We start from the raw sequence: 53,685 nt of genomic DNA on the forward strand, positions 1-53,685 counted from the left end.
GGAGCAGTAACTGCTTGGAATGAAGATGATTTTGACCTTCTTTCCCATCCAACTCGCTCACAGTAGAGCCAATTGTTAGATTAAATAATTCTGAAGCTGCACCACTGTTCATTTCACTTGGGAATATCTGAGACATTGTCCGACACCCCTAGGGCTGTCGGATTACTTTTCAGAGAGCAGCAATTCAAGGGGAAGAGGTGAAGGCAACTACTGCGACAAGTACAAAATGTCTGCACGCTACAAGCCTCTACAGAAAGACTTTATATTTAGTACTTATGCATAAGCATGAACAAATTTCTGATATACTGTATTAAATACTCTACACCTATTGTTTATATTTCTTTTATCCAGCCTCACCTAATAGAGGTGTAATGATAATATGTGACATTCAATTAATAATATTTAAAAAATGTGGAGAACCAGTTTGAAAGAGTTTGAAAAACTGGTGCAGGGGTGAAGCGTGTGAGAACTCATCAGTCCTCAACTTTACATAGTGTGGTCTAGTCATGAGGTGATCCCAAGATTTTCATGGTATGAAAACTTTGCGCAAAAATATTACAGTTTGTCCTTATAACAATATTTGGAGAGAACTAAAAAATTGCTAACATCATTTCAAAGAAAAATGTAACAATTGTCCCCTCTGCTGCTACAAAACTTCAGTTCAGAAAGTTACAGCTTGCAACATAGACTTAAGCAATATATAAAATATAAAATAAAAAGCCACTAAGCTTGTTCTTTTCAATTGCTTATTACACTGACCATTATACTTTTTTCTCTAGCTTGTGAATTAGTAGTGCTTTGTGCTGACTGTGTAAGAAATATGCAGTTAATGGACTTATTAAACAGTGAAATTATTTCCATAGCATGACTGTGCTTTTTTATCTGAGAATATTCATTCATTCATTCAGTCATTTTTTTCTATCATGTAATCAAAAGAAAAGTTGAACAACGTTCTTTCGGCCAATCAGCACAGCTTCTCCTTCTGTTTGCTGATTGGCCTGGTAGAAAATCTACAGGAGTCAATCCAAGTGAGCGGGAGAAAGCCCCGACGGCGCATGAGGCAAGATTTTTTTCCCAGTGGAACTGCACAGGAAGGTAATGGTCAGCCTGGTGTTGTAGAGGCTGACTGTTAATATTTAGATACTATATAGACACTGAATTTAACGTGCTTAGAATTTTAAAGAGGGCATTATAATTTGTTGACTCTGCTGTTGTGTTTTCTACTCATCTTTCTAAGAGGAGCATGGAGTAGAGAAAAAACTGCCTGTCTGTTATTTGATTCCATCTTTCTGTTTCTTCTAACTTAGAGTGATCTTACCACCCTCTTCCAACCAACATATTATAATATTATAGGACATTTTTGTGGTTTAAAAACTTTTTAGAACTTGGCATACCTTAATAATATTAACTGAATCAGGAAGTCATTGGGTTGCTTGGTTCCTACTAACATAAAGGCTTAGTTCTGACAGCAGATATTGATTCATGAACTGTACACTCTCTAAATAATTTATTAATAAAATTTAATCCAGCAATAACTTAAAACAACAGTACAGCTTCAAGTTATTATATAATGCATGCTCGTTTTTATTGTTTTACTGATTCAGACAAAGACAATGCCAGTAAAGCAGTGACAATACAGTAAAATCTAAATATGTGGAGACGTTTTGTGACCATTTCAATATGTCACTTTTGCCTGTTTCTTCACAGTTAAACAAATAGGAGAACCTAACGTAGAAGCAGACGTAGAAAAAGATCAAGTGTTTTTCAGTATCATATCAGAAACTATAACAATTTCTTTCAGTATTTTGCCATCTATAAAGCATGATTAATCTTAAAGACACACCTTGACAGCTCTTTTAGCTGCCACGTAGCAGAAAAACAATTTTTCTGTAGCTCGGAGGGAACCTCGGCTGCCATTAATCTGAGAAGAAATCTTTGCCGGGCCTCTCATACACCATTTCAGAGGTTGGGAGGGGTAAGGCAGGGAGAGACGGGGAGGGTGGTAGGTCACTTGGTGGTCCAGTGGACTGGAAAATGTTGCAGGCCTCTGGCTGGAAGTTAGTGCATAGCTATGTACGCTGGAGCTAATGTGACCCCTGGCTCATTGGAGCTCTGATTTAAGGAACGCTGTGTAACACGGCCAAATGCCTCAGTAAAGACGAGTGTCAAAGACAAATTACAGAGGCCAGTGAAGCAAAGTGAAGAAATTGTTCCCCCTCGTCTCTAATGGGAAATCCATAAATTTGGGTTAGGCAGTGAAAAAAAACAACAAAAAAAAACAAAACACAGATTTTATAATAAATATGGCAAAGAAACCAACAGGAGAGGTGGTCGGAGAAAAGAAGACTGTATCATCCAGTCACATGCAGGGCGCTCTCAACCTGCTACAACAGGAGCTGCTGACAGGTTGGTCATCAATGAAAGGAGGCGGAGAAAGAGGAGAACAGAACAAGGGAGAGGAAAGAAGGGAAAGGAGAAGAGAGAAAGAAAGGGAAGCTGACAGGTTCACCCCACCTCCCCTCCGCCCCCACCGTCCACAGCAATCAAGGAGGTGAGGACACAGAGGGGAGGAGAGGAGAGGAGCTTCAAGCTCAGCTGCATGTCAACCCAATCATTACATCACATGACCAGTTAAATTGGCATGATGGGTGCTGTGCAGTGGAGTAGATTTCCACAATGTAGTCCTGCTGATTAGGAACTGTCAGCATGAGATGGCATGGCTCCCGCAGGTTGACATGTTTCACACTTGAAACCTGTAGTTTTGGTGCCTAAAACGGTTTTAGATGATGGTAGAAATCTCTCCAGTGTCTAGATGACCAATCCTACTGAAACTTCCAAACATGTCACCAAAAAAACACACAAAAAACAAAAAAACCCCACTGGAAACAAATAGGAGACAGAAACAACACCAGGTAATATGTGATAGTTGTCCAGATTTGTTTGCATTACACCCCACGTGCATGCTTCGCAGCGCGGACGTATGCAAATAGGAGGCGAAGAATGGAGAATAATATAGTCACTCTGAGGACAAAATGTGGTGGCAGCGAAGCAGGGAGGGCGGTGGAGGGGGAAATAGCCCCGTTCATCTCCTCTCATTTTCTGCCCGCTACTACCCGGCAGAGTTTCTATGGCAACCCCTCAAAAAGCGGTGTGCGGTGAATTGTGGATTTGAGATGCGCCGTCTGATTGCGCTGTGTGGAGGAGATGGCTGGCTCTTTCGTCAGCCCTTCCCCGTGTAAAAGGAAATTGGTGAAGGGCTCCAATGAAACAGCACTCCATATGCTTTATTTGATCTGCGTCTTCTGGCTCGACGTCATGTATGTGTGTGGGGTGTGTGTGTGTGTGGGTGTGTGTGTGGGTGGGCGTGTGTGTGTGTTGGGGTGCATACAGTGTGCAGAGCGGGCTCACCAACGCTTTACATTAGGAATCCGGTGCCCGCCTTCCCTCCTCACCAAGAGAAGCCGCTTGTCACTCTTGGCACCCACCAGACATCGCTCATAACTAAAAAAAAAATAAAATAAAAATGAATGAATGAATTTGTCTGGCGGACCGTGTGGACTCATCAGTATGCTTTGACTTTCAGCTGATTGATTCGAAGCCACTGATGATTCACTTGTCTGAATTCAAACAGCAGCGTGCAGCGCAGTGCAGTGTGTCCTGAGTGTGAAATTATGACAAATGGAATAGTTTCAGATCCCCGCAAGCCCTCCCCTCCCTCCTCTCACCACCTCACTGCTTTTCTTTCTTTCGTGTCTTTCTTTTTTTTTTCTTTCCCATGCAGGCAGGAACTTGTGCCCGTGACTGACATGCACTGATGCGGGGGTCTTTGTCACAAGACCCGCTCCTTTCTGTGTACGAGTAGGACATGTATGTTGTTCAGTGGGAGCTCCTTCTCTCTTCTTCTGAGTGGCTGTATGATGCTTGTAAGCTGTGCCAGTCCCCATTAGCATCCCATTATGAACCAGCATGATCACTCGTCACTTAAAATGCCTGCCACAGCATGCACTATGTGTGTGTGTGTGTGAAAGCTTTTTTTTTCCCTTTAAAGCACGTGTGTGAACGTGAAAAAGAATCACAGTCAAGTGATTGAGATGGCCTTGTTTCAGAAGAAGAAGTTTAGAAAAAAAACCGGTAGCAGAGCCTTGCAGTGAATGCAATTTCATTTAAATGTCTCTGCAAGTGTTTGGTTTGTTTGACCCAGATTTCTCACCTACCCCGCAATTGATAAATTGGATATCCGGAGGCAGCCTTGTGCAGCTATTCAATGTAGTTTCTATGTAGCGAGCAGCGCCCTCTGCTGAGTATACCCGTGTTGCACATGATTTGTTTTCGAATCTACAGCCATGTGAAAAATATAACAGCCTGTTTTCCTAACATATGGGGGCATATGGGTTCTAATGATTCATTTTAAAAACTGATGAAAAATTTAGGTAAAATAATCAAGCAAGTAAGACTAAAAAATATACAACTTTCTGGCGAGGAATAAATTAGGAATACTCCCACATTTAGTTCCACAAACGTAAAATAGCTAAAATCACATCAGGACCACAAGATTATAACAGTGGTCTTCAAAGGAGGTTTGCCTTTTTGAACCTGAGACATTTAGTTTGCTGTGCTCCTGACTGTTTGAATTGAGAGAAGGATGGAGAGAAGGATGTTAGAGCTGTCTGGGAAAAAAACCTCAAATTAAATGTGAAGCATGGAGGGGGAAATCTCATGGCTGGGGAATGCCTTATATATCTAAACAGCTCAACATCATTTTCCCCATGGATTGCGCCATCTATCGAAGGGTGCTTGCTGAACATGTGAGATCATCTGTCAAAATAAAAAAAGCTATTGCAGTCTGTAGTGAGAAACCAGGTAAATAGCCTTCAACAGTGCTTTGCGCATGTAGCTTTGATCTCAATATGTTGCAGTGGTAAAACTTGATTCAAAAGTGCTTACCAATAGATCTTCCTGCTTTATTTATTTTGTCATGATCATGAAATTGTAGGTTCTTTGAAGGCCAGTATTGCTACCATTATTTCGGTGTGACTCCACAGAGCTCTGCTTGTCTCCTGTCACGGTCTGAAAACTTCTGCCTGCACCCACAGTCACAAATTCTTTCGAACTCACTCAGGTCTGGAGGAATGTTGAGTGTCTCTAGCCCTTCTCCCTGGAGATTAGAGCTCCCCATGCATGGCCTCTCTCCTCTCCTCATACTCATTCCATAGTGTGCCCCCTAAGAGCTGCTGCATTTTTATCTGAGCCCGGTGATTGTGACAGATTGGGCCAATGATGCACGCACACACACACATTTGAGTACACACATGTTCGAGGCTCTATCAGAGGGGAGGTTGCTTTGCCAAGGGAGGGACAGACAGTGCCAGGCTTGGGGTATAAAACCCTCCCAGGATGAGACCGGAGTCCTCCCCTAAGCTGGACTCTTTCTCAGTCCTTTGTGCCAGGACACTGTCAGGACCGGCAACAGACGAGCCGCCAGCATGAATGACATCTACAAAGCAGCGGTACGTTCTCTCACTCAGCTCATATGCTTTACGCTGTGTGTACAGTCAGCTCCTTCTGATGAGGCGATTTGGTTTTGCTGGATAGTCCCCAAAACTCAGTGAGTGCTAATCTGGGAGGAGAAGGATTTTGTTTGCACATCACCACTCTTACCATTGATTTGTAGAGAGAATTTGGTTTATTCTGTAGAAGGCTTAGACAGTTTTGTGATTGTTTAATTAGCTGGAAAAAGTCCCATATCTTTTTGACTAACTGCTGGTATTTGAATCCTGCCAGTGTCTGTTCAGTGTGTCCCCTCCATCACCAGCTGGTATCAAACATGTTTGTGGATCTTTAACCATATTGGAAGAGGTGGGAGCCATTTATTGGGGTCAGTGAGCGGACATGTCCCCGGTCATCACTCTGCTGCTTCATTCTTGACTTCAAATGGGCCAGTCCTGCCTCCCAGGGCTAATTTTGGCAAGTTGCTCAAACGATTATGCTTCTGCAGTGCTCTGGTCCCATAGAGGGCCTTCAGGTTTAGATAAACTCCTCCTCCACTGGATTCCAGCATTATCTGTGATCTTGAAAGCTGTGCTGTCGTGTGTCGACCCCTGTCCTGCTGGACAGTGGACCCGGTCGTCCTGTTCCCTCACATCCCAGCTGAGCAGGACATCTAAGACAGTAAAGGCACCCAGGAATGTACATAACATGTTTGTTTGGATACATCATTTCATATATCATCACTTGAGGACTGTGTTTGTTTACAAGTGATCATCTGAATGTATGGCTGTTTAATTTACTACAGACGACAGATGATAACTCTTATGTAAGCAGCTGTCTCCCTCTTTCGCTGTAGCTTTTGCAGGATTACTGCCCCATTGTTATGGGTGATAGCCACTGCTATGCTAATTTAACGCACTCTGTGGCGGGTTCCTTTATCCGTGGTTCCCGATCATGTTGTGTTTATTTTTAGCTCCCCATCATTCTGGGTGCCACACATGAAACATACATTATGTGTTTTAATTGCAGATGCAGCAATGAAAAATTTTCCAGCGTATTTCCAATCTAAAGTTTTTGATGACTGGAAAGAAGATCAAACTTTTAGTTTAGCATTGTTAGCATTGATCAAAGCTGATTGGATGTGTAATCATCCAGTCACCATCTAATTTCTTGGAACATCTTTGGTTTAACCAGTATCCGTTAAGTCAGAGGAATACCACTTTTGACTGAAAAGTTATCAAAACAAACATGAGTAAAATAGTGTGACATTTGTTGAAGATTTCAGGTCCAGATACCAGAACTAAAAACTTTCACAGTGAAATTAAATTGTTAATATGAGACAGTGTAGAAAGGGGAAGACCCCACTGATTTTGTTCAGGTGGTTCATTCTTTTAATCGTTTCATCTTTTACAGGTTGAACAGCTGACAGATGAACAGAAAAATGGTGTGTAATTTTCATTTTATTTTATGAATTTTATGGGAACAGTTTCACATCATGTTCCTGCTTGCTAAAGAAAAGCACAGTATGATGGATAGTTAGATGCATCTGATGCAACTAAATATATCTTTTAAGTACTTTTCCTTTACTGTTGGGGTGTTGCAGAGTTCAAGGCCGCCTTCGACATCTTTGTGCAAGACGCAGAGGATGGCTGCATCAGCACCAAGGAGCTGGGAAAGGTTATGAGGATGCTCGGTCAGAACCCCACGCCAGAGGAGCTGCAGGAGATGATAGACGAGGTGGATGAAGATGGTAAATCAAAACAGGCAAACGAATGGTTGACCTCTTATTGCCCATAGTTCAGCGACCTGGTCTATCTTGTTGTGCATACGGAGCATCAGTCAGACCCTCTATACTTAATGTCAAATGCTAGTCAGCGGTCGTAACGACATCAGGATGTGTCAGACTGGATTAAAGGGGAATTGTTTATCAAATGATGCACAAGTCGTCTTGAATTTTCCATGTGATGTGATGATCAAAGGCAGAAAATAACATTTTGGATTTACCTCAGAAAGGTTTAATATGTGATGTACATTTTGGCATGCTCTCAGATAAAGAATAAGAATGACATTTAAATGTCGCAACAATTTCTGCTTGTCATTGTGAACTATAGGTATCTTCTTGTGTCAGAAACATGAATAATCTCAAATAAAAAGGGTTGCACATAAAGTCATTTGTGCATTGTTTAAATTATCTGAAATTCCGCTCTGAAAAGGTGCTTTGAAATGTGTGTGTGTGTGTGTGTGGGGGGGGGTGTGTGTGTGTGTGTGTGTGTGTGTGTGTGCAGGGAGCGGCACAGTGGACTTTGATGAGTTCCTGGTCATGATGGTGAGATGCATGAAGGACGACAGCAAAGGGAAGACAGAAGAAGAGCTTGCTGAGCTCTTCAGGATGTTTGACAAGTATGTTTTTATTCTTGAACCCTACTACTATCAATAAAATATTAATCCCATAAAAGCAGTTAGCTGATCTTTGAGTTATCTGACAAACAGACGAGTCAAATTATATTTAACAAGTGGATGCTTTCATCTCAGAACCACCGCAGCCTAGTTATTAAATTGCACTTTAGTGTGGTTGCAGCAAAGTATGCTCCCCATGTGCAAATTATGAGCTCTGACAAAATGCCAAGTAGCTCTGCAGAGAACTGCATGTAGTTCGCTCCTTAATCGTTTTTGACAGTTCTGAGTATTTCTAACACCCCCTAGCATGTATGCCAGACACCTCGTCTGAGCATCAAAGAACAAACGCCCCATTCCTTACTCCCATCATGGTTTTGCAGAAATTTTTAAAGCCCAAGATTTGAATTTTCACATGATTTTCCTCTAATGCTGCCCTTGAAGCTCTGTGTGAATTCTATGAGAGCACAACATAAATTGCACTGCTTTGGCTGCGCAGAAATGCAGATGGTTACATCGACCTGGATGAGCTGAAAATGATGCTGGAATCCACAGGAGAAGTGATCACTGAGGATGATATTGAAGAGCTGATGAAAGACGGGGACAAGAACAATGATGGCAAAATTGACTATGATGGTAAGGGGGTTTAAGCTCCTAAAAACAAAGAAGCGTAATGACAGAAAAGCCTCTAAAGGTTTCTAAAAGTCTTTGTCTTGACAGCAATAATATACCCTGTGATTGTCTCATGGTGTGTTTGGTTCAGATCCTGCTTAGCAGACTGGTTCTATGTTGTGTTAATTGGCAATTATACATCTAAATGAGCAAAGACCATATGTGGAGTTTCTCAAGGCTTCATTTTCACTCCGCATTAATTCAACGTTATATGGTTTATTTAGCTTTAATTATGGAGAACCAGAAGATCTCCTGCAATATCTATCCATCCTGGAGATGTACCATTTTATATATCTGTGTCATCGCTTGATTATAGTCAGAATTTTCTTTAACTTCATGCAAAACATACTCAAAATATATGGTTAGAGAAGAGCAGTCAACTGGAATCAAAGAGGCTTGAAATCTGAATGCTGTTATGGATTTAGAGCTGTGTATTACCTTCTGGATAAAATACACAACTAAATCAGTTTATTAACATCTTAAAACCATAACCCATCAAAACAAGACACAGTAAACCAATTTCTTCATTGCCCTTGAACTATCTTGTTTATAGACATTGATTTATAAAATATCTTTCCTTGATTTACTGTTTCATACCAATTTGGCAGAAGTTAAGCAGCTTTCTGAACACGGTTTTCTTATTTTACAGAATTCTTGGAGTTCATGAAAGGAGTGGAGTAACCCTGAGCTGGAGAGGATAAAAGTTATTTTGAGTGTCATTGTGACTCCACAGTCATCTGTGGAAAACTGGATTTGGCTGCAGTTGATGGAAAACAATGGGTCAGCAATGCAAACACTGTATCTGATTTTTTCGTCTTTTGTATTTTCTATCATATCTTCCATTGTTGAAGACACAATTTTTGACTTTCAGTACATTGAATCTGTGTAAACGTGTCTAGATCACTTAAAATGTTTGTTGAGACCAAATATTATTTCCCCCATATAGCTGATTTATGTTGGGTTTTTGTATTATGCTTCTAGGTAAATATAATTTTTCAAAGGTTGCAGTCCAGTTCCCAAAATAATGTTGAAGATGTAAATAAACGCAAAGTAAACTCTTGTTGGAATAATCATTTTATCCATAAAATGCGCCGGATCCAGTGAGTGTGCATGCCATGATGTACAGTTTCTCTGTGTCTAAAGTCCCATCAGGATATTTCATTCTGTCCAGGTATGACTGTCTGTTGCACTTGTAAGGTGCACTCATGTAATAAACAAAATCCGACCAACAATAAGATTCCTCTGTCAGTGCAGTGATTTTGTCTGGTTTGACATTTTTCATTTCTTATATATCTAGCATTAAACTTTTTTTTTTCTAGAAATTAAATTCCTTCTGCTTCCTTTTGATCCATCTGTGTAATTTCTACTCTGTATTGGATCTTGTCTTTGAGCATGTGAAGTATTCTCATGGTTGTATCCAGTTACACAGCCTGTTTACAGAGGAGCTATTTATGTCTAATCATGTTAGTGCCCCTGTCAGAGGATCAGCGCCACCAGTTGACAGTCAGATTCCTTTTTCCTTAAAAAGAAATCTGTTGACTACAGAGAGATAACAAGACTGCTATTAGCACAGCTTTAAATTTGGCAGAAATGTTAGCACTTCTGAAGTATCTGAACAGTAAGAGCAAAGTGATGAATCTTAATGTCTGCAAGACTTTTACTTGTTTCGAAAAAAAAAATCGACATATTTTTCTAGGCTTTTCTTAAGTGTTTTTTTTAAATGAAAAACTAAAACAACCTTGTAACATACTGATAACTGTGTGTAAGCCATCAATCTGACTCACTCTTTGTACAAAATCGGGAACCCAGCCATGCAGTTATAATAACGTCCACTTGATGTCAGCAGGACAACATAGACCCATGTTTTGTTTTGTGTTTTTTGCTTGTATTCCAGTAAGCCCAGGAAAACAGATTGCTTTGCACAATTACACTTCTCCAAATATAAATAAAAGAATAACACCAAATTGATATAACACAAGAATAATTCCAGTTGGCTTGAAAATAAAACTATCAATCCAATGTATTGTAAGTGGCACAAGTAATTTGCAGTGCAATAAACAGCTGGAGAAAAAAAAAAGCATATTATAAACGTTTTATTAAGAAATTCTTATTCAGAATCACTTAACAATTCCAAATGACGTGACTTTGTTTTATTTTGTTAGATTCCTATTTATCTTATCCTTTTTTTTCTCTCTTTTGTAAAAAGCACCTTGTTGAGGATTTTTGTATTTCGGAAGGGGAATAACTGTGTGTGAGCAGCTGACGTCAGTGGCCTGACTGATGACAACATCCGAAAGTTCCTCCTATCTCTGTTTTTTTTTCCTGGTTCCCTGAAGGTGTTAGTTTGGTGGCTTCAGGGGATCAAAAAACATAAACCTGCACTGAACTAAAATCCCTCTGATGGGATTTCTTTCTTGAACAGTGTGACTCATTAACATTACTCTCAGTAATGCTTGAAAAGTCTTTTTGTGTTTTTGCTAAACCAAATAGTAAGATAAGGCACAAAATGTCCTATAAGAAAGCTGATGTACTCGATATCCTCACTCAGATTAAACCACTCTGCTGGCTGAGTTCATTATAGGCTCTGCAGACAGGAACAGGATGAGCCACGCACTCAGCACCATCAATGAGAGGCTGGGCAGCCGCAGAGTAGAGTGTGAATGAATTTGGGGTGTGGTGCACTATAGCTGCAAGTTGGGTGGAGAAGTGAACCAGTTACGTAAGACCCACTTGATGACTCATGCCTGCTGTTCATAACACATTGCAGATATGAGGCACCTTTGAAATTGTAGCACTTGCCCTAAAAGAAAGAGGATGTGCACAACGTAGGCTGCAGTAAGCCACTAGCATTATATAACCTCATTCAGCTTAATTCTGCTAAATGGCATAATCCATTGACAGGGAGTGAGTCAAGCAGATGTATAACTTTTTAAAGTAAGAATAAGATTGCTGAACCGCTTTTCATAAATGACTTATTGAAACCACTGGATCCAGTAAAAGTGTGTTACTAAACCATGCCAGGAGCAAGGTGATTCACAACCTTTTCTCCCTCCGATTCCCTATGATTTATTGATGTGTAAAATCCCCGGAAGAGGGAGGAATACCCCCCACATGACATTGAATTTACAAGGCGCCGACTACTTTCAGATGCCCACACATGCAGATCTCTCAGATGAAGGTGGTAGACTCTTTGGTTTAGAGGATTCCTGTATTTTTCAGCTTAACATCACTCAGCCTTGGACCTGGAAAGAAAGAAAAAGTCTCTTCTTTCTCAACCTTCCACATGGAGTTAAATACAAAAAATAGGTTCCAAAATTTCCTTTTTGATTTTTCTTAGAAGTCTATTTATGGAGAATTTTTTTTCTTATATTGTAGACAGTGACAAAAAAGTATTGTTCAGACTATGTCTAAGATATTCAGTTTGTAATACAGTTGAAACATTGTCTTATTTTTATAAACATGTTTTCCAAGACGGTAGAATATTGACAGAATTATTTTTCGCCGAGGCACACGTTTACAAGGATACAACACATTACTTCCTCGTATGACATCATAGGAAAATAAAAAAAAAAATACATTTAAAAAATCAGATGGATAATCCTTGGTTACAATAACCAGTTTCTTATAGATGCCACATCTATCTGTTCAAACTGTGCAAGCATAAACAGCCGTGATGTGGCAATTCAAGAACACAGACTCTGTTTTCTAAAGACGAATGTGCCAGAACGAAAGCAAAAGGCCTCGCAAAGATGGCGCCTGAAGCTGGAACGAGAACTTCATTATCCACAATGAAACACGTCCTGATTGGTTACTCTAAATTCCCCTTAGGGGTGAATGTGTGTGCACAGTTGTTTGTCCTATCTCTGTGTTGCCTTGTAATAAACTGATTATCTTTTCATGATGTGCCCTGGCCTGCCTCTTGCCCAAAAACTAATGGAGACAAACGGACAGAAGACGTAAGGTCACTTGCCTTAACCTGTACTCGGCTCTGTGTTGTGATTGTTGTCACTTGACGATAAGAGCAGAAAAGCTGTCTCTAAGCAAAGTGGCTTAAAATTTGAACCAGTTCCACCAGTTCTGTAAAAAGGAATGAGTCATAATTCCACCAAACAGAATTAATTTTGGTCAGACAGTGAGTAACAAAAAGTTAGGTCTTCTTTATAATTTACGTAAATGTGTGGTTTAAACTCTAAATATGTACTCTTGGAGGGTTTTCTGCTTAAGTAGAACCAAATGTAGGTTGTTTTTCTTGCCATCAATACACAATGAGGAAGTGGAACACTTCTGACTGAGAAAGAGTGAAAGCACTGCGGATCAAGCTGGAACAGACAGAATATTGTATCATGACGCTCCATCCCACTTCTGGTGCTGAAAACACTGAAGTACTGTCTCTGGACTGCCCCGCCATAATGGCCCATAGAGAAGTAAGACCACAATACACAGAAATCCCAAATTCCACTGAAAGCTATTCATTGATTCCCATGAATAACAGTAATTGTTTTCTTTTAATGCAGCTCCAGAGGGTTTATCTATTTTTACCAGCAATTAAAGGGAAACTTGAAGTTGTGCATATGAAATGATAGAGGAAGAACATGCAGCAATGTGAAAAGTGAAAATACTGACCTCTTAAGACTGATCAAATGTTTAAACTTTTTTTGGAGCAGTAACTAAACCAACGTCGTCTTCCTGTACCTTGAACTTAAAGAACCATTGACGGATTTTGAAACATCATTCCAAGCCGTGTTGTAAAGTCTTATAATAAATACTGTATGTCACTGTAATAAATTACCATATTAATGCCACTATTTCCTTCTTATTCATTAAGTCTAAGACAATCAACACAAATCTGGTTTACTAAAATGGCATGTTTTCATGTCCTTCCTATTTTGAAGAATGTGTCTGTGTAAAAAAACACCCAGTTATTTTTGTTGTTGTTGTTGTTGCAAGCCTTCATTTTTCTTCATGTGGTATTAGGCTTATGCAATAAAATATCTATTTATTTGAAGTCTTCTTTACAACTTTGCCAGATATAAAGACATATAAAAGAGCTACATGTGTATTGCTTAACAGAGTATCTGTTTCTCGTGGCCTAAAATGATTCCACTAGAGATCAAGAAAACTGAAGGCAGAAAAAAAACAAAACACTGATTAAACTGCTTGGAACACTCAGTCAATCACTAAAGTGCTTTTCTCATTGTATCGTAAATTTTATCTTGTAAAACTCCAATCCCTACTGAATCAATACTTAGTGAACCGCTTTGCATTTACAGCTGCAATTCTTTTGGTCCATGTCTGTGCTGAAATCTTTGGTCACATTTTTAATGGCATTATTTGAATGTTACTTGACTGGGCCATTCCCATGTGTGGACATTTATGTGTATAAAACATTCAGTTGTTGGTCAGGTTGCATGTCTGGGTTTGTTGTCCGTGCTTAAATGATGAACATGCACATCGGTCTCATGTCTTTTGCAGTTTCCTTGTTTCTTCTGAAATACTCTAGAACATCCTCATATCATGATGCTGTTACCATCATGTTTCACCATCATGTTTCAGAGGAGGTGGATTGTTCAAAATGATATGCAATGTTTCCTACCACACGTAAAGCTTTCCGTGTAAGAGAAATTCTGTGTTGATCTCAAATGATCAGAGCATCTTCCCCTACAGGGCTTGTGGAAAACTGCAAATGGGATTTCTTATGTCTTTCCTTCCAGTTTCTGTCTGCCATTAGGATTGGTATAATAGATGCACTTCCAGTAGTTCTCGTTCCAGGCCCACTTCTCTAGTGGCTGCTTCTGTGATAAATGTTTTCTTGCACAGCCTGTCAGTTTAGATGCCCAGTCTTAGTAGGTGTGTAGTTGCGCAACACATTTTCCACATACTCTTGCGGAAGTGGCAAAAGCCTGAGAAGTGAACATCCAGATGAGATGTTGAAAGCTTGGGATATTGTTTTGTAACTTCATCCTGTCCCCTGCCTGTCTGCTGTGTCCTTGGTTTTCATTGTGTTTTCATTGTGTTCGCTAGTTCTCTAGCAAACCAACTTGGTCACTGGTATCTTTTGAGGGCAATCACTTCTACTGGATCTAATTTACGGTAGGTATATCAGGCTAAAGAAGCCTGAATACAAATCGTACATTTCAGTCAGATCCTGAGTTGTTTTGGGGTTTTCAATTATCATTATTCTGTGTTCCTTAGTCTCTTTCTTTCATTAGATAAGCCTTGTTTCTGTTTTACATTAGTCCAGGTTTTCATAGTGATTTTAATTTACGTTTATTTCTTCCTTATTTTGATTTTCTTTGTTACTCTTAGATTCATTTTCTCAGTTTCCTGTATTGCTCTTCTTTGCCCCTCGCTGCCCCTCTCCCATCAGTCTGCCTTCTGCTCTCTCCCCTCACACCTGCAAACCGTTTTCTCTGGTCTTTTCTTCCAGCATTCGTCCTCACAGTATTTAAACACTTCTCCTGCTCTCACTCCTCACTGGTTCCCCCCGTTAATTTCCCGTCAGTATCCTCCCATCTTTTACCCAGTCTTTATACTTTTTGTTCAGCTCTGGCTCCTTGAGGTTTCTTTTTATTTTGTTTTTTTTTTGTTACTTTTTTTTAATTAAAACTACAAAATCTACTCAGCGCCTCTGTCTACTGCATTTGGGTCCATCATCACCACACTCATCATGACAATTTCAGTTGTTTATAAGAAAAACATGGCTTTCCATATCACAGTTTGGTTATTATATGTTGGCTTATCGCATTAAGTCCCAACAAAATCCATTACAGTTTGACAGAAAACGTAAAAAGGTTGAACATTTTTCTTTACTGTGTAATATAAACGTCTCAGGCCAATTCAAAGTATTTTACAAACGTAGGAACATTCTCTTTAACTTACTGAAAGATTTCTGACAGGAAACAGCATATGGCCATGTGTAAATGGCATGCCAGGCAGCAAGGCAGTTCCCAGCAGCGCCTCCTCCTCTATCATTTTTTCTTAATGTGACCACATGACAGACAGATGACCTTTAATTTGTGTTGGGCCTCAGAGGACACAAAGAAGGTTCCCTTTTCATTTACGTAGCCAAAGATTAAACTGCAAACAAACATCACTTTGTGCTTGGCCGGAGCACTCTACCGTACTTCGCCGCATGGTGAAATTGGCCACAAAACTAGAGACTTCTGGTGCTAACAGATGGCTGCCTCAGTCTGCCACAAGGATGTGCCATGTGGCTCTGCTTTACACATGACCCACTATTTGGGTTGCCAAAACTCACACTCACTCCGGTGCCTGGGAGAACATACATGTCTTTCAGAGAGGGCCGAGGAGTCACGAGAGCTCTGTTTTAAACAGATAGTTTATCTGTCGTAGGTTGTAGCAGTGATAAGAAACTTCCTGTTAGTTGGCTTAAAGGTCCAGCAGATATCCTTCTGCGTGACAACGCAGCAAACATGAGGATTAGACTGAAATAACTTGCAGTTAACTTGGTCTTTTCAAATAGAGCGAGAACACAAACAGTCAGGCCTCACTGAAAGTCTTAATGACTCACTCATCTATATGTATGTAGGAGAGCAGGTCTGACTTTTTTACAGAGGCGTATTTCCTTATGTACATGGGGAAATAGGAAGCAAATATGATAAATGTAATTCAAGAGCTCTGGGAAAGGACTGGCAATCCCCGTAAAATGGGAGATGAAATCCCTGGCATGTTCACGCATACCGTTCCACCGCAGTCATTCATCCCACTACATGGCCTGACTAAAGACTATTTCTAGGATTTCTATAAAGGTCTTTGAAGACAATGACAATTTTATCATCACTGCTTTTGTATACACTACACAGTACTGAGAAAAAACGCTCCTTCAGTGAGTTCTTCAGTTTTTGCTTTTTCGTCACACTTAATGCTCCCCATTAATAATGACTTTTATTGTCAGGCAAAGACAATTTGGGTAAATGCAAAATCCGGTTTTGACAATAGGACTTTATTTATAAAGGAAAAAAAAAAATTTAATCAGCATGTCCCTATGTGAAAAATAATTGCCTTGAAAACCTGATAACTGAGTGTACCAACCTTGACAGCAACAACTGCCATCAAGAAGGCAACAAGTCTTTTACATTTTTGTGGGGGAGTTTTTGGTTTTGGGAGCGTCTTTGAGCATGAATGGTATGCTAAAAGTCACGCCACACTATCTTCCAGTCCAGACTTTGACTAGACTATTCTGGTACTGTATTCTTAGGGTTGAATTGCAATTGATGACTCTGAAATGAAAAGTCACAATGCCACCACCAAGTTTGACTTCAAGTATGACGTTGCTTTTCTGAAATGTTATCTTCTTGTAAGACGTAACAGGTCACACCCTTTACAAGAAGTTTCGCTTTTGACTCAGTCCACTGAATACTTTCCAAAAAAGTCTTGGAGCTCATTAAGATGTTTTTATGGCAAATATGGGATGTACCTTTCTTTTCTTTATGGAGCTCTCCTTACAGATACCACTTTTACTACTTTGACCAAGCCTCTTTCTTATTGTCGGATCCCGAACACTCACCATAACATAGGCAACTGAGACAAGATACAGTATACTCATAGTTTGAACATAGCTTGCGTTTTTGTGACTTCCTGGATGAGTCATTGATGCGCTCTTGAATTTATTTTTAGAAAGATGGCCACTCCTATTAAAAAACAATGTTTCTTTGAACCTACAGCTAATTTTATTAGTTTTGCTCAAGCTAAAATTCTGACTTCAGAATTATTCAAATCAGAATTAGAATTTGAGCAAAACCAATAAAATTAGCTGTAACAAATTGGAGTAATTTTTTAAAGTTCATTCAAGGAAACATGTCAGTGTGCAAAATAAGTTATTTATCAATTCCTAATTTCTTGAGGAGGTAAATTAATTTTGAACTTAGTAGCTATTTCAAATGACATTATTTCAGGCTATCCTCATACCACATTAAAATTGGTCTGATTATCTAAAACATCAAGTGACAAAAGAGCAAAAAATATAAATATATATATGTATATATATATATATATATATATATATATATATATATATATATATATATATATATATATATATATATATACTGTATATACTGTATATATATATATATATATACTGTATATATATGGGGAAAACACAGTAGCTCTATCTTAAAGCCAAAACGTTGGTGCAGCCATTTAGTGATTAGACCAACTGCACGGCTCAGATGAGAACGCTGCAGCCATGATGTCATCCCATCCTTAGCACCATGATGTCAGAGACAGCATGCAGCCAAACACTGAGATTAGGATTATTCTCTGCGGGCCTGAACATCTGCTGTACACAAGTGGAGTGAGACAACTGGGACCAGAAATCCCTGAAGTAAGTTGTGTGCAGTCATTCACACGAGAACAGCTTTTTACAGCAGCACTGCCAAACATAGAGGCGATAATAATGACCCACTGTTTAGATGTTAGATTTGTTTAAGGCATTGTTTTATCAGCATAACAAAGTAGATTTGTGCACGCTAAATATAAAGTCCTGGGCTTAATTCAAAAGAATCCCTCCCTGTTATTGTGCAGCAGAAGCACAGCAGCTGTGAAAGTGTCACTATGTTAACTATGTTCTTCCAACCACAGCAGGTGTGAACCAGTGCCGACTGACTTCTGCTCTGCACCACACACACACACACACACAAACAAATACACACATTATAAACAGGCCTAAAAACATGCACAAGCCCCCTCCAGCCCCCACAGTGAACTAAAATCCACTCATATGCACATCTGCTTCCCCAGCAGTGACTGCTGAGTAAACATAACATTAGCCTCTGCTTCCCTTCTCAAGAGATCATAAGAGGACAAAAATGGCCGTGCGATTGTGTTACTAAAACCTAGGCCTACTCAGATAGATGAGGTCACAATTCACTGCCCTGATCATGTCATTAATTTTGTTTGAGGGATTGACCCTAAAATGTTTAATCACCCTTCTCAATAAGCTGTACTTCATTATTTTATGAGCAGAGTAACATTTTTTGTGTGTGTTTTTATGGAGCAACTTAAGTGTGGGGACCTCACACAGATCTTTAAAGCTGCCAAAAGAACATAGTTAAATTACAATTACAGGCTACAAATAGCTTTAACTCACAGGTCAGACATTCAGGAGAAAAAAAAAAAAAAAGTCTGGCATAAAAAAGAGGCAAATGTCTGCAGCCACACACAGAAACCTAATTTGCATTAAATCAAAAGGCCCTGCACAGCGACAGCCATAAAAACTGGTATTTAAAGGTGTGCAGTAACATAAATCATTCTGTACTCTTGTACAACACCGCTGTTGTACCACAGATGTATAGTGTCGGCTCCAGATAAGGACTCTATAATTATTGGTTATCTTCCATCATCCACAGACACCACAGCTCACCATTTCCTTACCGTGGGTGTCTTTTCAGCCTTAATCACAGCTTTGCCCAGCAGGTATGTGGCTTGCCAGGTTCAGTCATGTTCGAAAAGCCATCATTCAACAGTTGTTTTTTTTTTCCGACCACAGAGAGGTGGTGCCAGGCAAGTCTCTTCATGCTGCCCTGGAAAGTGAAGGTGAACAGTTTTTGAGGAGTATCAGAGCCTGTCATAAGATGGACAGTTATCAAAATATGAGATGCTGAATGGATCCAGCTCAAAGTTTAACTCAATGCCGTTTCCTTCTCTGTTGGAAAGCTTGGCCTCCGTTGGTAACTGTTCCCTTAATCCCGATACCCTCACAAAAAATGCAGTATAACAAATTGCTGTCCGATTAGTAAATATGCATTTGCTTGTCATTTCATTTCGGGATAAAAATAGCTTTTCTTTGAAGGCTTCAGAGGAGTTCTAGCGAACACACAACATCATAAAGAGCAATAAAAACAACAGCTAGATCAGTGATAAAGTTGTAAACCAACCTGAACCAGGGTTAGGATATAAAACAACATCTCACAGAGATCTGTTCACTCAGTCATCCAGCCCATTCAGTCAACTAAGCTTGAGCTACGTAGCTTGAACTGAGTTGGACAAAACAATCAGTCTCCAGATGAGCCAGGCTGCTAGAAAATGCAAAAGCAAAACACTTGCAACAGTAATTGCAGCAAAAGGTTGGTCTGCAAAGTATGACCAACCTTTGCAGGTTGGTCATCACACATTTGGTGTGATGAAATTTGCACACCAAATTTCATCACCTCATTTTGAATTAGCTCTCTGAATGTTTTGCGGTTGCGCACAAGTTGTGCAGGTTGTGGATGCAAACAGCTGATAATACTGAGATACGATCAAACAAAGAAGAGAAGCTTCAGCTACAATTCACACATATTTAGGCACAGAAGTACTGAGCTAAACTCTGTTGTAAAAGACTTTCTGTAGAAATTTGCCTAAGTCATCCACATGAAGACATATACTGCTGTATTGTTATGGTTAAAAGGGAGACCAGTGAGTTCCAGTGTCTTTGCTTAAGCTAGATTTGGAAATGGCTCATAGGATGTCCAAATAAGCTATATTTTAGCTTATTTTATAGGATATAAAAATCTAATTTTTATGTGTGGGCTCACAAACATTTAGTCAACATCTTTAGAAAAAAATCTAGGAAATAATCAGTTTCCTGTCAGTTCAGCTATGATGACAGGACAACAAACTGTCCATAGACAAGAGACACATCTCACTTCTGCCCTTAATAGTATGCGGCAACGTTTAATGCTTATAGTTTGGTCAGTACTAGTTTTATTTAACCAAATGGAAAAAGTGAAAAAAAAAAAAAACTGACCTTTTTTAGTCAATAGGTCCAATCAATGAACAATGATGTGGAAGGTCAGGCTGGTTGATGAACTCATCATATTTTAAACATTTTTAGACACGAGTAGATATCTTTACGTGGAGATCTTTTGCACCTCTTACTTTTCAGTTATATTTTCAAAATTATTCATAGGAAAGGTTATGTCTACATTGACATGATAGTCGCTGCAAATTTATTCAATACAGCAAAGAACAGAAAATCAGGCACCTGGTTTTCTGCTTCTGTAGCTCTTCTGCTCTAACATTCAACATTTTGTGTTCAGAGATGGCATTCTGCACACTTTGCTGTAAAGGTGTGGTTATTTTAGCGACTGCTGCCTTTCTGTCACCATAATCCAGTCTGCTAGTACTCCTCACATATGGCACGTTCATCGTGAAGAAAAAATAAAAGTAACTCACTGGATCTTTTTTCTAATTCTAAGAATATTCTCCATAAACCGGAAGGTTGTGTGTGAAAGTCATAGAAGCTCATTGGCTTCTGAGACACGCAGACGAGCCTGTTGTAATAATGTCACCTAAATTTTCTTCCCCCTCATGATGTTTCTTTGGAACTTAACAAAGTGTACCTAATAAAGTGGCCACTGAGTGTTCTCATGTACAACGTAACACAAAACCTCGTTCGAAATTTAGTCTTGTCGAGAAAAGCATGCCTAATTTATTATCACTTTCAATTGCAGTTTAAATGGCAGAATGTGTGCAAATACGTCAGTTGTTCTTTCTTGTAAAAGAGGACAGGATATTGCACTTTTGTCAGTTAAACCCGAAACCACAATCTGCAATAAAGTCACAACGGCAGACGAGAAAACTCTTAGTGCTTTCTGCAGAGGAGAGCTGTCCGAATAACTGCTGTATCATCTTCCTCTTTTCTTTAAGTGGAGTTTGATTGATGGCTGAAGGGCGTGTCGGCGATGTGCTGTTGACAGATCTAGCCTTGTGACTTGCCTTTTTGTCAGACCTCAGTGGAGACAGGAAGCCAGAGGAAGTAAAAGAATAAAAAAAAAAAAAGACATTTGACCACAACTACATCTCTGAGCCTGGACAGCCTGCAATGTCTCAGACAGCTCTCTTTGGTTATGACTCAACCATACCACCACTTTGTTTCGTTCTATTAGCGACTAAAAGCTTAGATTAAAAAAAGGCAAAGAATCTATTTTCAAGTAAAAATATACAATATATTTGCTGTAAAAACGTGTACAGAATGCCTTTTAGCTCAATATATGCTATACATAAGAGTTCCAACAAGGGTCACTTCCACATCCTTCATGATTTACAGAAAATGTCTCCCGTAGCAACCACGGTTTATGTACATTGTTACAAACATATGAAATAAAACAGCCCTTGGGTGCGTTTTAAGAGGCCAAGATGACGCGCAACCCACTTGTATAAAAATCCCTGAAAAATGTCTCTTTGTTGAGGTAAGAACGCTCCGGTCAATCTCGCTTCCTCTCATTTCCTTTCACGCATTAAATTCATTCACCTGTTCAAATACAAGATATGACGAAAAGAGGGAGAGAGAGAAACAGAGAGGGCGATGAAAGCTATTTACACACGGGAACTCCTATGAGAAGAAGTAGCTGCAGGCTGAAAGTGTCAGAGGAAAACACAAAATAAGGTGGGTTTCCAGTTGTTTGTACCCTTCTTACTTACATAGCTGCTCCTTTTTAACTGTGGGGAAAGCCAGTATTTCATTATATCTCAACATGGTAACTAACAGTTCAGTTTTAATATATTGTTTGCCAGATGCTAGAAGTCTTCTGTGAAAACTCAAGCAGCAGGAAAACTGTAGCTGCCTCCATATGGTAGCTTTTTTCCCCTCAGCTAAAATAACAACACATCTTATATTGGACCCCAGAAAACATTCGGATTGGCCACAAATTTTTTATCAAGGCATTATTCACAAGTAGACATGGGCCGGTATCAAACTATACCACGCTTTTTGACATTTACAGCTCAAAGCCCCCTTAAATTTCACACCATTCTGTCGTTAGTTAATTAGAAGCCAGTTCTGATTATTCAAAGCAGAGGGTAGTGCTGCCCCCTTCCCAACCTGTTGCTGCCCACTGGCACACTGGTGGGTTAGCTGGCTGGAAGAAGGTTCCCAACTGTTCCTTCACTTACAACAGAAGAAAACTGTTCAAAAATATTTGAGAGTTAAAGAAGGGTTCTGTAAACTCTTATTAACACGGCTGCATATCTGTTAGGAGCTGATCGCTGGTTCCAACAGCACAGTTAGCCATACTAATCAACAGTCTAAGAGTAGCTTCTTTAAATTAAATTGTTACAGCAAGAAGAAAATTATTTTGCACAAGTTCTTGTAACTGGGTTTCTATATAGTCTTGAATGAACTATGAAAACATTTTGAGTTCCCAGACTGCTTAGTTATCATTCTTTGTATTACCTTATAGTTAACATCTTAATTTCTAAAAAATATACAACTTTATTTATTTATAGTTAAAAAGCATCAATCTTTGTTTGGCCACATCACAACTTCAATTTTTGTGAGACTTGATCACTATGGTTTTTGAATTACTAATAAATATAGATAAATACACATTAATTTAAAAGGGAAATTTCTTAACTGGATAGGACCTTTTGGCTGTTAAAAATAAGGTTTCAAATTGAATTTGGATTAAAGTGGACTTGTCCTGTTTAAATCATGTCTGGTTTAAACACCAAACTGGAACTTCTAGCTTTTTATAAATTTAAAAACAACCTGATAGCAACGGTTGTTAATGTAAAACAGTTGAACCCAGACATTTCAATGGTTTTCAGATTAATTGACAGAAAAACCCTTTACTACACTCTTGAATTGGAAACCAACCTAAACATTATGTTGTTTTACCACTTGTGGAACATACCAATAATAAAACACACATAATACGGATATTCTGTCATAATTTTGACACTGTAGCTGTTTATGGTAACATTTAATATAAAAATGTTAATGAACTTTTATTCAATTTTTTCATTATTTGTGGATTTTAATATTATACATTGTGCATAATGTATAATATTTTTATTATATGTAATATTTCAGCTACAGTATGAATAGATTTATGCTTTTCTCTGTTATATAAAAAGAATTACCTCATGTTAAGCATTTCTGATTAAAATTTTACAATAATGCTGTGAAACTGTTGTATTTTTACTCAAAGTAATCACACTGTGAAAATCTCATACCAGCCCATGCCTATTCATAAACAAACTAGGAAAGTACAACAGACAACAGTCCAAAAACATTTAAAGTCTTAAAAAGAAATATTATGAAAAGTCCATCTATAATGACTGTACATGGCCATTCATTAATACAAATGTGGTGGAACGTTAGATTGCTTCTTTGTTAAGATATTAAGGCATTGAGACAGGAGCTTATGGATTCTGTGGCTTTAACAGATCAATGAGGCTTGTTGTGAAGTTGTTGAACACTATTGCTGACTTACCGCTTGCGTCAGCAAGTCAGGCATCTGACAAGCTCAGAAAACCACCACAGGAAACAACAACAACAGCATAAAAAAACTGTTCCTGCTCCTCATGTCGACTCCAGCTGAAACACATTGTGATTGGTTGGTGTGGTGAAGAAAAGCTGCTCTTCGCTGGTAGAGCGGTTGTCGCAGGGTGTGTGCTGCCCCAGCGTCCTCTCAAAGTCTAAGAGCTGTCCCATGAAGTTGAAGTTTGGTGAGATGTTGGACTTCTTCCTCTTCACAAAGTCATAGGCGTCATTTAGAGACAGGTTGAGCCTCTGCATCAGGTAGGCCACGGTGACTGTGACTGAGCGACTGATGCCGGCCAGGCAGTGGACAAGGATGCCACAGCGCTTAGATCGAGCCTCATCTGCAGCAGAGAGGGAAAAATCCAGGTCAGGAATGTGTAAACAAACAACACCATTCTAGCAGTATTATGAGTGTTCCTTTAATAGTGCAAATCTAGCTCAGGCCCACTGTGAGAAGACAGTTGTCAGCTTGCAAAGCTAGAATCAAACCCAACCCCATGGAGCGGAAACATCACTTCCTTCCTCATTCAGTGTTTGAACCTACTGAGAATCCCACCCGTGACAAACACAACAACCACCAAACGAGTGAGTAGCTGTGGTTTCAGGTGTAGTCATGGTGAGAAACACCAAACCAAAAGCAAAACTGAAATGCAGCGCTGTAATACTGCCATAAAACAACAAAAATATGTCAAGTAAATTTAGGGTGTTGTAATGTAATCAAACTATTAATAAAGTTTCTTGTTTTACCTTCAACTAAACTTCCATGGAAACAAGTGAAAAACACAGGGACTTTTAAATAAACTGATCATACTTATGTTTTCTGATACCAATTTCCAGTTTTCTTTCATATTCTGATTCAGATTATGACCAAAAGACTGTTTTTATTTTAAGGACTGTAACATATACCTGAAAAATATAAGTACCCTGGCTTTCTTTAAAAAGGTAATAGTTTTAAATATTTTTTTTTTTTACCAAATAAAGAAAATGCATTACAGTTAATGATAAAAAATTACATTGATTTTCTATTATCTGAGATATCAATCTAATTATGGTCTAATTAACTGGTCCATCTCTACCGTTCACTCTTTAGTCTAAAATTACCACCAAAATAGTGTAAACCAGTTAGACTTACAAAGTAAAATGAATTTAAAATCGACAGTAAAACATAATAATTACCAATAAATGATATAGCTTCTGGAAAGAACTGGGACAAGTTTTGACTCCAGTGATCCGAAATAGGGATCTTCTTGTATCTGAAGTGGCTCTTGTGCTCAAACACGTTGGGCAGATTAGGTGTGACGTTCAGGATGTACGTAATGTTGTACTGGCCCAGCACATCTAAGTTGCTGGAGTCTTTGGCACAGCCCAGGTAGAGGTAAGGTAGGATTTGGACGGGAAAGTCTGGCTGATTGCTGGGGACGGGACTCTCCTCTGATTCCGTCGCGCTGCTGGGTTCTCGATCAGATTCGCCGTCTGAACAGTCCGAGCTGATCCGGAGACCTCCGAAACCTAGAACGGGCATCGGGGGAGAGGAGCTCGGACAGGAGCTGTCCAGGAGGGTCTCGCAGTGTTCTGGATACTCTGTGTGGAACTTCACAAAACCACCTGAATTGAAATACAAACACAGTTAAATGATGTCTAAAAAGAATTATTTTAGTTCACGATGAGCCAGTGAAACAGTCAGAAATCGGAATTTCAGAATTTCTCCTTTATTGGAAATGATCTATTTCTGCATATCAAACTATGTACTAAAACTAAATACTCCAACTTACTTAAATGTCTAAATGCAATTGACTTTTTCAGGCAAAAAAACGGATAACAATTGCAATATATTTTGGATTAGTATATTTAGTCCTTGGATCATAAAATTATAATCTTTCAAAACCGAAATGGAAAAGAGATATCAGCACTGAAATGCCTCATGTGTACATATTAAAATAAATTAAAACTATTTGTTTATTAATATGTCTATCAAAAACATAAGAGATGATTTGACTACTTTATTTAAAAACAGAAAAGTAGCATTTATTTCTACAGCAGATATAATAATATAACATAGCTACGAATGTATTACTACAGATTATTAAAGTTCGAGTAATCTAATCTATAACATTTATTGTTATTTTGATACATATAGTTTCCACACCATACCAATCGTTCTTTTTCCCCAGAGATAATTCCAGTAAGCCATTTTTTTTTCATTCTTGTAAGCAAAACAAAAGTGTAATAACCTTATTTCAACCAGCTGAGTGGTGGTGTAAATAAATAAATAGGAGGGGGCACAACTACTTTATGTCACAATCAGAAAACAGTTTAAGTGTAAAACCTGCCCCAAACAGGTAGGTTTACCTTCTTTCAGCTAGCTGACCAAAGGTGTGCAGCAACACACACTCAAAAAAAAAAAAACATCCTGCTTTTCTCTGATTTAGATATGACAATACCAGAAACCAGACTATGCTTATCGAAACGGTAAAAGCAGAAAAGCATATTTACTTTTGGTATCCAGAAGTATAAGACCCCCGAGACGGGCCATTCATGAAATACATGTCTGTTCCTGCTGGAGCGAAACATGCCGCAGCCATTTTGGAATTTTAATTGAGAATCTCAGCAGTGACACAAACTTTTGAGCAGCTTTCAAACTGCAACCACACGACACAGGATGAGCTCACAAGTCAGTCTCTACAACATAATAATAACAGAGACGTACACATACTTTAACGAACGAAAAAAAAAAGAACAGCCGTCCAAATGGGAAACATTTAAAATGATTTTTTTTTTTTTTTTTTCCCGGTCTAGTTTACAGTTACAGCGCTAAGTGTCAAACTGCACTGGTCAAATCCATCCCAAAACACATGTCCTTAACGAATAATTTAATCGTTTCTAAGTTTATACTGACATTAAAAATAGTTACCTTCAAGAAAGTACGCTTTACAGCCGTCTTCTCGCAGTTTGTTAAGAAGCAGGAACAACACAGTGGCCGGGGAGCCGCTGTCCTGCCAGTCCGCGGAACTCTCGTCGTACAGGACCACCGTGTCCGTCTTGCACCGCCTTACGAACTTCTCCTTGTCCTCGTGTTTGGGGATGACGGTCTGGATCGGGATGTTGCCCTTCTTGAACCTCCGCAGCATGAGCCCCGTCATGGCCAGGTTTATGGCGGTCTCTATGTGGGATGATTCATACAGCTCGTGTGAGCGGCAGTCCAGCAGGAGCAGAGAAGTGCCTCCGGTCTCCAACTTCAGCTGCAGCCATTCCACACTCTTACTCGGCCTCGCGTTAGACATATCGCACTCAGTCTCATGCTACACGCAAAGCACTCGGAATACTTTGTTTAGTCCGTCATTGCGCCCAAAACGTCAAGAAGAAGGAAAAAAAAAAAGAAAGAAGCGTTAAATGTTGCTCCGCCAGTCCATGGCGCTTCTGCTTGAGCGAAAAGATTTCCCCTTTTTCCTCCTCTCTCTTTCCATCAGTCAAGTAAGTGAGAGCTGTCCCAGCGAGACGAAGAGTTTCTAAACACTTCTACTTCCACTTTAATGTCAGTCTTTTTATTGCCAGAAAAAGTCCTAATCAACTTCAGCTGCTCCACACCGTACCAAGGTTCAGCGAGCACATTGTCGTTTATATCATTCCGATGCATGCGAGTTTTTTTCTCTTTACTTTTTTTTTTTTTTTTTTTTTTTCAGATGACAGAAGAGCGAGTCGAGGGGAGGAGTTTGCTCATACAATTTAAAGTCATAGCAGAGTTATCACAAAGTCTGGAATGTCTGAATGAAATCTGTTTGAGATTACTTTATTAGGGAGAAACTGCTTTCCCTAGCCAATACTTTGTTTTATTCCCCACGGATGGATCCTAGAAACTAACAATATCATGGAAAAGTTCACTTTCTGAAGTAAAACTCATATACAGTGCTATGAAAACAATAATTATCCTTTACAAGATTTGTTCTAAGCTATTTTTGCCTTTTTTGTCACACTAAAAAAAATTAAAAAGCAAGGTGTGTAAATAAAATATTTACCCATAATCAATAATCAATTATTTGTGATTAACTAGTATTTTATCAGGCGCATCAAAGAAATTAGTTTAAAACAACCTGTCTGACAACAGGAAGTAGGACTCACAAACCAAAACATCATGCAAAAGAAATTTAAGAAACAAAGTATTTGTCATCTATTAGCCTGGATAAAGTTGTAAAGCTATTTTTAAGTTGTTAGGACTCCAGTCAACCACAACAATCAACAAATGGAGAAACAGAACATTCTCAGGAGTGGCAGGGCTATTAAAATTACTCAACAACTCAAACACTGATGCAGTCATTCATGCAAAAGGTGACTGCATTTTTATGGACATTTTTATGGACCTTATGCAATTTTCTGACTATTTAATATGTCCATTAGCTACAAGCTATAATCGTCCAAATTTGAATAACTACAATAAAACTTTAAAGACATTCTATTGTTGAGGTGCACCTGTTATGGTACTCATTTGTGGTACTTATCACTGGTGGTTGTTGTTCTCAATCTAACACTGTTCCAGTTCAAAGTTTGAAAATCAGTGGGTTTTGTCAATGGATATGCTCAGTTAATAGATTAAATATAACTAGAAATACAATGTAATAATATTGTTTCTACTTATAAACAGTGTATCAGTTGGATTGTACTGTATGTGTGAGAGATTTGTTGAAGTACAAAATGTTACAAGTGCAAATAAACATTTTTTTTCCCCAGTTATCACTACATGGGAACATTTAGTTTTCAAAGTAAGACTTTCAGTGGATATGGAAATGCATTCTCACAGTTTTTTTATGTCACAACAACATTCCCCTGGTCTATTTAGAATTTTCTTCATCACAGCTTCAGCAGAAGTGTCAGCTGGTGCTTTTACACACATACACAAAGCGTATTTATAGGTGTACATACTGAAAACTTCAGTCAAAGAAAGCCCACCACTGATCTTTCTCTCTCTTCATACTCCTCATACTCTTACCTGTCAGGCCTACTTCATCCTCCCTGGAAATCAGTCAAAAATCACCAGGACCTAATATGATGTGTTGCCAAAACCTATTAAACCTCCACTTCTCTCAGAACTAAACTAACCTCACACTCCCTCGCCTCAAATAACTTTCTGGATCCTCTGGTTTTCAATTAGGTTCTGAAAAGCAGAACTCAGTTGTTCTGTTTTCAATTAAAATAGCTTAAATTAATTAATTAATTAAATTATTATTTGGTAAATTATCATTTATCAATGATTATTTATGAAATAATCATTAATACATATCAATAACCTTATTCGCCAGCTGTTGAATTTGCATCAAATTAAGCTCTAAAAACACAGTAAGAAGGTTAAAGTATAAACTACTAAATAAACTGATTTTCTTACATTGTTTTTCAAATACGTTTTAAACTAGAGTAGTGAGTCTTAAACTGAATCTGGTTCAAATTCCCGAGTAAGTGCCGAAACGGCTGGTTTTTAAAACTAATTCAGAAAAAGATATGAAAGTTTACTAAATGTGGTATGAAAAATATGCTTCACTGTAGCACAATTCAGTACAGGTATGACATGTTTCAATTTTACAGATAACATAGGAATTTGAGTCTGGAAAAGTTTGGAATTTTGTGCTTCCACATCTCTTGTGACTGTTTTGTCTCTTCTAGTTGCGTGTCACTAGATGCTTGTTGTTGCAAGAGATCTAACAAACAGATATGTAGTTAGTGGTATGAAATGAGCAAAGATAGAAGGCTTTAGGTCATTTAGTCTTCTTGCTTTCTACACCTTACGACCCTAAACTGTTTTATTCTATGATTTAGTCCATGGTTTTTAGCACACATCTAGATTTTGCAATCCAGGTTTGACATTGAATTCACAAGCCTAAATCTAAAGTACAGTTGGTCATAATCCAAATGAATCGAAACTGTTTATAAGTCAGAGTGCACTTAACTGGCTATGTCCTCAGTGGAAGAATGATGTCACCTATGAAAAAAAATGACATTACAAGATAAGACACATTCCTAAAACAGACCTCAGCCTTAAGTTTTGGAAAGAAAATTGAGGACTTAAAACATATAATTAATATTACACATGTGCGTCTTTCACAAGGGCATATTCCTCCTGAGCATCTCTGTATGGTTTATTACTAAGACGTATAATGATGTAGGAGAATTATGAATAAAGAGTCTGGAGAGAGAGAGAGAGGGGGGGGGGGGGGGGGGGGGGGGATAGCGGCAGTGAGATGCTTGCAGTGGGAATCCAGCCATGCAGCGGATCTGTGAGCACACGTGAGTGGGGTCGGCAGCAGGGGAGGTGGTGAGGGGGCGGGGGGAGTCACAGATGTGCATGGCATCAGGATTAACACAGAGAGGAATGGAGCTAAAACCTGCAAACACATTCACTCACCCACAGGCCCTCTCAAGCATTACCTGATTACGCAGCAACCGACATCATATTATCGCCACGCTACACTGCATCACCATGTCTGCACCTGTCTCCAACATGGAACCTGAGTTTTTTTTTTTTTTTTTTTTTAAATACATACACACGCATGCACACCCCCACACTCTGCCCATGGCATCTCATGCCCACATGATTTGCCGCTTCAGACGAACCCTCTACAAAACTTGCCGAGATAAGAAGCTGTGAAGCCAGCACGCACATATAAATGGAGGGAAATGAAGTGTGACAAAGAGGTCAGGAGATGTACAAGGATTCGCTCCTGCCTACAACTCTTGTAGTGATCAAAACCCACAAATAAAATCTGCCACTGATCCAACATCAACATATCTGAATGCATGTAGAGTACAACTTGAGTTTTTGATTAAAACCCCGTTTTATAAAACAATATGTATGCTCCACTTTCATTCCTGTTTTTACCACAAATTTTGCTTTAAAGGTGAATTTAAAGCGATTCTCCCAGAGTGGAGAGGATCAAAACCATCCTTGCTTCACGGAGTCGGAGGGTTTTTCAGGTCAAGTGCTGCTTTCAGGGCTTTTATGCGTGTGTGGCGGATGCGGAAATGATGGTCATGTGCAGATGTTCTGCGGGATAAATTCCAAGCTGAAACAGATGGGAGACAAACATCGGCTTCATTCATGATATTCTTCTGCATGCAGGAGTGATATCAGGGCAATTTTCGCGCAAATGTGGCGATCACTCACACAACTCTTAAAAAAAAAACTACGGATCAAATGATTACCAGCAGGAAAATATCTCTGCTCTATTATTTTTATTATCTTTAATTACCCATATCTGATTAAGCATGCCAGTTACACTGAAACAGGATTTGAGCTGCACGAATGTGTGCTTGGTGCAATTTAATAAAACCAGTGATCCTCCACATTATCTGGATGTGAAACATAATATCCTCATACTCTCTCGTGGTTCATGGGAAAAAAAAGCTCCTGCACTAGTTATGAGTCATCAGCTCAGGAAGGAGGCGTCTAATATGAGAGCCACACATCTGCAGAAACAGGAGACCCACTACGCCCCCACGTGGTGAAGCATTGCATGCCACCTACTGCAATACATGAATGGTTCTGCCCTCAAGCTGTTTACACATAACAGACCTATTTTGTACATCTTAAGTTTATTTTTACAATACAAGCTAAAAAAACCCCCCATCAGTTTAATTTTGATGAAACTGATTTTGATTAAACTTAATCAAGATTAAACCCATCAGGTCAGATGGGTTTTTTAGAAACAGAAGCAATTCTGCACTTCTAAACGTCATAAAATATTAGATATAATCTACCTGTCAGGAGAACTTTATTGTAAATCTAAACCAGTTTAGATATGCAATAAAGTAGAGCATACAAAACTAATAACCTGGTTAGTTAGATGTACAATGGCTTCATGTTATTGTTGGTTTCAGATCATGTGAATGTGTGATATTTCTCAACAAAGTAACACAATGCGAACTTAGTGAAACACTATTATTGCATCACATCATTAGTATGAAGTTATTGACACACCTAATTATTTTACAAACACGGAACCAGATTGTGCAATATTTTATAATAAAGGAAACAATATTACTAACAAGGAAGGATTATACTAAGCCTTGGCAATAAAGAAACAGTTTCTGCAACAGGGCAGAGAGAACAGTGGCACTATAAATAACTAACTTTAAGTCAGTTCAGATCAATTCAGCTGAATTCAGCTCAGTTCCATTAATTTCATTTTTATTATGCCAATTTACAACAAATGCAAATTCAAAGCACTGGTTGAATTCATTGCTAACTGAAGCAATGAATTCAATTAATTAAGTCAATCCACTTCATCCCAGTGTAACCTAACCCATATTGACAGATTCAGATTTAAATACAACCAGTAAAATTTTGTTGATCACATAACAACAGTAGCTAGGTATTCAGTGAGAACAGTGTTCCATGGGATCGTGAAAACATGGGATGCTGTTTTATACTGTAACCCTGCTTTGAACATCTCTAACTATAACTTTATACCTGATCTAATGTTATCTAACAAACCACTTGAGGCTGCGTAAAACAATCACATTAATACTCAGATTAAAATAAATTCTATGCTAATTAGGTGATTTCTTAAAGCATTTTGAGGCAATAGTTGTTATTTAGGGGTACGAGAGTAATGGGGCTGAATGCAAATGCATCGCTCACTTCTTAAATTTTAATAAAAAAATAAACCATAAAATCTTTTCCTTCCGCTTCATAATTATCTGCTATTTTGTATTTGTCTTTCACTTCATATCCCAGGAAAATATGTTGCGGTTTGTAGCTGTAATGAGAAAAAAGTACTGAAAAGTTCCAACGGTGTGGTTACTTTGCCAAGGTACTAAAGATGCAAAGTGAAATCACCTGGTAGCATTTTCCCCAGAGTAAATGAAATAGAGCTATTGGCAACAAAGCCGGACATGAACAGCAGCGCTGCATCCTCTGTATGTGTGGTCTGTTTTCTTCCTTTCAATCTTTTTTTCAAAAAAACTGTCATACTGAAATGTTTCAACTTTGACAAAAAAAAAAAAAAAAAACTGGAAAGAAAAAGATTTTTATTTAGGACATATTGTTTTTCTAAAATAACTATCAAAAATAATTAGGTTTACCTGCTGGGAGATTATCTTTCTGCATGTAAGATGTTTGATAGAAAAGGCTTCTCTTCTACTACAACAAAATTTGTGACTGATAATTAAAAACAGTTTTCAAATTTAAAAAATATGTTTTCATCTACATTGCTGCACACTACCTAATGAACACAATGATGCACCTACCAACCGTTAACATTCATGATCAGAAAAAGTCTTGAGTTTGGATTTGTTTTTATGAGAGTAGACCCTGTGTTTCACTGTTATTGATTAATTTAGTACCAACCTGCTCTGTGTGGGAATTTTAAAGCATGCCAAGTTTCCCTTTGCTGACAAGTTTTATAGAGATGCTGATTAAATTTTCCAGCACATTATGGGCCCTGCAAACTGCCAAAAGTGCTAATAACTGATCGAATCACAGGAAATTATGTTCACCTAAGCCCCAGAAAAAAACACATGAAGTGTTGTCAGAAGGGAGATGAAGGACCAACTCCCCAACTGTAGACAAGCTGAAGACTGCTGAGGCAATCTGGACTTTCTTAACACATGAGCAGAGCTACAAGCTGATCGCCTCCACACCATGATGCAGTTATTCATGAAAAAGAGCCGCAACCAAGTAATGAGGGCTTAAACTGCAAGCGCCTACTCTTCAATAGGTTGACATTTCTAAAGTAGACATGAATTTTCTTGTATTCTCACTTAGCATTGTCATTTTCTGATATACTGACTTGTGGGTTTTTACTAAGTGTCGAACATATGAATAAAATTACTAGAAATAAACTTTTTATAATACATTATTCTTTGTGTAATGTATCTATAAATGAATTTTCCTTTTTTAGTTAAAGTAATAAATTAACCTTTGAATAATGTTCCAATTTACAGAGATGCATTTGACGTGCACTAATGTTATAATAATAAATAAATAATAGCATTTGTCAAATCACAGAGTTACCTCATTAAATCAAATGAAAGTCGAAGTGGAGTCTCCTGTGTGGTACGAGTATTTACTGGACATCTTCTTTTAGCTCCAGCCTGAACTCTCTTATAATCTTATTCTTTTTCCTGTATCATCTCCACAGGTGATGTCATTTTTACACAGTGTAAAATTGTAAGGAAATACAATATGTATCAGGTCATTGACCATAACAGCAGTATTCTTATTGGGTATCAATATTGGCCCCAATTTTCATATCAGAACATCCCTAGTAAAAATATATTTGTAAAAGATTTTAAATTATGTTAAAAATACCACTGTAAAATAAACATATATATATATATATAGACGTGTGTGTGTGTGGGGGGGGGTAAAAAAAACGGTTCTATACTTTTATTCCACTTTTAAATGCATTTTGATGAAACAACAGAAAGGTTTTGTTATTGACCACTTTTCCAACGCAATACCAGTATTTCTATTCACAAAAACAGAGGTTACATATTTCCCACTACAGTTGCAGCCGGCTTCCTTGACAAAAAAGTGTAAAGCATACACTTCATACATGCTTTTGATTGATCAGCCTTAGTTGATGAGTAAATGATTACTATAAAGAAACCACTGAGAATAAACTAGGAATGAATAAAGTTATTTTGGCACGATCACAAATCAACCTTTCTGGTGTTGTCGCAATGTTAACTCAACTGTACCTTTAACACATTTAATAATTTATTTCTGACAAAAACCTTCCAAACCATCAAGTTGTTTCTATTATAAATGAATAGATGGAATTAAATTGGAATAAGCAATATATTATTTCAAATGCAACACTTCCAGTTCCTAAAAGCTGTGTATGCTAAAGCTTTTAAGAATACATAAACAGCACACTCATTCCGTCTGTTCAGTATAAACTACCCTGACAGCATTCTATCATTTCTTCTGGAACTGACTTACCAGGTAGTTCTGGTTTGGCTGAATCAGTTCTCTTTTCCGATGAAATACTCCTTCTAGGGACATTACAGTTACGATGTTGTATTGCGAAAGGAGTCATGCACTCACCTTGACTACCGCCAGGGGGCGATGTTGCGCGTCTAGTAAGATCCTTCATTTTAGTTTTTTTGCCATAGTAAAAGGAATAGAGGTGGCTATTTGAAAAGAATATCATATTAGTTAGTTGTTTTTTTTTGGAGAAAAATTAAATGCAACACTGTAAAAGCTTAATTTTCCCATAAATGTGAGTAAACGTTGCCTGCTTACAAAAAATTGCTGATTATTTTGTTCTTTAACTTTTAAAATTTAAAAACTTAAGATTTAGTTTACTGAAAAAAAGCCGTTTCTGAATTGGCTTGACAAAATGTTTCAAGGCGTCAACTTGAGGATCTATTTTTACTTAATGTTCCCACAATGTCAAAAGGGTGTTTGCTAATATTTTACAAAAACACTGGAAACAAGCAGATTCCTGCTTTTGAGTTTTAAACCAGGTACATCTTTGCATAATAGTGACGTACCTCGTCAAATAATTTTTGAATTTAATCGAGATTTTAAAAAGAGCCAGCAGGTGGAGCTATTGTGCTTGTCAAAAGTCACTCACGTCAGCTAGATAGGTTTAAAATATAAAGAAAATATGCTGTTATTTTAACCACAATTGAATTTTCTTCATTCCCCTTAATGCATTTCTTTCTTCAAGCACGCTTCTCAAATTTCTTTACACTGAAATAAACATTACAAAGTTTATTTTTAAAGAAAAAAGATCAAAATAAACCATTTTGAAAATAAAGTATGCTTAAATAGTAGGTTGATTTATTTACTTTTACAAGAAAAAATGTGCAAGGGATGACAGGTGCTATTTATTAAAACAAATGGATTTCATATTTTGTCGATTATATATGAATACACAGTCCACAACTAAAACTTATCAGATGATACACAGACAGTATCCATAAATTTCTTATGCATTAAGAGAATATTGTTTTATTAAAACACATCACAAAAGATTATACAAATCACACTCTAAACACACATGCAATAGTAGGCACATTTAAAAGCTGCAAACACAATGACCTTAAATCATTTTCTATTCTATTCAATAAGGTACAGCAGAACAGGTACAGAATCTCTTTGAAAAAGACTTTACAGTACCAGTACCAGCTATTCCTCTAAGCAGAACCAGTGTTCATACCCAGCCACCATATCGAAGCTTATTAGGCAGATAGATGTTGGTGAGGAAGTCCGGAGCTATGGAGGACAAGGACTGCAGTTCTGCCTTCACTTTACTCTGCTGCATCAGCTCAATCTACAACAGGCAAGCAAACAACTTTAAAGAGGTATGGAAGAGAAAGCTGTACAAACATGTCTAATTTTCATCCTCTCACATACATTCTTCTGTAATGTGTCACATAAGGAAACCTCAAAACTCTGTAGGGACTTTGTCCTTTTAAAAAAAACAGTGAGATTTCTTGCACCAGCTTCCAAACATCAGATCTGTTTATATATATATTTTTTGATTAACTTGTTCTACGGTATTATTTAGATGTGTAAACAAAAGTAGTTATGTAGACCAGATTTTGTTTGTTCAAGAATGACTAATGAAAATTAGGTATATTAATAAAATAAAAAAGCAGGTGTTTGCAATAAACAAAGTACAAATGAACTGCATAAGTAAACAATATAACACATATTAAATGTTAATTTAAATATAGATTCAAAACTTAAACCAAATAAATTTCACCAAAGCAGTCCTTAAATTATTCAACAACCTGAACAGAATTCTTCATTAAACCATTTGTACATCAGGTCTGATCTAAGACAGACCTGGTGCAAACCACCGAGGCTTAAAGAAATTAAACCAAAATTAGAAGTACAGTTATGTCAATAGCATTATTTAACCATTCAGAGAAGACCAGAAAATGGCAAAATAATGCAAATGGTTAGCAAAAACCCTACGTTTTTCCGAAGATGCGGTCCACATGATTAAGTTAAAGAAACAGCGACTACTCTACATGAATGTAGCTTAAAGGGGAAGGTATCAATAGCGCACAGCATTAAACAAAATAGTTAGTTCCAGCTGAGAATCTTTTCAGGATGGTGAAACAAAACACTGGAACTTGTCAGGACTGAGAATCAGCGCTATGTCTCAAGGAGAAAGAACAAAGACACATTAAAATCGTCCCCACTATGCTTACAATGACGTATGATGGTGCCTCAGTAGAGCCTGTAGATTGGGGGAAAACATGGATTTAACAAGCTAACTAAAAGCACTTGGAGTCACCTGGTGTCAGTGTGAGAGTTGAAGTTTGGCCTTCATTGGGTCTACCAGCAGGATAGTGATCCCAAGCACACCTCAAAATCCACCAACACACCCTTTAAAAGAGGGATGTGTTGGACAGCAGAATGGCCATTATAGTTGTCTTAATTTCATTAAAACTCATTCCTTTAACTTAAAAAAGGAGAATTTTATTGAACTGACGACCTTTACACAGCAGTTGGCTCAGTTACAAAATTAGTTGCAACTGAGCAAAATACAACTAATTGTATTTAGCTTAGCTCAGCAATTTAATGTGCTGAGCTATTCAAATTGCCGTATTTGATTTGTTTATTGCAAACACATGTTAAGTGAAATTTTTTACCAATATACCTAATTTAATGTGAGGCTAAATAACTAAAAAGAGAAAAAAAAAGTTTGCTTTTCTCTTTTCCTGCACTTTTATTTTCACTCACCTCTTTGCACCAGTTTGGTTGGTTGGTTAAGTATGGCCTCTTCAGCAGACTGTTGAGCTTGTTTTCATCTGTCTTGGTAAGAGGAATCAGGGAATCCTCAGGCACCCTTAACCTAAGGCAAGTAATTTTCATTTCGCATTACTGATTGAAGTAATCACCTAAAACTATTTCTTCTGCCAAACATTTCTAGATTTGTAAGGCACAAAATAAGAAATTAGGTCAGTGAAGGAAAACAAGAAAAAGATGCAGACTACAATTAAATGCATCTCAAAAAGCTTTTTTTCCCTAAATTTGTTGAAACTGATGTATACTTAAAATGCCATATAGTCTCAAGTGCAGTCCCTTGAGGGGAAAAAAGAGGTAAACAGCAACTGAAACCAAAACAAACAATTTAAATGTCCTCCGAATATAATTCCAATTGGAGGCAGGAGGAGGAAATAGGAAGTAGCAAATTGTGAATCCAAACCTCTGCAGGTCAGAAGGGAGAAGGCCAAGCCACATAACGCTTGGGACGGTCAGACTGTGGGCCTCAAATGACATTGACTGTGGAAAAACCACTCAATTACACAAAATCTCCCCAATGCACACATGTTCAATGTGGTTTTATGTTCAAGAATGATTTTCAAATAAAACAGGGATGGATACACAAACATAACCAATGAAAATTCAGTTAATCTACTTCCTAAAAATGATCACTCCACACACAGCTACTGTAAACATTCTGAGACTTGAGTTTGTCCTTTACCAGACACCAAATGGAGCATTGCAGAGTATAGAAATAACACAGCACTTACCACTGATCCATACTTGTAGATACACATGATCTCAATGCCTGAAAACATTCAGAGAGAGACAGACACCGACATACCAGAGGAATTATCCTCTGAGATGTGAAACAGAACTTTGACCAGAATAAAACATTACATGTGTGTCTGGCCATGCAACTAGAACAAGGTTGAAAGTATCAAGAGTTTCCGAGGGGAGAGGTACTAATAGCCAAACTAAGCACAGCGCTTTGCAAAAATATCTGTAGTTCTCTAAATGTTCATGTTACACCGACAAACTTAAATGTATTTTATAAAGATTTTATACAACAAACACAAATTAACACATAACTGTGAAGTGAAATAAAATATGTGCTGCTTATATTTACCAAATTACAATAGAAGAAAAATGGTCTGCATCACCACGTCACTGTGAACGCAACATCCCCACAGTGAAACATGCTGGTGGAATCATGCTGTGAGGAAACTTGTTTTCCCACCAGACATGGAAGAGGGTCAGAATGAATGGGAAGGAAACTGTCTCTGTGATGGCTGGTTTTTGAAAACAATGTTTTGTAGCTGAAGGTAAATGTCTTAATAGTTTGTGTCCAGAATGTGTGAGGTCTGCAAAGATGTGAGCTGTCCTTCTCCTCAACCTAGAAGATTAGCCCTGATGAGTCTCTCTCCAGATCTACGTAGCTAAATACAGAACAGTACTGAAGAAAACCTGTTGACATGGAGCAGAGGTTCTTCAGCTTAACAATGGCCTTAACCCTCCAACCTTAGTCTTTTTGCTCTTTAAATGTGCAAAGCTGGAACTGAAGACCCCTGAAAGACCTGCAGCTGCAGGTACAGTGAAAGGTGCAGGCACAAACTACTGATTCACAGGTGATGAACACGAATGTATTCCAAACTTTTCACACCTTTAATAGTAAAAAAAAGAAAACCCAGTGTCATTTTCCTTGCATGTTCTAATTATGCACAACCTTGTGTTGGTCTACCACATAGAAACACAATAAAATACATGGAGGTGTGTAGCAGTATGGATATTTTTGCAAAATACCATTCTGTATAGATGCTAATATGTGCTGACTTAGCAAGACATGCAACCCAGCTGTGTTTGTCAAGAGATGAAAGGAGAGCCATCCTGATAGATGTGGTGAGCTATGCAAAGCATGCGTGAGAGTGAAGCTGATCTGCATTCAGATAAATCATCTGTACCATGAGGGTCAGCATCCACCAGGGCGAAGATGGGAATGTGTAACGTATCCCACAGCTTCCTCACCATCAGTCTGCTATTCACATCTGGCACACCTTTACCCTAACTCACACAAAATCAGTATAAAATTTATTGTGACTAGAGTTACATAAAAAAAAGGCTATGTGTTTTTTTGTTTTTTTTTAAAGACAAACTGTGATTAGGATGCATGGAGAAAGCTTTGTGGAGAGGTCATCATCTAGCAGCCTCTGGAATGTTGCATCCTTCTCTACAATCATGATAAATTTAGCTGATGATACAATATCTGAAAATAATTAAGACTTTAATAATTAAGACACATTTTGTCCAATAACAAAAAAGACTTAAGAATGTATACTTAAGACTGAGCTGGCTTTTAAAGGATACTTCTAATTCCACCGATGTTTGAGGAAATGGAAACAGCCTGAAAAAAAACAACCAAAACAAATACAGGGCTATAAATACTGGTTTACAAAGGGCAACGTCTCATGAAGTCAGTCTGATTCACCAAAAAGGATCCATGTGGAGATGTTGACACATCATGGAGCTGTATAGCAAATTTTGCATAGTGTATAGTACTGAAACATGCACTCAGAGTGTTCCTGTCAACAGTACAAGACTATGTGGTGAGCTGGTGACAGCAATGTACTGGAAAAAGTGCCAATGAGGCATAAAATAGCAACACAGAAGCTGGCTAATTACCTTACTTAAATAGTGCTGTATGATGTGGGGAAACATTTAAGCAGAGTATTTGTTTCAAAGTAAACTATCATAAATACTTTTAATGAGAATTTGTTTTGTTTTACATTCGACACATGGAGCTAATAAGAGTCCTTTTACTGTGTCAGAAAATGTGCTGACAGAGAAAGAGGTTTAAGAGATTGTTCAAGCATGTATGTCTGTCTAGTATCACTAATTCATTTTAGTCATTGCACATCATGACCCTATTTGCACTTTGTTCTTCGCTGTAATGGAAAATGTAACCATGGAGAGCAGAATGTTTAAACTAAGCTTCTAATAGGTTATTAGGTTGTTTTCCTCATTATTTCTCTTCATGCATAACAGAAACCGGTACTGCGGAACAAAACAAACAGGCATGGCCAATTCTTAACATCTGCACATGTATGTAGAGTTAATTTAATTCCCATTGCAGGTCATTATTCAGATGCTATAATAAGTTCTACATACTATGTTGTTTCTGAAAGCAAAATTTAAAATTGAATAGATGGATTGATCATGGACGATTACTAGCATATCATGTACTATTTGGTAGTTGAAGTGAAGATGACAAATGTTAATTGTTTAACTGGGATAGCGTGTCAGAGTTGATGGGAAGAGGAGCTAAATAAAAGGGAATGCTGAAACAAATATGTTAAAGGGTGCAAAAGTCTTGAAACTGGGGCAGCAGTTCGCCTCCCAGCAGGACAGCAACCCTGGACATAAAGTCTGACTGATACACTACTTTAGATCAAAGTATATTTGTGCATTAAAACAGCTCAATCAAAGTTCAGATCTAAATCAAAGTGAGAATCTGTGCCAAGAAAATGCCCCTAAATATTAGTTTCTAGTTGTACAAAGCTAGTGGAGATATACCAAAAAAAAACAAAACTGAGGCTATGTACACTTTGTAGAAATGTAGTTCTACAAAGTGTTGTCTCAGGGATAAACAGAAATTGTATTGGGCTATCTTGAAAAACCCTAATATTTTTTGAAGTTTGTGGCTATAACGAGGCAAAATCGCTAAATATTCAACCCATGTGAAGCATTAGATCTGTTGTATATCCAGGAAGAGTTGATATTAGAGGAAGTGCATTTTATATTTTGGGAAACTTACTGCTGAGGTGGGGTGGCAGTCAACTCTTGTTCCATCCTCCTCCAAATAACACAGATCACCAGAAATTAAGCCCTTGGATGTGGCCAACTGCAGACCAACAATACACAAACACATAAAATGTGACATATGGCTATACATGCCTTTTTACAGCACTGACTTTATGAACTCCACATCAATTCTATCTTTGTTTGATCAGTAAAACCATTATTTACTTCACAGGTGTTTCCTGAACTATGAAGAGGAGCAAAAATGAAATATGGCACTAATGTAAAAGATTTCATATGTTAGATTTTAGCTAATATCCAAAAGAATTCTGCTACAAGCTTTTAATATAAGAGGTTTGCATTTTCTGCCAAGCAGTCACTGAATTATGTAAACCATCTGTCAGACTGAAATGAATATGCACACGTACCACATGTAGTGATCTGCGAGGAACCTTCAGCATGCAGGAGATGTCATCTATTATACTATCCACAGTTCTCTGTGACCCAAACAGCTGTATGTTGTTGTAATATATGTCCCTGTGGAAGAAAACTTCAAAGTGAGCACATTTAAGAAATGCCGCCTTTTCTTTGTAAAACGACTAAACAAGGATATAGGAATGTAAAAAAAAAGACTTTTTTTTTATTTGGCTTTTGGGAAATTCACTGACGACAAATGACCTTTTAGTAGCATAAGAGTTGCTCTGCACCAGCCTGTAGATGACGGAAAGAATCTTCAAAATTTGCGCTTTGAACAGAGAAATACATGTTTTGTTATTTATATTTCACTCACAATCATCAATTCTTTTCTCGTTTTACAAGACAGGAGGAGAAAAGAAACCCAGAAAATAATCTCCTCTTTTCCATGTGAACTGATCCTTAAAAGCCTCTTTCAACATGTTCTGTCTCTGCCAATTTGTCACCTAAAACTAAGTCTGACTTTTACTGCCGTCTGTGCAGTTTATTCATATGTTTATAATGAATACAAATTAAAGCCACATGAAGAACCACACAGCTGGAAATAACTTTTGACTAAAAACAAGCGGGAGAGTTCAATTTGAAGCTGATGTGGAAGAAGTGTGGGTATTTTCTCACCAAATTTAGTAACAGATGAAGAACAGTCGCTCCTAATGGAGGTGACAGAATGCTCTGAGCTCATCTGAAGCCCGACAGCACTGTCAAAACTTTGGGACGAACAAAAAAAAAAGAAAAAAGTAATTAAAATCCATTTACAATATGCTGTGTTTATTTTTAGAGCCACCTGTGAGAAGATTCCAGTTTACCTCTCCCTCCTGACTCCCTCAGCTTTTTACATTTTTACAATGAACTAAGTCAAGCTTTGATCCAAAGAAGACTGACAGTGAGTCTTTGTTCATAACATGAGATCACCACAACCCAGTCATTTTAAAGCTCTTTATGGGTTTGCATGTGTCTTCCTTATCCCTGTCATCTTTTATTGAACAGGAAGCTATTAAAGCTTCAATCGTGTTGACTGAACAGGGCACGTATTATGCAAATCCAGACTGACCGCACTTCCTCTTAAGAAAACTTAAAAAAATTAATCATCACGTACAATACTTTTAAATAGGATGGGATCATATTGTGACGTTGCTGGAGAAGGGTGGGTTTAAATAAGTTTATATTTCTACCCACTCCTTTCAGTGTTTATTGTATTGCTGTAATTTTATTTGTAACTTGGTAAGTTCAGTACATTTCAATAAATTTCAAAATACGAAATTTTGAAGGCTTTGCTTCATGTTAAAAGTTTAGTGTGTGTATTTTAATTTATTTGATGATTCCTTGTGTTTATGTTTGAAAGTGGAGCTTGCTTTCCACACAGTGAAGAATCATGGCTTTATAACCAATAAATACACACTTATTTACATTCAAGTCATGGCCTAGAATGAGATTATTATGGTATGATTATTCAGACTATATACACAACAGTATTTTAGTATTACTGAACTGATTCAGAAATGTATTACCAAAATGTTTAACATGATCCTTTTTAGAATTCCAAACCAAAAATACAGTAATAATTCCTATTACAGTTAAAATACTGTAGCATTTTGATTATTAAAGGTATAATAATATTGTCTTTAATATTTTTTGTAAGTATGTGTATTCATCTTTCTAGAAAGATAAAAGATAAACATAAAAGCATTTATTCAGACAGCTGTCATGCAAAATGGACAGTGCTGTGTTACTCTGTGTTCCATACAAGCAGAAAAAATTATGATGGCTTTAGAGAAAGTGTTATCTTTCTCCAGAATCTAATTAAATGTTCTACAAAGTGCGTAAATTACATGAAGAAATCTGTTAGCAATTCTGAAATTGTAACTTTTTAAAACCTTGGTTTGCAAGTTCCAAGTGTAGTTCACTTCATCAATAATCTTCTACAAATCCACTGGATATGCGGCCAAGTGTATTTCAAGGAGGTGCCAAGAACTTATTTCATTGCAAGGAGAAAGGCTAGGTCAGAACTTAGAAAAAATAAAATAAAATCATCAGTAAAAACACTTAAAACCCCTGAATATGCAATCGCATTAATGTCAACTCTATAATCACTATATATCACTTAATCATACAATTTTAAAAAAGCTGTTCACAAACTATAATCTGCATATCTGTGAGGCCACTGACTGGAATATGCCAGAAACAAAAAAGGTTTGCATCATCATGGGTTCAAATCAGGTTTACCTGATATTGGCCCAACTGGATCTGTTGGGCAGTACCAGGATAGGTACTTCATCTCTTGACAGACTGGTCATTATTCCCAGGATTACACCTTCAATTTGAGTTAAAATTCCATCCCTGGATTAAATAAAATAAAAGCAATTAATAAAATATCTATTGATCATTGACAAACGCATCTAAAATTGTGCAAGGAAAACAGCGACACAGACACAAACATCTTAATTCAGTAATAATCTGAGACAAAAAGTCATTTCATTACAGACAACTGATTCGAGGACTACAGCCTCTGCACATGGAGTGCCTTCTACCAGCTGGGCCATCCAGCAGCCATGATGCACATTTCTGTAATGTACTCATGTTTATCATGTCACACTTCAGGTCTAAACATAGCTACTCGCTCATCCTACATTTACTTACTGGACATTGTGGCCATACCTCGTCTGTTAACTTATTTTTTTTACCATTTCACAAGTTTATTTGTTTTATTTAATGATTCATAGTTGTTATTTTTGTTAAACTAAAATAAATGTTTGCATGTAGAAAATAAATGACAACCAATATATGCGTTGACAAAATGAACAGAAGCAAAAGAGCACCAAAAAGTACAGCGTGCCCTGCATCACTGCAATGTGATTTAATGTTGAGCGTAATCGGAAAAGTCAGTTCTGTAAGTAATTGCTCTCATATTTTCATACTTTTATACTAATGTGAGATTTGCTTACATTGTAATAATGCTCAGATGGTTTCCTTGTTTGTGACAGCGAGGTATGGGTAGTGACTACGGTAGTTACATTACCTGAGTAACTTAAAAAATAAATAAATAAATAAATAAAAAACTTTTAGGGGCAATTTTAGGACACCATACTTTTAACTTTCACTTGAGTAAAATCATTATGAAGCATCGCTGAGTAAAATGAAAAGAAAAAATAAATAAGCAAGCTGGCTAACGCTAACACCGTTCTCTGACCGTCAGTAACAGAAATAAAAGCGAACTTACCGACTGGTTTCCTCCACAGCACGTTGGTTCTCTGCTATAATGTCGACATTGTTCAACAGCTGAACACGAAGCTTGTCGATTTCAGAAAATAACTGTGCTTCAAAAGCACTCATTATGTTTCTTTATAACCAACTAAAAAGAAGCTAACAGCTGTCTGACACTTTACCTCCGTGGTTAGCTTGTACCTCAAATCTCGCGGTTAAACGAGACTGATTGCCTCGTGCGGTTATTGGATGAGGACAACTAAAATAATTTTAGTATAATTTGATCTTGTACTAAAAACACTTCTTATAATGTTGCTTTTTTGAATAAAATTATTGAAAAAATATAAATATTTTTAAACTTAAATATTTTACCTACATAAGTGCAAAATTGCAAAATTATAGGCTACATTACTTTCAAAGTACTCTAAAGTACGTGGTCTGGACTTGTATTTACCCCATCTATTCTGATACCCCTAAAAAGTGCTTTTCAATCCATCTTGCAAAAATGGAAAGACTGTGGCACATTTTTAAACCTACCAAAACATGGCTGTCCATCTGTATAGACAAGGCTGGAAGATGGGAACTTTGGTCACAGAAGCAGCCGAGATATCAATTGTAATTCTAAAGGAGCTTCAGAGATTTATATGTGATTTGGCAGAAGCCGTCGGCAGAACAATTGGTGGTAATGCCCGAAAAATCTTGGTATGAGTCAAAGAGTCAAAAAGAAAAAACATGAAAACCCAACAACTGTGAAACATGCTGGTGACAACATCATGCTGTTTCTCACTACCAGGTACAGGGAAATCTGTTAGAGTTAATGTGACTGTGGACAGAGCTAAATATGGGTTAATGCAGGAAGAAAAACCTACAAAACATTAAATACTGGGGCAGATGTTTACTATCAAAGCATATTTCTCTGTTAAGATGCCCTGGTTAAGTTCCAGACCTAAATTGAATTGGGAATCTGTGCTACTCAATTTGAATAAGGTCAATTTGTTTTGGGAAAAAAACCAAAAGAATGAAGAAAGTATTTGGTCTCTAAATGCACAAAGTTATTATGGACATACTGGCAATACTTTTTAGTTGCAATTGTAACAACTGGTTTATCAAATATTTTCTGCAAAATACATTGAAATTTTCTGAAAATATGACTTTACTATGGTATTATTGTGTACACTTAATTGTATCTCTTAAAAATACTTGACAATTAAGTAAGTAGGTCACAAATCTATTTTTTTCTTTTCACAAGCTAATAGTTATTACTCATCTTGCAGCTCTGTCCATTATTAAGATCCAAGAATGTGTGTGGGCTGTAGTGGTTTACGGTAATAAGCCAACATTGGCTAGTGCTAAGAAAAAATTCCCATTAGCACCCTCTGTGGGCCTCAATAATGAGACGTTCTATCTGAGCCTGCTGCTACTTGTCCAAGGTGTGTCTGCTGAATGTGCGTGTCCTGCTGTTTGCGTGTGTTTCTGTGGTGGTTTCAGAAGGACGTGGGTGGGGGCTTGTTTTGCTGTGGTAAAAGTCCACAACGAAGAAATTAATAACATCGTTTCATCTCAGACACGTGGAAGGAATTTTTAAGCATCATTTTGAAAATGCAATGACAACACATGCCAGCATGTGTTATAGATTTTAATGAGATATTATAATCCCTTCTCGATAAGGAGTTAGCTTACTGTATGGTTGACTAATTTCAGCTGTTTGAAACCCAAACAATAAAATGACTTTAACAAAATGTGACAACCCTAATATTGTGCATGTTTTCTATCATCAACAACCCTTTAAATCTGTTTCTGATTCTTTGTTGCGTCATTTAGCTAACATGTTGCTTCATTCTTAAAAAAAAAAAAAAGAAAATGTGCCCCGTTGAATATTAAGTTCTCCAGTGTCCACAGCTTTTAAACCTGTTAGCAGGCATGCTGAGTGTGTGTTTTCAGTGGCACTGTTGTCTTTCTTTCTCAGTGTGAAAGCCTGGTCAGAGTGTGTGAACCAAGATCTAAAAAAATAGGGGTCCATACCCCTGACCTGACCCTGAATACTTCCTAAAGTTCTCCCTGAGTGGCTGTGACAAGCTGCTTCCATTGGCTCTTAATATCTTTGTAATTGCTATCTTTTAGAGATGATGAGCAGCCCCCCACTCAAGCTGAAAATAATCTTAATATGTGAGAGACCGCATGTTGCCAGAGTCCTTTTTCATCTTTCCCAGAAAGCCCCGAGACCCCCGCTGTTCCTTTGGCCAGAGAGAGATTTGCGTCGAGTGTGAGGCCCTAACCTGAGGAGACAGAGTGCAACGAGTCATATGCATGTCTCGGGATGAGTGTTTGTGCTGGGCAAGAGGAGGGAACTCAGGGGGGAAATAGGGGGCTCCAGGGTCAGAGGAAAGAAAAGAGCTAGGTGGAAGGAGGGGTGGGGGGCACTCTTTGCAGGTGAGGGGGATTAGCTGCAGCTAGAGGCCCATCGAAACTAAATACAGATCTGTCAACCTAATCCTCACAAATAGAAAACAGAGCTGCCCTCCTTTCACAATCCACATAGTTCAGCACATCCACCTCCTACTCCGTTGCCCCCCACTCCAAACACACACTCACACAGTATACCTCTGGGTCTCCCATTTGTCTGGTTCTCATCAGCTTTGGTCATTTTGGCTATACCGCCCTCTCTTTAATGACCACTATCCCCAAAAGAGGAGCTAACAGATCACCCAGTGTCCAGTTTGACTGACAGATCCACATAGCCTTATGGAGTGATGGGACCAAGAGTCAAGGGGGCAAGGCCTCTCGCTACACAGAGAGGAATCTTAATGGAGCCAGAGCCTGGAGCTGCATTAAACTGGCTGGACCTTTATCAGGCCCACACACCTCAGTAATGGATGGTGATAAGTATGTGGCCGGGTTTGCAGTGCGCCTCACTGTCGAACCTGATGACACAAGTGACAGCGTGCCTGAATGATAACATCCTGCAACAGAATAAGCACAACTAAGCCTGGCATTAAGGGAAAGCTTAACTAAAATGGTATCTCTGACTGTCAGCACCAGCAGCTATAACTGATGGGTCTGGCTGCACTGCTTAGGGCTATATATCAGATCCAAGCTACTCCGGTTTTCCCAAGTGCCATATCCAGTTGCAGACAAACACAGAGCTGACAGGACATACCTCATACAGGCGAAAGTAGGTAGTGAGTGATGGCAAAGAGTCCTGCAAGGTGCAACGTTTCAAATAACGTAATATTGTATTTCTTACCAAAAAAATTCTGACAGTTCATTATGATATGTGATGAAACCCATTTGTTACGGCAATTCTAAACTAATAAAATAGACCTCATGTGAAGGCTGGTATCGGGTAGCAGTTGCTAGTTTCTGTCACTTTTCATTTTATGTTTTAAGATGCGATACTTTGAAAAGGTGTTTGCTCAATAACAAATTTCATCTGTTTTTTGTTTTTTAGGGACATTTGCAAGTTTCAGATGAATAAAATTTAAAAGCAAATGAGACACACCTTTTAAATGAAGATTTGGTTCTTTAATGGTAAAAGACTATTCAGTTATGTTCTGTGACAACAGGTAACTGAACACAAAACTTATTAGCTGGTAGCAGCTACTGCCACCAAGCATCTGAGATACCTTTATCACAGCTCTGGAAGAATCTTTTTAGAGTTGAGAGAAACTCACGTTGAAGAGTTTAGAGGCTGAATGGCCTGGATTAGGTCATCATCCCACAGCTTTTCAACTAAGCTGGATGCTTTGTTAAGTCCAGACTTTAACAAAGCGACTTGGATACTATAATTTTATGTTTTTCAGCAATACAGAGGTCTCACTTATTGGGGTGAGGTTTCTTGATTTGTGCTTATTTGCTTAGTCAGGTGGGCCACTAGGAGTCTCTATAGGCCCTTTATGGTTCAGTAGCTTTCACCTGAGTTTCAACTTCTTAGAAATGGCTTTCTAAACTTTTTTCAGACTGATAGAGGTCAGTCTTCAACTTTCTCAACTGCTCTTGAATTTATTTACATCAAAACAGCATGTGTTGCTTTTAGGAACATTTTAGCCTACTTCATGTTTCAGACAAATTCTTAAAATTAAAGCGATTTCCCAATTTTACAGGACTGATAGCGGTCTGCCTTGGTGGTAATTAAACTCATTGGTTAAACTTACAGTTTATTCTTGACTTAACACGGTCATGAATTTACTTCCAGGAAGTAAACTGAAAAATAAGGGAAGTTGTATTAAATCAATACAACAAAAATATTTTGATTGTCATTACATATTTTACATTATATCTGCAGTGTAAACCCATGTAGCTCCTATTCTTTATTTCTTAAGATATGGGGATATACCATCCAACAACTCATTAATTTTTACTTTATTTTATTTTTGCTTCATCCATGTTTGTTGAAGTCACATAATATTTATTCCTTTTGGTTGAGGATAATACAATAACAAATACATTTCCATAAACTCAGTTTGCATCACTTAAAATGTAAAATATTAAAATCCAAAGGGTAATATATATCAATTTATTCAAAAGTCACTTCTGTATTTAAAATGTTGAATATTTGTACTAATATTTAATGGATCAGGCTTTAAAAGATAAATATAATCATAACCAAATCCTAAGTGTATGACATAAAATGAACTATTTCAAAGCTCTTTCTTATGTCCACCCACTCTTTTTCTTTTTCTGTCTGCTTGTCTCACAGCTGCGTCTCATATGTTCATGAGGCCCCTGGATGTGCGAGACACCAGAAGGGGAACATTTGCAATAGCCAAGCTCCACCTGGTTAGGCTGTTTTAATAGGCCATCAGCTTGTGAACTGTACACATCAGGGTTAGGCCAAAAACCAGGAGGACTGGACAGGCAGATTGGGATGGGTGGGGAGGAAAAAAGAACATGTGCCTACGCCATATCGTGTCCTTGCAGCCGACCCCACATTTAAACCTTTTAAGACTTTTTTTTTTTTAAAGACAGATTTACTCTACAGACCCACTTCCCCAAACCTCATCCGCCTTTCTGCATCCACAGATCTTCAAAGCATTACTGCCTGCTGCTCTCTGAGGCAACACATGAAATAAATATTAATATGACCTCTGACCACATGCTTTGAGCTCCTAAACAGAGTTAACCAAGCAGACAGGAAGAGCAGCATCTCTCGCAATGCACATGGGCTTTAACAAAAAATAAAAAGAAAGAAAAAGAGAGGACAATGTGACGAACAGATGACAATGTTACATGAGTATTAAATTGTGTCCGGGGATGTTTTACTGCACTTCTGTGTGGTCTTCTTTGAAACTTTGTATCCTCCTCCAACCTGTTTCAGTGCAGAGAGGAGTTGCTCATGCAGGGGAGAAATGTTAGAGTGCAGTTGAAATGCTTTGTGCTAAATACTGATATAAAAACCCAAGTCAAGCTGAAGAAGTAAAAGCAGATGACGATAGATATCACAAGCTTGTGATCTAAGTAATAAACTCTAAAAGTACAACTCTTTTATTGCAACAACTTCCTCCTTCATTGTTAAAACTGCTGAGTTGATAACAATTCAATGTCTTTTTCCTTTGTTGATCTGACACATTTATGGTTGGGTTATAAATTGTGACCCAGCATACTGGGTTATAGTTTTTTTTTCACCAAAAACAGATTAAAACAAAGTGGTAAATGTTTGGCTTTAGCATTACCAAAAATTGTTGGGTCCAATTACCAATGTTGCAAAACATCAAGTGTGTCAGATAAAAAGTACCGCCTCATAATGTCAATAAGACTTGCCATGAAAATCTAGATAACATCACTAAAACTCAATATTTAACACTATATTAAAAGTCTGTATTGATTTTATGTCTAATTTTTGATCAAAGTGGTAATGCTGAAAACATTATGTTAATTTCAAAGCAGATAAAAAGCTAAATTGTTATTTTTAAGTGATCAAAAATGTTCTTTTCGTGTCATGGTTTGGTGGAGTACTCAAATCAGATTAAAGTGAGTAAATTACTCAAAATGAACTCTTACAAAACAAGACCAAACATGAATGGAAAACAACCAGACAAAACAAGAGAAAACAGAAACAGGAGAAACCGACTGTGAGTATAGTATAAATGAGTATAAATAGTGGGGAGGAGATTGTTGGCACAAGGAAGAGATGCGTGACTAACTGACGTGCAGCAGCTATGGGAGATAATGAACCGGAGCAACTGAGAGAGGCTGACTGGAGATCACACGGAAGTAACGCAGAAGGAGATCGAGAAGAAACTAAGACATTAACTGAATACAGGTGAGCAGGAAGTGAATAACTTAATGAAACACAGAAATCCTCTAAAAACATAGAACAAACAGAAGGCAGCAAAACAGAAAACCAAAGTTCAGCAGATCATGTTAGATTTCAGTGTTAAATAAAGTGATTAGCATCTTTTGGACAGTAACAAAATTATGTGGACCATACTACCATTCTTTACTTTATCCTGACAAAGAGCTTAATTGAAACCTGGTAAAATAAAATAATAATAATAATAATAAAAAAGCAGAAAAGTTTCATGTTGTCCAACCTTGGAGTCAAAATTGAAGATAGAGGTACATATTTAGTTCAAAATTGTGATTTATGAAGACAGGTAATTTCAAGTCTCTTATCTAACCGAACAAAGTCTGTCCCAATTATTGACTTAATAGTGAGTTAAAACTTCCCACCAGCACGAAAAAAGCGTTTAGGATGAAGAAATAGTTTTTTATTTCTCCCCTCCAGGGGGTCTTTCGTGGGCTCTAGTGCCCCTTATATGAAAGTAGGCTGACAGGAAAGGGGGGAAGACATGCGGCAAATATCAGCGGGTCCGGGAATCGAACCTGCAATGAGGACTTGAGGCCTCCAAACATGGGTCGCGCTATCCCCTACGCCACCACAACACGCCCCAGAAATAGTATTTTTAAAAGCTTCACAGTTTGTCCTGAAATTGTCTCATCAACGTAGCTGAAATCTTTGGCACGCTTCTTTACCAAGTCATTTAATCGCATTAAGGTGGAGGCTCCGACATCACTCCGTATCTTTGTAAATCCTGGTTGCTTCATTCAGTGTGACTTACTCAAGGAAAATCATAGCCATTCTTTCAACAGCTTTATCCGATGCGTTTCGCCGACAGAGCTTTCAAACATGGTTTGTTCTGCTTTTCTGCTTTAATTCCCCTTGTCAAAGGCCTCTCAGTGCAGCTCACCCTGGTTGGCCTCAGCTTGTGCCCACTGTTTACAGGGACTGTCACCGGGCTCACGAAGGACTAAACAAAAGGGGGTCTGTTCCTTTTGTGCTGTCCAGGTTTGTCTGCCCCTCTCTGGACACAAACTGAGGAGCTATTGGAGGGGATTTGACCTCACCAACCCTACAGCATAGGAAATAAAGCACAAGAATCACACACTGAAAGAAAGTGATGAAGAGTGGAAGATGTGGATTTTCATTCAAACCCCTTTTAATGGTCCCAGTTAGAAGCTGCTGTATTGTAAACACCTGCAGCCATTAGCTGGATCTGTCTGAGCACCGGATAGAAATGTTTACAAGTCCCCATTGAGAGGCCTGTTAAAATCAAATGGAATCTGGTGTACAGAAAAAACAGTTGCAAAATGTGAGGTGTTTTAAACAATGTAACTGAAAAAAGCAGACAAGAATGCTTTTGAAGACAAGAATAATAGTATTAAGGTGGGGATTGGGGGTGGGGGGGCGGTGAGTTATACTGCATTTCAATTCCCATTCTTTAAACTTTTTTTTTTCAGATTTTGTCATTTAACAAACGATGTGTTTTGGGGATTTTATGCAAAAGTCCAGCACAAAAGCAGAACATAATTTCACTGAATTAATTGTTTTTTTTCACAAAAATATGAAAAGTGTATTGTGCATGTGTATTCGCCATTGTTACTATCATATCCCTTAATAAAGACTAGTACAAGCAGAAGTATTCAAAAGTAACCTATAGTAATTACTAATCAGAGCCCACCTAAACGCTCAATTTAATCGTTGAAAAACATTACTGAACAAACAGCATTGTGAACACCAAATAAAACAGCACGAGGGTCAAGGAGAAAGTTGTGGATAAGGTTTAAGAAAAGTTAGCTTTAAAAGAAAAAAGTATTTAGTTTTGAAAAGCTCATACAGCACTGCTCAATCTATCATCTAAAAATGCAAATTTGGCATAACTGCAAAGCTACCTAGATGTGGCTGTTCACTTGAGCCAAAAGGTCAGGAGAGAAGAAAGAGAGGAGAAAGCGTAAGAAGCAACTAAAGGTAACCATGGAGGTGCTCCAGGAATCTACATCTCAGTTGGAATAATAGGCTAAATTACAGAAAAACAAATCCAGACAAAAAACACACATTAAAACACATAAAATAGAAAGCAATAAAAATAACATGTCAGCTCATGCTGGGTCAAAACCTATTGAAAAAAGATGCTTTAAAGAGACTTTGAAGCTGAGAGCGAAGAGGCCTGTCTAATAGTTAAAGGCAATATACTCCAAAGGAGTCACAACAAAAACAATTTGATCTCCTCTACGTCTCTACCTAGTTTTTCAGACAACTAAAAGCAGCTGATTGCCTGTTTTAAGAGCTCGCAAAGGAAGATAAGTCTGGTGTAAATCATATAGGTACTGAGAAGCAAGACCATATAGACATTTATAAGTTTTTTTAAATTAACTCTTGGATGCCCAGACACTTCATAAA

The 53,685-nt window shown here is 37.9% G+C and overlaps 3 protein-coding genes across 3 annotated transcripts; 1 reads left to right on the top strand and 2 right to left on the bottom strand.

Moving 5' to 3' along the window:
• The first annotated feature begins 3,940 nt into the window (after positions 1 to 3,940).
• tnnc1a (troponin C type 1a (slow)) lies at positions 3,941 to 9,790 on the top strand. The gene is made up of 6 exons (XM_032564278.1): positions 3,941 to 5,507; positions 6,901 to 6,931; positions 7,091 to 7,237; positions 7,773 to 7,887; positions 8,381 to 8,517; positions 9,203 to 9,790. Exons 1-6 carry the CDS (start codon positions 5,484 to 5,486, stop codon positions 9,232 to 9,234), a joined length of 486 nt encoding a protein of 161 aa, XP_032420169.1. The 5' UTR covers positions 3,941 to 5,483; the 3' UTR covers positions 9,235 to 9,790.
• An 11,691-nt stretch (positions 9,791 to 21,481) lies between these two features.
• Positions 21,482 to 27,471, bottom strand: LOC116720896 (dual specificity protein phosphatase 7-like). Its single transcript, XM_032564374.1, has 3 exons — positions 26,733 to 27,471; positions 24,998 to 25,426; positions 21,482 to 24,162 (listed from the first exon to the last, which is right to left on the bottom strand). Exons 1-3 carry the CDS (start codon positions 27,100 to 27,102, stop codon positions 23,861 to 23,863), a joined length of 1,101 nt encoding a protein of 366 aa, XP_032420265.1. The 5' UTR covers positions 27,103 to 27,471; the 3' UTR covers positions 21,482 to 23,860.
• An 8,172-nt stretch (positions 27,472 to 35,643) lies between these two features.
• On the bottom strand, positions 35,644 to 45,189 carry spo11 (SPO11 initiator of meiotic double stranded breaks). The gene is made up of 13 exons (XM_032562213.1): positions 45,025 to 45,189; positions 44,031 to 44,144; positions 42,426 to 42,514; positions 42,012 to 42,078; positions 41,762 to 41,870; positions 41,350 to 41,436; positions 39,903 to 39,939; positions 39,692 to 39,801; positions 39,500 to 39,599; positions 38,309 to 38,346; positions 37,981 to 38,057; positions 37,515 to 37,626; positions 35,644 to 36,090 (listed from the first exon to the last, which is right to left on the bottom strand). The coding sequence occupies exons 1-13, from the start codon at positions 45,135 to 45,137 to the stop codon at positions 35,971 to 35,973; spliced, it is 1,173 nt and encodes a 390-aa protein (XP_032418104.1). The 5' UTR covers positions 45,138 to 45,189; the 3' UTR covers positions 35,644 to 35,970.
• Positions 45,190 to 53,685: the final 8,496 nt, after the last annotated feature.

The sequence above is a fragment of the Xiphophorus hellerii genome, chromosome 1 (genome assembly GCF_003331165.1).
Source record: "Xiphophorus hellerii strain 12219 chromosome 1, Xiphophorus_hellerii-4.1, whole genome shotgun sequence".
Lineage (NCBI taxonomy): Eukaryota > Metazoa > Chordata > Actinopteri > Cyprinodontiformes > Poeciliidae > Xiphophorus > Xiphophorus hellerii.

Excerpts from the sequence above, each read along its gene's own strand:
- tnnc1a (XM_032564278.1), top strand. The coding sequence starts at position 5,484 with ATGAATGACATCTACAAAGCAGCG. Across the intron at positions 7,238-7,772 it reads AGACGAGGTGGATGAAGATG|GGAGCGGCACAGTGGACTTT; the intron begins GTAAATCAAAAC and ends GTGTGTGTGCAG. Across the intron at positions 7,888-8,380 it reads CTCTTCAGGATGTTTGACAA|AAATGCAGATGGTTACATCG; the intron begins GTATGTTTTTAT and ends TTGGCTGCGCAG.
- LOC116720896 (XM_032564374.1), bottom strand. The coding sequence starts at position 27,102 with ATGTCTAACGCGAGGCCGAGTAAGAGTGTGGAATGGCTGCAGCTGAAG. Across the intron at positions 25,427-26,732 it reads TAAAGCGTACTTTCTTGAAG|GTGGTTTTGTGAAGTTCCAC; the intron begins GTAACTATTTTT and ends ATTTCAATTCAG. Across the intron at positions 24,163-24,997 it reads AGAAGCTATATCATTTATTG|ATGAGGCTCGATCTAAGCGC; the intron begins GTAATTATTATG and ends TCTCTGCTGCAG.
- spo11 (XM_032562213.1), bottom strand. The coding sequence starts at position 45,137 with ATGAGTGCTTTTGAAGCACAGTTATTTTCTGAAATCGACAAGCTTCGT. Across the intron at positions 44,145-45,024 it reads GCTGTGGAGGAAACCAGTCG|GGATGGAATTTTAACTCAAA; the intron begins GTAAGTTCGCTT and ends TATTTAATCCAG. Across the intron at positions 37,627-37,980 it reads CTCCCTTCTGACCTGCAGAG|GTTAAGGGTGCCTGAGGATT; the intron begins GTTTGGATTCAC and ends TACTTGCCTTAG.